At 45.2% G+C, this 72,089-nt stretch overlaps 2 long non-coding RNA genes across 2 annotated transcripts in view; one reads left to right on the top strand and one right to left on the bottom strand.

Moving 5' to 3' along the window:
• Positions 1-30,121: 30,121 nt before the first annotated feature.
• Positions 30,122-35,644, top strand: LOC114593378 (uncharacterized). The gene is made up of 3 exons (XR_003705665.2): positions 30,122-30,210; positions 32,894-33,014; positions 35,489-35,644. It is a non-coding gene; the product is annotated as an uncharacterized LOC114593378 (long non-coding RNA).
• A 33,889-nt stretch (positions 35,645-69,533) lies between these two features.
• LOC114593379 (uncharacterized) overlaps positions 69,534-72,089 on the bottom strand; it is a 3,092-nt gene continuing 536 nt past the window's right edge. Inside the window, exons 2-3 of the long non-coding RNA XR_003705666.2 lie at positions 71,864-72,009; positions 69,534-69,687 (exon numbers count right to left, since the gene is read on the bottom strand). This is a non-coding gene — a long non-coding RNA (uncharacterized LOC114593379). The remainder of the gene's footprint in view (positions 69,688-71,863; positions 72,010-72,089) is intronic.

The following is a 72,089-nucleotide window of genomic DNA, read 5'->3' as shown; positions in this document are numbered from 1 at the left end:
ATGGTTGGACAGTGTTCTCAAAGCTACCAGCATGAGTTTGACCAAACTGAGGGAGGCAGTGGAAGACAGGAGTGCCTGGCGTGCTCTGGTCCATGGGGTCACGAAGAGTCAGACACGACTAAATGACTAAACAACAACAACAGACCTAGGTAATGGGGGAAGGAGTCTCTGGCTCTTGCAAGATGGCTGTAACCAGTGGAACTTCCCTTCCAGACTGACAGAGCTACTCCGCATAGCCAATGATGCCAGAGCAGGTGTGTCAAAGAACAGCTCTTCCAAGCCTAGAGAGCAAGGCAGAGACAGACAGAGGGATGGATCTTGCAGCTGCCATGGCAGGGATGGATAAGGCGAGAGAGCAAGTTGAGGAAGCGCCCTCCCAGGATCTTCACTGGCAGATTCCTCCACTCACAGTGGGCGTTGCTACATCCCACTGGAGCCCTCTCTCAGGTCCTCCATCTGCATCATCCCAACTTGGCCAGCCCATGAGAGCTCTATAATGAAGGTCCTAGACACATATCCATGAGAAGAGAATTTCACAGCTTAGTGGCTACTACTGAGATTGCCCTTTCCTTTGAGATTCTGATGACAGTGGTAAAACTCCCTCTGCCAATCTTTCTTATCATTGAGGTCCAGCGCTGAGGGCCTTCTGGTGGTTCCCTCCCTGCGAGAAGCCAAGTTACAGGGAACCAGGCAGAGGGCCTTCTCAGTAGTGGCACCCGCCCTGTGGAACGCCCTCCCACCAGATGTCAAAGAGACAAACAACTACCAAACTTTTAGAAGGCATCTGAAGGCAGCCCTGTTTAGGGAAGCTTTTAATGTTTAATAGGTTATTGCATTTTAGTGTTTTGTTGGAAGCCGCCCAGAGCGGCTGAGGAAACCCAGCCAGATGGGCGAGGTATAAATAATAAATTTTTATATATCACCTGCGAGGGTCTGTAGGGCAGGCGGCAGTCTTTCATGTATATGGGTCCTGAGACATCTAGGGCTTTAAACAGTAATGTGAGCACCTTGAATTGGACCCAGAAATGAACCGTCAAACAGCAAAGCTGTTTTAAAACAGGATTTATATGAGATCTGGATGAACCCCAGCCAGTAATCTGATCAATGCATTTTTGACCAATTGAAGTTTCTGTGTCCTCTTCAAGGGCAGGACACATAGTCTGCATTCAGAAGGCACCAGATTCAGGATTGGGGGAGTCCATTGATTGGAACCTTGTAGTTTCTGTGCAAAACAGAACATTCATAAGCAGCCAGCATAATTATGAAGACATTAAACTGGGTGTTTTTATTTCCATTTCATTGTGTCTTGCTATTTGGTGGGTTCGCAGCAAGGTGACAGGTAATAGCAAACTTTTATTTCCACGGATCCCTTAGGACAGCGGGTGTCAGCGCAGCGACCTCCTTTAGCCTCACATGCTTGTATGCCTCTCAACTTTTCATTCTCAGTTTCTCCTGCACAAAGGAAGCACATTAACCAAAGGTATAGGACTCCATACAAACTCAGTAATACACATACACACAGACACAGTGGTACCTTGGGTTAAGAACTTAATTCGTTCTGGAGGTCCGTTCTTATCCTGAAACTGAGGCACTATTTCTGGGTTAGCAGAGTCTGTAACCTGAAGTGTCTGTAACCCGAGGTACCACTGTAAATATATATATGCTAGCTGCAGTGAGACGTGCTGGAGATGTGGACACTCAAGGACATATATGAAACAAATTTGGTGGACTTGTCCAATAATTGAAATCTTTAGTTCAGTAGTGGTAAGTGTATTATCGTTAATAGCACCTAACATTTTGTTCCCTCCCTCCCAGTAGAATTGAGAGGGGTGGGGTAGCCAACATTCATTCACAGCCATTGTAAAGATGATAACATTAAACTGGGCTTTCCATCACATTTTGTCTTGCTATTAGGAGGATATGCAGGAGACTGATGTCCAGGGGCACTATATCCTAGGGGCCCAGCCCTTTTGGCTTCCCAATAATTTTTTGGGGGGAAGCCTGGTCCCCCACTGTGTTCCCAAAAAATCATCAGGCAGAGTAGACCAAGCATGGAACCAAGCATGCCCTGGCTTTAGTGGCTGGCTCTCTCTCCCTCTGCTGCTGCCATGGAGGGGAAGGAAGGAGGAAGCAGCCTCTGGCTGATGACAGCAGCAGGAGGAGGAAGAGGAAGAGGAAGAGGAGGCTGACTGCCAGAGAGTAGGAACTGCCAGCCATTGAAGTTGTGCTGCTGCCGCATTTAGCTCTGCCCCCGGCTCCTCCTGATGTCGTAATTAAAGCTTCATTTGGAGATTCTCCTCCACAAAAGAAGCATTCTATTGATGATGGATTCCGTGAGTGGAGGACAAAACAAGTATAAATCAGTCATCCTACTTCAGCCATATCTTCTGCAAAAAAAGAAACATTCTTAGTAATGCATTTGACTCATATGGATGGATGGTGGCTAACAGATTGAGGCTGAATCCTGACAAGACAAACTGTTTTGAGGGGACAGTGGACAGGCAGGTGTGGAGGACTCCCTGGTCCTGAATGGGGCAACTGTGTCCTTGAAGGAGCAGGTGCGCATTCTGGGAGTCATTTTGGACTCACAGCTGTCCATGGAGGCACAGGTCAATTCTGTGTCCAGGGCAGTTGTCTACCAGCTCCATCTGGTACACAGGCTGAGACCCTACCTGCCTGCAGACTCTCTTGCCAGAGTGGTGCATGCTCTGGTTCTGCCTGGACACTGAGGTCCAGCTCCGAGGGCCTTCTGGCGGTTGCCTCACTGCGAGAAGTGAGATTACAGGGAACCAGGCAGAGGGCCTTCTCGGTAGTGGCAGCCACCCTGTGGAAATCCCTCCCACCAGATGTCAAGGAAATAAACAACTATCTGACTCTTAGAAGACACCTGAAGGCAGCCCTGTTTAAGGAAGTTTTTAATGTTTGATGTTTTATTGTGTTTTTAATATTCTGTTGGGAGCTGCCCAGAGTGGCTGGGGAGGCCTAGCTAGATGTGCAGTAAGAGGTGGGATTAATAACCATTCTCATTTGTTGAGATTGCCCAACAATGTATGAGAAACAGATGTGTTCCATGATTCTTACATGTCACCATCTTAAATTCAGCTGCTTCCTCAATAGTTTTTTACCTGTCTATGCCTATTACGTTCACCATCATGTGAACCCCACCTCTCGTTGGCCGACGCTTCCCACAAAACTCATGTTAGTCTTTCATGCAGATGTCCACAACCTGGCATCCTCCAGATGTTGTTGGATAATATCTCCTATTATCCCAGATTGGCCCTGTTGGATGAGGCTGATGGGGAAACCATAGGAGAATTTTACTCTCCCCACAGCACTGGATATTTGGCAAAATGTTCCCTCTCATTTTGCCATCCACAAATAGCTTGGGGAGCATTGTGGCATGGCAAAGTTTTGCTCATCCCAAAGATAGATGACGATAGATGATTGCTAGGTGACAGATGATAGATTATATGCATGGCAGATGGCAAACAACAAGTGTCAGGTGCTAAATGATAGTTAAATAGTTAGATATAGGACTCAGCTATACAGCTGCAAATAAAATGTTTTAAGTGTGTTGTAAAGTGCATTATGCAAATGTGATGGTAGATGGCAATGGTGAGCTATGGCAAATTAAATTATTTTTCACATTTTTTTTTTATAAAAAAGCATTTTCACAGTGTGTTTTTAAATATGTGTCTAGATTTTAAATATGTGTCTAGAGGAAAACTGTGGTGTATCAAGATATGATACTAGTTATTTCTGCTTAACATATCTGCTGAGTTGCTTTCGCTTAACTAGATAGCTTCCAAATTTGTAGTAATGGTTATTTGATGTTGCTGAAACACCCACTGTGGAATTCCCTCACCATGTGGGTACTTTCCCAATTCCAAGGAAATACACTCTTTTAGCCCATAGGTGACACCAGTTCCTCTATGTCCTTAATCTCTGTTCTGGTTTGTGTTACTAAAAATCTATATTTTCAGATCCTGAGTACCTGTGCATTTCTGTCTACAAATAAAAACGTATAAACCATATTCATAATCAGAGATCAAGTAACTATTGCAGAAGGATGCTTATTTTTCTTCCACCTTTACCCTCCTGTAGTACAGCTGGGCAGTACACATGGGTTTGGTTCCAACTCAATAACTTTTCAACAGGGGGTCAAAGCCATAGAAGGAGAAGAGTTTGGATTTGATATCCCGCTTTATCACTACCCTAAGGAGTCTCAAAGCGGCTAACAATCTCCTTTCCCCTCCTCCCCCACAACAAACACTCTGTGAGATGAGTGAGGTTAAGAGACTTCAGAGAAGTGTGACTGGCCCAAGGTCACCCAGCAGCTGCATGTGGAGGTGCGGGGAAGCGAACCTGGTTCACCAGATTACGAGTCCACTGCTGTTAACCACTATACTCTCATAGAACAAAAGCTGGCCATGCTGGTAACAGATGACTTCCAACCCCATTTTATTCTTCTGTTACTTAGGTCGGAATGTTTTTAATTTCAATGCATATCTTACCCGCAGAAAACAGAAGGATCTCAGAAAACAGAAGGGTAACCATGAAAAGCCAGTGCAAATGCATTGTTGAAGCTTGACTCACATGGATCTCAACTTGAACGGCAAGAGAAGTCAACTGAGGGAGAATGTCTTCTTGAAGGCTGAATGCTTGCCTATTTATAGGGTTCTTGATATACAGACACGTAATGATCTTTATGCAATGCATGTGATGACAGAAGTAGTAAAAAAAGAGAGATTATTATCTTATACGTTGCATGTTATTACTCAGGAAGACATAATCTTCAAGGAACATAAACTTCCTGACATTACCCCTGATATTTATTCTTAGTTCAGGAACAAAATAATTGTTTTTAGAACTCTCTGTCTATATTTTATTTCCTGCTTTAGGTGCTGAGATACACAACTGCTATCCCTCATGAAGACAAGGCGTACCAAAGCAGGGAAATACTGAACAGTCCATTGAGCTGCTGAATGACTGAAGGTTCAGCAGATTGGAAAGCTGATTAACAACTGAGTGGAAAAATATAGTCAAAGAATTGTAGAACTGTAGAGTTGGAAGGGATGCAAGGGTTATTACATCTATCCTCCTGCAATGCAGGAATCACAGTTAGAATTCCTGAGAAATGAGGAAGTCTGTTCCACGGTTGAACAGCTCTGTCAGAAAGTTCTTCCTAATGTTTAGCTGGAATCTCATTCCTTGTGAATTTGAATTCATTGGTTCTACCCTCTGGAACAGAGGGAAACAAGCCTACTCCATTTCCCATATGACAGCAGTTCAGATATTTGAAGATGGCTACGTATCACCTCTAGGGACGCAGGTGGCACTGTGGGTTAAATCACAGAGCCTAGGACATCCACATGTGGAGTTAACATCCACATGTACAATTCACCCATCCCGTCCTAATTTCAAAACTCTCAGTCATGGTGTAGGTATCAGTAATACAAGTAGCAAATTCATTCTCTGATCACTAAGTTGCCAAAACAGCAGCATCCACACACAGGAGATAGGTATACAGCAGGATCCCCACATTTTGCTGAGCAGAAATGTGTTCATAGTTTTCGCATTTGGAAAGCACGATTTAGGCAAGCTCACCTTTAAATGTGAACTGAATTAAATCCACCCCATCCTTAACTCCAGGCAAGAGTATGCAGTCGGCTGCAGGCTATTTTGAACGAAGCTTGTGCTGGCAATATCTTAGCTTCATACTGACAGATGGACAGATCTAAATATGACCTAGTCTACCTGCAACAGCTGTTGTGAAAGCTGAGTCTGTTAACAATCATCAAAGCACCCTGAGCACTGAAAAGCACAATACTCAGTAACATTTATAAGCTGTACAGGCAAAGGGACTCAGAGATCTGTTTCACGGACTGGTTTATCTTCCTTCACTTATTTGTTTGCAGATGCATCAGCCTTGGAAAATAACTTCTTGCATGGATCAATAAACCAGTCTTCGCCAACTGCTGGCTGGGTCTAATGGGAATTGTTAGTCCCAAATATTTGGAAGGCAACAGGTTGGGGAGGAAGGCTGACATAAACTAACCTTTCCAATCCTGAAACAAACATTACCTTCAAGCTCTCCCCGGTTCAGAATACAAAAATGCTCTATCCATTTAACAGACCCCTATGATGTCCCCTGTTGGTACAGCTGAGACATTAGCTTTGAATATAATGATCTTTAGAGCACTCTTGATTCCCCACCCACCAAATCTCTTGAGGATTACAGACAAGGCTTGTGTTAGGGATGCTGATTGTCAGGCAACTACAATGTAGCAATATGCACTCTCTGTGGGGCATGGCTGTAGATGTAGCACCCCCATTCCATCACTTGCTGTGGATGGGCCCCTCTGCCTGATCATTAGTGGCAAGCTCTTCCCATTTCCCACTCCTCAGAAAAAGCAGAAGAACAAAACAGAAGCACGTTCCCACCCCCTAAAGCCATTAAAGCAGGTTTGGGAAGAAATCAGGCTTACGGGAATTGATTTCATTTTTACTAGAACCCCACAATCCACAAACCAGACTCAGATGCCAAGGACACACTGTTAAGAGTTTAAAGACCCTAAGCCAGGGGTTGGCAAGGCTTACTGGGCATGGGCTGGATCACTCCCAAGGAGATCCTCCGTGGGCCGGACCGGCGCAGCGCGATGCCAGAAATCGCGTCTGCGCATGCCCACGGCACCGGAAATTGCTTCTGCACATGCCGAGACTCCGAAAACTGTGACTGCGCAGGCATGATTTTCGGAGTCTGGGCATGCGCAGAAGTGATTTCCAGAGCCGCAGAAGAGAGTCCCTGCGCTGCACTGCGCTAAATTGGCACAGTGTGGTGCGGGGACTTGCCTAGTGGGCAGCTCGGTTCGGGGGCGGCTCGGGGGCCAGTTAAATGGCCTCCGTGGGCTGCTTCTGGCCCATGGGTCTTAGGTTGCCAACCCCTGTCCTAAGCCCAGAAACCTCATTTCAGCAGAGAGCCGTTTTTGTTGCTGCCATTGTCAAATACTTTGAAGTCATAACTTCCTGCTGGTTGTCATGTTCTTGAGTGTGCTTGATTTAAGCATGAGTGGTTGGTTGGTTGGTTGGTTGGTTGGTTGGTTGGTTGGTCAAAATATTGCATGAGGTGCTTAATAGTTGTGATTGTGTGAATGGATGGTGAGGGTGATACTGTGGAAGTGATTGTGTTAACAGTGCATTTTATTTTCATTTGGGAGTTTGTATCATGCTGCCTAGTGTCTATCCCCATCCTCCAGTCTTCTCTCTCTCTCTCTCTCTCTCTCTCTCTCTCTCTCTCTCTCTCTCTCTCGTTATTATGGATATGGATATTATGGATTTATGTATTTGGAACTTTCTGCTTGTAAACAATTTGAAGCTGTGTCCAATGTATATTTATGTATTCCAGTTATGCATCTGGATTTGCCTTATAGAAAAGTGCTCTCAATCAGACTCCACCCTACGTTCAGTTTAAGATCCTTGCCATTCCCACTACATGTATACACAGATTCATTATACCTGGAATGATTTCAACTTCGCTGTCGTCTTTTCTAGAAGAAGAAGAAAAAGACGGGGAGAAATAGTGAGACCAGATGGAGACAACAAGAAAAGGGTTGCTTCAGAATTGGAGAGAAGGGTGGCGATGGACCTCATGGAAAATAGATGGTTTTGTCTCCTTTGGGTCTATCTTTTCACCTTCTCCCTAGAAACCCAAAGTGGGAGGCCAGCAGTGCTATGATATGCCGACTTTCCCAGGTATTTCCATTTGATGGGACTTACTTCTTGGTGCCATCAGAGATGTGCCAAACCCTAGAGATTAGACCTGATTAGTTACAGACCTAAAAAACATATGGATTAACTTTTAGACATCCAAGTCATTATCTCATTAACAAATTGGACCAGATTTACTGTACTCTTCTCTTGTGTCTAGCTGCTTCCATTCCGGATTCAGCAGCCCACAGACTAGTTTCTTTGAATTAACCTGATGTATATAATGAAGACTGGAATGATGGAAAACAGCATTCTGGATCTTCTCACTAGGCCACCCCAAACTATGCTTGGACTCCCACTTTCGGTTCCCTGGGTTGGATATATCTCCCCTTTCCCCTGGTATCAAGGACATTTTACTTCCTTCTAAAAAGTTTCCTCTCGTGCCCATTCTGCTTATTTTTACATTAAGCCAACTTCAGTAAAATCCCCACGGCACAAATTGTTCCCGGGGACATGTTTTGCAATGACAGCGTGGGGACCTGCTGAGATGGAAGAAGATAAGCATAACACACAGCAGGTGTTTCAGGAAAAGGAGGGGTACACTTATAAACAGGTGGATATTAAGAACACAGACTTGTTAACTCTTTAGAGAGGCCAGCACACAGTGCTGAGAACCTCAGCTGCACAAAAGTCATGGAAATAAATGTGAACTGTCACAGAGTACTACCATTACAATGAAGATTCTCATATGCAAAGAGCAAGAAGTGCTGGAAAGCAAAGCAGTTATATTACCAGACCTTCCAAGTGTCCCTATTTTCCAGAGACAGTCCTGGATTTACAGAAGCCATCCCAGTTTCTGATTTGATCCCGGAATGTCCTGCATTTCCTTATGATGTCCCTCTTTTCATTGGATAAATGTTGGAGTTACGCTTTCCTCAAGCAGGGGTGGAGGAAGGGGGGGGGTGCATTGTGGGTGGTCCATCCTGGGTGTCACAACTGGGGGGTGACAAAATGCCAGGCGGTACTCACCGCGGGGCCTGGAGCACGCCTGAGCATGTCTAGCTTGGGCGTGCGCAGGCTCCGTGCTGACAAAATGGTCCGCCCACTGCCTCCCCCTCAGCTGTAGGGTGGCTGAGTGGGCAGAGGCAGGCAAACTCCTCAGAGGCCCCATGGAGCATCCTGCCCCAGCTGGCCCTGACCCCGGGTGAAGGGCATGTGTACCACCCCAGGCGCCCGATCGGCTTGCTCCGCCGCTGCCCTCAAGCCAAGGAGATAAGTAACGACACAACCTTTAAAAGGCACCTGAAAGCTGACTGCACAGGGAAGTTTTTAAACATTTAAGGTTTTATTATGTTTTTATATATGTCGGAAGCTGCCCAGAGTGGCTGGGATAGTTCAGATGGGCGGTGTGGTAATAATAATAATAATAATAATAATAATAATAATAATAATAATAAGTACATCCATATTTCCATCAGAGAAAAGTTGGAGGCTATGTATTATATCACTACAGTGGTACCTCAGGTTACATACGCTTCAGGTTACAGACTCCGTTAACCCAGAAATATTACCTCGGGTTAAGAACTTTGCTTCAGGATGAGAACAGAAATTGTGCGGCGGCAGCACGGCGGCAGCAGCAGGCCCCATTAGCTAAAGTGGTGCTTCAGGTTAAGAACAGTTTCAGGTTAAGAACAGACCTCCAGAACGAATTAAGTTCTTAACCCTAGGTACCACTGTATTTTATTTCCCTCACTCAGAACATGCTGATTGGATAGCACTTGTAAAACCATGCCCTCCCATTGCAAGCTGCACTTGTCAGTTTTGAAAGAGCTGTCCTGTCCCCCTTCTCATCCTGGTGTTTCCTTATACCAGTGGTTTTCAACCAGTGTGCCATGGTACCCTAGGGGGCCTTGAATGATGGTCAGGGGTGCCGTGGGCAACACTGGCCTCTGTCCCTCTTTCCTCTCCTCTGATTCCCTCTAGCATCTCTGCCTCCCAAAGGCTTACACAGCTGGTTGTTGCAGCAGCCCTGGCTACAAGCTCCCCAGGTGAGTGGCGCCTCTGGAGCTGCTTGCCAGGAGCTGAGGTGGCCTCAGAGTAAGCAACCAAGAGGGCAAGGGAGCACAGCCAGCCAATCTACCAGTCCTTGCTGCTGGGAATGGACAGACAAGTCCCAGGCCCCTGTGGGGTAGTGTGAGGAGGCACCTCCCTTTGGTGTGGGGTGGGGAGAGCTCAGAGAGCAGGGGCAGCAGCAGCAGCTGCCCAGAGGACTCCCAAGGAGAGGTGAGAGGAGAGGAGGCTGAGGGAAGCCTCTACAAGGGAGGGTGTTCAAAAAAGGGTGAGAGGCTGCCAGCTCTGCAGGCAACAGGTGACACAACTGGGTTCCTCAGCCCCAAAGGGGTGCAGCAGATAGAATGTAGTTGGTCAAGTGAGCCATGGACTCAAAAATCACCAAGGCACTGCAAATAACTTCAGAAGTCCTTGCTCCAGCTCAGAAGTCCTTGCTCTGGTTTGTACTTTTCTCATCCATGTCTGAGTGCTTTCCTTTTGTTCCCACAGCTTCCCCCGGGAAAACCTGACATTTAATGCTGAATCAAAACCAACAGCAATTTAGGTTTCCCACCAATTGCTGAAAGAGTGGGTTTTCAGGGGGAAAGTGTCAAGGCAACATACTAGACTTTTTATTTCCATCCCATTTTGTCCCTCCGCCCCCAAATTCTCACCTTCGACAACAAGGCCTCCTTCTGTAGCATCGCTGAATAAATGTATCACTTGGATGACATAACTCATTAGCACAATAGCCGTCAGCATCCATACATCGCTTTAGTGCTGGAACCATATAGCCTACAGAAAGGAAACCCTCTATTAAAGATATATTTTTGGAGAGGTGCAGAAAATATCCCCAAAGCTACAGATACAAGTTTCATCTTGTGGTCTGTGCACACCCCTAAAAAGTAAGATATGGAATGTTGGGAGCCCATTTTCTCTCAACCTGAAGACGTGAATAGTATTATTGTTTTTTAAGTCCTCTTCAGAGTTCTCCCCCAAATAATCCTGAGAGTTGTAGAGCAGTTGCTAAGGGAGAGAGAAAACAATTGTTAGCTCGGTTTAAGTCCGTGGAGAATATTTATACCCCTGCCTCTTCCACCCACACACCTTGGAGCCACGGAGTGTTTGGTGAACCCTTAACCTTGACAAATGCTCTTCCCAAAGTCCACCTTGAATAGCTCCTCACCAGATGCATCCAGGAGAACCACCGAGACCAGAAATAAACTGATGCAAAAGATCTTCATGTTTGGAAGAAGACAGGTGGGAAGACTCTGTCGCTGGGGAGGATGAGCAAAACTGAGAGATGAGAACTCAGCAAGCCTTTAAAAGCAGGTTGGCACTGCGGTTCTCCATGGGATGTTTGCAACAGTTCACGAAGCTGGCAAAGGTTCTTAAAGGGGGCATTTTTGTACGAAGTGTTCTCTTGATGGTGCTTCTGCATATATTCAGTCGCTTCTCGGCAGATCAAAGGGAAATCTTGTTCCTTCTGGTGGACATGGACTGAAATGTTCCTTAAATGGAATAATCTGAACTGTTTTGCTTCTCTGCACCAACTCCTTATTTGGGTTTCTTCATTTGCAGGTGATAGGGAGGAACCCAATGTGCCGCAGTCCCTCAATCTCATATTTTTAGAGTCCACTTTAAAAGCTGAATGTTCTGATCTCAGTCTCGTGTCTCTACAGACCACAGGCGAGCCTTATCTTCAGAAATATTGGGTCTGAAAGGAACAGGGAATCATGATAGATGCACATGAAATGGTGTGCGGCATAGAAAAGCCAGATAGAGATATGTTGCCCCTTCTTCTCTCATAATATTCATCCAGTTAAGCAGATTGTTGGGAGATTCAGGGCATGGGCGGGGGGAACATTTCCTCAAACAGCACATTGTGAAAGAATAACACCTGCTACCATAATATATAATGATGTCTGCCAGTTTGGACGGCTTTAAAATAGAGGGACACAAACTCATGAGCTGGGTGGTGCTGAGAATAGCAGTGATCATGAGTTCAAGATTGGAGCCAGTAGGCTGGCAAGTATGCTGCTGCTGTGGAATCACGAGTGGGGAGGGCACAAGCTGGTACACTTGGGGTCCTGCTTGTGAGCTTCCAATCAAACATACGCATATGCACATACAAATATAGATCGGCCATTTATTTGTCAGGAGCTTGTCCTACACTTGAGTAGGACCCTGGCAGAGACACATGCCCGACTAGCATGTTCTCTCCCTCCTGGTTGATCATTCAGGAGCTTCAGGAGCTTTCTTCAGCCCGAACATCACAGCGACCAATGCCAACAGACATCGGCACACATAGGGATCTGCAGAGTGTTTGCAGTGTGTGTAACAGACCTCAGCAACTCAGCATTTTGGCTAATCTACTTTATTTACATATAAACACACATGGAGCACTGCAACATGGCTCCCTCTCTCTCTAGTATCAGACAGCAAAGAGAAAAAGAACAAAAAGAGCAATAGTCCCACTTCACAGAACACAGTAACACAAACACCCTGCCTCTGTCACTTCCCACTCTGTGGAGTCAAAATATATACCGTCATGTAATAGACAAAAAGGGACGCGGGTGGCGCTGTGGGTAAAACCTCAGTGCCTAGGACTTGCTGATCGTAAGGTCGGCGGTTTGAATCCCCGTGACGGGGTGAGCTCCCGTCATTTGGTCCCAGCTCCTGCCAACCTAGCAGTTCGAAAGCACCCCTAAGTGCAAGTAGATAAATAGGGACCGCTTTATACGGGAAGGTAAACGGCGTTTCCGTGTGCTGCGCTGGTGCTGGCTCGCCAGATGCAGCTTCGTCACACTGGCCACGTGACCTGGAAGTGTCTTCGGACAGCGCCAGCTCCCGGCCTCTTGAGCGAGATGAGCGTGCAACCCTAGAGTCGGTCACGACTGGCCCTGACGGGCAGGGGTACCTTTACCTTTAATAGACAAAAATCCCATGACTGCAATCATGGAGCAGGAATTCTAACAATATTAGCTCTCGGTGAAACCTGACATTCCAGAGCCTAGCAGAGACTAATTTTATAGTCCGCAACACAGCACCCCCCACCCTCTTAGAACTGTTTCAGTCTGCAAATGTGGCTATAACATGGAATCAGAAGTTAAAAGGAATGATGTCATTGAAGCTCATAATTGTCTTCTTCTGTACAAGGATTTGTTGGATTTTAATGCTCAGGTGTACTACAAAGAGTGTTATCCCTACTATCACACTGAAGTGAAGACAGTCAGTGGCATAGCGTAGTGGGGCTGGGAGGCCATGGCACTGGGCGTTTTGTGTGTGTGTGTTTTTAGGGGGTGCAACCAGCCTGGCTCTGGTGCAAGGGAGCTGCTGAGACAGCTTTTTCACACGATGGCCCAATGCCACCATCTGCAGCTCCACCCCAGGGTCAAGATTGATTTGTGGGTGGCGAGAGGAGAGTGGTGGCGCTGCTTGGCCCAGTCATGCCTCAGGTGGTGATAGCATACGTTCTTCCACTGAAGATACTGATTGCAGGAGATGAGTCAAAGGGCAGTCTATACAGCTGCAGCCAACATTCCACAAACCTGTTTACTCTGGCCTTAGATGACTGAGATGTATCTATTCAGACCAACCCTGTTTTTGTGATCTCGTTTGGAACTGCATTTCTAATCATTGGAAACCCACCCTGGATGAAGGGTGGGTAATAAATAAAAATGAAATATTGACCTAGATGAAATAATGATCAGACCCAATATAATGTAGTTTCTTCTTGGTATGAAATCTCCTCCATATTCAAAATTTAAATATGAAGTAGAAATCTGGTGCCACTGCAAATCCCTAAAAAATAAATAGTTAATCATGAGTCTCTTTTTCATGTCAAGACCCACCTGATGCTGCCGAGTTGCCTGGGTGCCCCCATGATGTGATGCCCCCATGCTACTCCTTGGTGTTGTGGGCTCCTGGTTGTCCCCAGAGCTGTCAGAAGAAGAGTTAGGGCTGTGTGACAGGTTCCACCACACTGGGTTCTGAGCTTAGGGGTGCCCCAGGCATTGCAACTATGGCGTAGTGAATTGAGTAGAACGGAAGATGAGACACGAGGAAGCACCAAATTTTGGCCTCGCAAAGTGTGCCGCTTGCAATTTGAAAGCCCACAGTCTACAGCTTCAGCCATTTCTGTTCCACCTTGATGTTTTGTTTGGCCTCCACCACAGCCACACCAAGGCTCTGAGTGCTGTCTCCCGTCATCCGATGCCATTCAGAAGCCCACAATGGCACTTTTCTCTCTCTCACTAGCTCAACATTCCTCCCCATCTCCTTCCTCGCTGGCCTAACTGCTCTACAAGGGTCACCTGCCCAAGATTCCAATTCCCTTGGCAACAGTTCCCGAGGCTGCCAAGAACACTTCCCCCTCACTCCATACAATTACATACATTCCCTGCTTCCCCCAGGCAGCCGGATTATGAAAGATATTATAACAACAGCAGGACTCCTAAAAAAACACAGGAAAACCACTTCTATAAAGAGGGTGAGAAAGTGGCCTTGGCAGTAGCAACACAGACCTCTTTCTTAGTAAAATAATAATGTTAATAATAATAATAATAATAATAATAATAATAATAATAATAATAATAATTTATACCCCACCCATCTGGCTGGGCCTCCCCAGCCACTCTGGGTGGCTTCCAACAAAGTATTAAAATACAGTGGTCTGTTTAATATTAAAAGCTTCCCTAAACAAGGCTGCCTTCAGATGTCTTCTAAAACTCTGGGAGTTGTTGTTCTCTTTGACATCTGGTGGGAGGGCATTCCACAGGGCAGGCACCACTACCGAGAAGGCCCTCTGCCTGGTTCCCTGTAACTTGGCTTCTCACAGTGAGGGAACCACCAGAAGGCCCTTAGAGCTGGACCTCAGTGTCTGGGCTGAATGATGGAGGTGGAGACGCAGAGTGACTGGAGCAGCTTAGTCAGTTGGAAGGGGTGCAAGTATCACCACCACCACCACCTTCATCATCATATTGAGGGGGCAGGGGCAGAGAAGGAAATTTGCACATTATCCCCAGGGAGAGCTCAATGATGAGAATGTTCTGAGTCCTCCTATACTAGGAGCCTGCAGGAAAGATGAGCTTTTGGTACTCTAGGAGCATTCAGAAGTTGGTTGCTCTCAAATGTATAATGAATATGGCTTAAACTGATTGGTAGTACACCCAAACCCCTGGAAGACAGACAGATTTTTCTCCCAGCCGGAGCATCCTAGGCATGGGGCCCTGTTTCACAACAGCCTTCCCTGTTTTAGTCAAAGCATTCCGCTCAGTTGTTAACTAAAGGGTCATAAAACCCAATTTACAAAGCGCCAAATCCTGAAGACTTCATTATGTTAGTGCACAATGTTCAGTATTTCCTTGCTTTGTTATTCCGTGGCTCCTTGTGGTGCCTTCTCAGCTTGGTGCCCAGTGTGGGCAAACCAGCTGCGCGCCTCTAAATTTGCATCTGCCAAAGGTTATTTATGTATGTAACAACTGCACCCCGTGTTTTGTTAACCCAAAAATAAACAAGGTCCCAACCAAAGAAGATTGGCAATAACGGAAGATGTAATAACGGAAAACCGATTGGTATAGTTTTTGTAAAATATGCAGTGATGTAAGATATGCAAAATGAACCATGGAAAGAGAAGAAGGGAAATCATTGATATTTTAAGTATGTGAAATGTTTATCTGAAATTGTAATACAGAAAATTTAATAAAAAGTATATTAATAAATAAATAAATTTGCATCTGCCATGAACCACAATACCAAAAGCTGCAAATTTTATATTGACTGCAACGTTTAAAGTAATCCATGCCACTGAAACCTTGAACTCTGAATAAATTTCATGGTTAATATCAACAACTTATTTTCCTCTTTCCTTTCCTTGGTGAATAGTTCCTGTCATCACGTGCATCGCAACCAGATCACTCATGCACAGAGCTTACCTGTCAGTATATCACAAAAAAATACAAATAGGTGGACATTCAACCTTCCAGGAGGCACAGAACTATCATCAGAGTATTTTGCTTCAGTAGTCTGCTCTTGCTGCTCAACTTGAGATCCAAGTCAAGTTTCAACAATGAGTTTGCGCTGGCTGTTCATGGTTGCCCTTCTGTTTTCTGAGATGCTTCTGTCTTCTCCAGGTAAGACATGCATTGAAGTTAAAAACATCCAGACAGAAATGACAGAAGAATGAAATGGGGTTGGAAGTCATCCAGTGCCATCATGCCCATGTTATGTTCTGTGACTTTGCCCCCCTGCAGCCTGACAAATTATTAATGGAAAGGGTATTGAGTGTGATGGAGATGAAGGAGATGCTGGCTTTGTTTACAAGCCACAGAGAAAGAGGAGGAAGGTGAATGGAGGGAAAAGGAAAGAGAGAAGCAGAAAGATATATCTAGGGAAGAGGGTAAGAATGGAGACTGTCCCAGATTCTGCCCTATGATGAACAGGGGTCCTTAGGTCTAAAAGTTGGGACAATGAGCAGCTCTAAGCCCTGTCCTCTGCTGCAAGGGGAATCTGAGAATGCTCTGAGAGTTGTAATCACTGTGCCCCATAGGTTGCTTTCTACTCACACAATCCCATGTCCTCCATCCAGGCCCATAAGTTTATGAGCAAGAACAGCCAAGGAGGCTTATAGGGAAGAATCCCAAGGACCTGACAGAGAGGCTCAGTGGACTATACTGTCAGTTTGCATTTCTTAGTGCAGGAAGTCTTGATCTGATGTGTACAGATCTTTCCTATTCTACTTAATTCAAGAGGGTTCTGGAAACTTCTGGAAGCTTCTCTGTGCGAAAGAAACAAGCAGAAGGTTCATGTTGTTTGGGTTATTCCTTCAGAGAAGCTGAGTACAGCTGGTTTGAACTGGTTCTCTTATCTCTTCTGCAGAGGTCATGCTGGCTATAAAAGTAAGGCCAGAAGGAGCCTGAGTTTCACTCTTCCTATCTCCAGTGTGGTGTAGTGGTTAAGAGCGGTAGTCTCATAATCTGGGGAACCGGGTTCGCGTCTCCGCTCCTCCACATGCAGCTGCTGGGTGACCTTGGGCCAGTCACACTTCTTTGAAGTCTCTCAGCTCACCTCACAGAGTGTTTGTTGTGGGGGAGGAAGGGAAAAGGAGATTGTTAGCCGCTTTGAGACTCCTGAAGGGGAGTGAAAGGCGGGATATCAAATCCAAACTCTTCTTCTTCTTCTTCTCTTTTCCTTCTGGTGTGGTGTTCTATACATAGTGTATTTCGCGTTAAGGTTTAGACTTATTATAAGTTATTGTAAGTTTAAGTATGCTGCAACTGGATTTCTTATGGACGGTGCCAATCCTGAATCTATTGGATTTGTGACCATTATGCTCATTTGCTTTCAGTAGCAGTAAAGCTCTGCTGGATGAAATAGAATTGCCTCTGGTCTATTTTTTTTGGGAATCCTGCAACGTGTTTAAGTTGTTACTCTGCTAGCTATACATTGGAATCTATTCTGGCTCAATACGGAGTAAATTTCAGTGACATGTACTTGAATCCTGGGCCTAAGTTTCGCCACCCCTGCATTAATAAAAAAAACCTCTCCTTTCATCGAACTAGATGAAGCCAATCAGAAACTTCTCCACTTCCTACCATTGTCCACCAGTCCCTTGTTAATATGTTTCCCCATCACCTCTTATGAAATCCATTGCTAAGAGCAGTGCTTGGGGGGTACGCATACCCCTAAAGATTTTGTGAATCTTTGTACTTTTGTCCATTTACTGTATTTATTTCCCCCGATTTGAACTATAAAAGGGTGATTTTCTTGAGTCAAAATGAGAGTGCCCCCAAACACACACACACACACACACACACACACACACACACACACACATATATATATATATATAAACACTGGCTAATAGTATTTCCATTTCGGAGGGAGTTATGGAGGGAGTCATACAGCGACTTATATTTATTTCCTTCGCCTCTCATGCAATTCTTCTTCTTTTGTATAGGAAAGGATTATATAATTAAAGGTAAAGAAGCATGTATCAAGGAAGGAGGTCATTGCGCTGGAGAATTCTGTCCTTCAGGACACACGGAATTAAAGTTATGCTACGACAATGTACCTTGCTGCATACCCTCTTAAGAGCAAGTCAGGATGGAATGGAAATAAAAAGTCCAGTTTAATGTCTTCCTAACTATGCTGGCTGTGAATGAATGTGTCATGGGAATATATACTGAGTCAGACCATTGGCCCCTCCAGCTCAGCCTCGTCTCCATTGTCATTCTTCTCTACCTCCTTTTGCTCTACTTCCTCACTCTCATTTTTAATAATTAGTATTTAACAATATTATTTTTTAAAAAAAAATTACCCAAGAATCACACCGAATAACAAACTATATACACTTTTTAAGTACCTATAACATTAACATTTACTGTATTCATATACAGTGGGCAAACCAGTTGTGCTCCTCTAAATTTGCATCTGCCAAAGGTTATTTATGTATGTAGCAACTGTGCCCCGTGTTTTGTTAACCCAAAAATGAACAAGGTCCCAACCAAAGAAGATTGGCAACTTAAGTTGACTGAATATGCACAGCTTGCAGACTTAACATATAGAATAAGAGAACAAGAAGAGCATACGCTTAAAGAAGATTGGAAAACGTTTATTGAGTATATGGAAAATAACTGTGTACAGCTGAAATTGCTGGCAGCATTAAGATAAATTCAACAGTGTAAATAATCTTTGATGGATGTAATAATGGAAAACCGATTGGTATAGTTTTTCTAAAACATGCAGTGATGTAAGATATGCAAAATGAACCACGGAAAGAGAAGAAGGGAAATATTGATATTTTAAGTATGTGAAATATTTATCTGAAATTGTAATACAGAAAATTTAATAAAAATTATATTAAAAATATAATATAATTATATTAAAAATATAATATACACTTTTTAAGTACCCATAACATTAACATTTACTGTATTAATATACAGTGGTACCTCTGGTTGCAAATGGGATCCGTTCCGGAGCCCCATTCACAACCTGAAAGGAATGCAACCCACGTCTGCGTGTCTGTGCACGGGCGGGTTGTGATTCACCGCTTCTGTGCATGCGCGTGACGTCATTTTGCGCATCTGTGCATGAGCGAGCGGCAAAACCCAGAAGTAACCCTTTCCAGTACTTACGGGTCACCGCGGGACGCAACCTGAAAAGATGTAACCTGAAGCTAACATAACAAGAGCTATGACTGTAATTAGGTGGGCATCCTATCTTGTTGAGCTGTGTAGTGAGTCAGCTGACAAGGTCAAAGACCTCTGTCAGGTCTATGAAGACAGTGTACACAGGGTGTCCTTGTTCTCAACATTTCTCCCACAGCTAACACAGTGAGAAAATTATGTCGGCTGTTGACCTCTTTGGTTCGAGGCTTCCATCTTGTTTCACCCTGTGGTAGGTAGGAGTCCTGTCACGACAGTCTTCAATAAAGACCAAGCCTACTGACTGCTGTTTTGCTCCGGTATTCCTAGCTGGTGTCCTTGGGTTTTGTCCAAGGGAGCCCTCAGATTCCTCTGTTAACAGTCCACAGACAGCTTTCCAGGTCATGTGGCCAGCAGGACTAAAACTGGTGCAACGGGACACTGTGATGGAAGCCAGAGCACACGGAAACACCATTTACCTTCCTGCCACAGCAGTACCTATTTATCTATTTGCACTGGCATGCTTTCGAACTGCTAGGTTGGCAGGAGCTGGGACAGAGCAACGGGAGCTCACTCCATTATGGGGATTCGAACCTCTGACCTTCTGATTGGCATCCCAAGGCTCAATGGTTCAAACCGCAGTGCCACCCGCGTCCAACTACCTTTTAGCAAGTGACTGTAATCTGTTGAGAACTACACGGATGAAGGTTTTCCCCAGAGTACTCAGCAGGGAGATCCCACAGTAGTTGTTACAGTCCAGCGGTCACCTTTGTTCTTGTAGAGGATCACAATCCTGGAGTCATGCATGTCTTGTGGCACAGATCCTTGTTCCCAACACTGCAAGAGGAGGCCATGGCGGTGTGTAACGAGGGAGGAACCGAAACTGATGAACTGCATTGTGTAGTAAATAAAATGCAATGTAGTTTCTTCTTGTTATGAAATCTCCCCCAGTTGCATTCAACCATATTGTGGATGCTCTCAGAGCACCAAAACAACATCTTTCCTACAGTCTCCTATGCAAACTGAGCACTTTTGCATTCAAGGCATTTGGTTCTGTGAAATCAGCCCTGAGTGCTCACTGGAAGGACAGATCCTGAAGCTGAGACTCCAGTACTTTGGCCTCCTCATGAGAAGAGAAGACTCCCTGGAAAAGACCCTGATGTTGGGAAAGATGGAGGGCACAAGGAGAAGGGGATGGTTGGACAGTGTTCTCAAAGCTACCAGCATGAGTTTGACCAAACTGTGGGAGGCAGCGGAAGACAGGAGTGCCTGGTGTGCTCTGGTCCATGGGGTCACGAAGAGTCGGACATGACTAAATGACTAAACAACAACAACAATCACAACAGTTTTCTCAGATAATAATAATAATAATAATAATAATAATAATAATAATAATTCTATCATGTATATCTTGTTCATCTGGCTCTAGTTCCCCAGCCACTCTTGGTGGCCGCCAGCAGAATAGCAATAGTGCTCTTAGTGTTCCACTCAGCTGTCAACCAAAGGGTTATAAAATCAAATTTACAATGCACCGACTCCAGAAAACTTCCTTAAGTTAATGCACACTGTTCAGTATTTCCTTGCTTCGGCACTCCGTGTTTCCTTGAGGAGCAACAACCATGGACCACAATACTGAAAGCAGGAAACAGCAACTGTTAAAACAATAGATGCCATTGAATCCTTGAACTCTGAAAATATTTCACGGTTAATGTCATGAATTTCACTTTATGTTCCTCTTTTGTATCCTTGATGGATAGTTCCTGTCATCACGTGCACCACATCCGGATTACCAATGCACAGAGCTTACGTGTCAGTATATCACAAAACCCTACAAATAGGTGGCTATTAAGCGGTCCAGGAGGCACAGAGCGATCACCAGAGTATTCTGCCTCAGTAGTCTGCTCTTGCTGCTCAACTTGAGATCTGAGTCAAGCTTCAGCAATGCGTTTCTGCTGGCTTTTCGTGGTTGCCCTTCTGTTTTCTGAGATGCTTCTGTTTTCTGCAGGTAAGACATGCATTGAAATTAAAAAACAGAAACAAAGACATTGGGACTTCCGGTCTGCTGCGCAGGACAATGGCGGTGTGCTGAGTGTCGTCTGCGGCACAGAGCCGGCAGAGAGGCTTGGAGGGCAGCGCTAGAGCTCAGCACCCCCCCCCCAAAAAAAAAACCCCACAGGAGAGTGGGGACCTGAGGGGTCCAGCAGAGTGAGAAATCTTGCCCCCCCCCCGATCGCCTCCCGGCTGCTGCTGTGTGCATGGGAGGGAAGGGGAAGAGGCTTGAGATCACTCTCGGCAACAATGCAGCAGATCTTCCTAATTAGAGGTAAAAGCCAATAAAACATTTTAAACTTAGAATTAGACTCTAAAATTACAATTTGGCAGAACGGAAGCAAAACAGGAAGTCAGCTTCCGATCTTTGCCGACAGGCTCTGCAAAGGGAACTTTTTTGTGAATTGGACTCAGACTCTGCTTATAGCAAAGGAGAATTGCAACAGTTAACTTTGACTGGATGGACGGTTACATTCTAATGGCTTGCAATCTTAACTGTATCCAGTTACCTAGTGAGTTACAAGTGAAAGTCCACTGAGATCTGGAGGTTTGAGCAACTTTATTAAAAAAAATTGGAGCTTGTGTCTGTGGCTTTGCCCCCCCCCCCTGCAGCCTGACAAATTATTAATGGACAGGATATTGAGTTTGATGGAGGGGATGCTGGCTATGTTTCCTTCCCATCCCAAACCATCTGTTTGGAAGAACAGAGGTGTAGCCTCGGGAATGGTTGTTTCTGCTTTTCAAGCCTCAGACAAAGGAGGAGAAAGGTGGATGGAGGACAGAGGAAACAGAGAAGCAGAAAGACATCTCTATGGAAGTGGTTGGGAATAGTTAATGTGTTTGTAGGAGGGAGGGAAAAGAAGGAGGCTATCCTAAATCCTATGTTGAACAAGGGTTCTGAGGTCTAAGAGCAGGGACCATAAGCGGTTTTAAGCCCTGTCCTCTGCTGCAAGGGGAGTCTGAGGATGTTTTGAGGGCTGTGGTCTGTGTGCACCAGACACCCCTCCGCCATGTCCTCCATCATACAAGTTTATGAACACATTCCAGCCACACAAAAGTGCCCAAGGCAGGTGTTATGTACTGAGTTGAATAGGATCCCTCCCAAATGCAGCAGTCTGATTGGTCCTAGAACCATAGGATTCAGAATGCAGCAGTCTGATTGGTCCACAGAAACCACCCAATCCAGCTCCAGGTGGAAGTGAATCCACAACCTGATTGGCCTACAGGAGAATCCCAGAATTAGCCAATCACGTGGGGCCCATTGTGTAAATAATGTATATAAAGCAGACATTCTGGGGGAACTTCCATTCCTCCTCACCACTATGAGCTGAATAAAGAGCATGAAATCGACTCTGAGTATATTTCAGCAGGGTTGGCAAGGATGTGTATAGAGTCCCAAAGACCAGACAGAGAGGCCAGGTGGGCTGTACATGGCTCTTGGGTCTGAACTTTCCCCACCCCTGTATTAAAGGAATACCTCCCTCATCACTGAACTCCAGGAAGGCAGTCAGAAATCTCTCTGCTTTCTACCATTTTTCACCAATAATAATAATAATTTTAACAATATTTTTATTATTTATACCCCATCCATTTGGCAGGGTTTCCCCAGACACTCTGGGCAGCTGGCATTATATAATGTTGGATAATTTCAACAAATAAGAATTGTTTTCCCCACCCCTTTTGAAATCCATTGCTAATAGTGTTTCCTTGGGGGGGGGGGAGATATAGCTGAGGTCATACAATCATGTACTGTATATTTCACTCTATAGGACGCACCCGACCATAAGACTCACCTAGTTTTAGAAGGGGGAGAACAAGAAAAAAATTCTCTCCCTCTCTGCGCAGTGCCCCTTCAGCGAAGTGACAGGAGAAACGGAGCCCCTTCCATTTCTCCTTCCGCTTTGCTGAAGGGGCACTGTGCAGAGAGGGAAAGCTGTGCAGTGCCTCTCCAGTGAAGCGATGCCAGGAGAGCAAGAGGGATCGGTGTGCACCAACCCCTCTTGCTCGCCTGGCTTCAGGGATAGCTGCCCGAAGCCTGAATTCACTCCATAAGACGCACACACATTTCCCCTTAATTTTTGGAGGGGGGGGGAAAGTGCATCTTAGAGAGCGAAAAATACGCTATATTTATTACCTTCACAATTGTTCTTCTTTTGTGCAGGACAATATAACAAAAAGGAAGGTGAAGCTAAATGTGAAAATATAGGAGGCTTCTGCGATGAAGAATACTGTCCTTCGGACCACAGGCAAAAGATGCTCTGCTATGAAAAGGCACCTTGCTGCGTACCATTAAAATAATGGAAATAAAAAGCCCAGTTTCATGCCTTCAAAATTATGCTGGCTATGAATAAATGTTTCATGGGAACAGATACAGAGTCAGATCATTGGTACATCCAACTTAGCCTTGTCTGCCTTGTCAGCAGTTGTCCATTTAGGTCAGACTCTCCAGGCTTTCTGGCTGTTTTCTCTCACAATCCCAAGTGAAGGTGCCAGAGTCCTTCTGCAAGCAAAGAAGATGTTCTGCCACTGAGTTATGGCCCTTCCCTATAAAGTGTGCTTAGTTGAGGGGTTCTGGGTTGTTTGTGTTACTTTGTCCTTTTGACAAAGCTCCATCCTGGAGATGATTCATTATTATTCTCCACCTCCTCTTCACCACCTCCTTTTTCTCATTATTGTTGTTTAATTGTTTAGTCATGTCTGACTCTTCGTGACCCCATTGACCAGAGCATGCCAGGCACTCCTGTCTTCCACTGCCTCCCACAGTTTGGTCAAACTCATGCTGGTAGCTTCGAGAACACTGTCCAACCATCCCCTTCTCCTTGTGCCCTCCATCTTTCCCAACATCAGAGTCTTTTCCAGGGAGTCTTCTCTTCTCATGAGGTGGTCAAAGTATTGGAGCCTCAGCTTCAGGATCTTTCCTTCCAGTGAGCACTCAGGGCTGATTTCCTTAAGAATGGAGAGGTTTGATCTTCTTGCTGTCCATGGGGCTCTCAAGAGACTCACATTATTACTAACGTATTGAACTTTATTAAATTTCAAAACACAATATACAGTTATCACACCAAATAGCCAAATATACACTTTTAAAGCACCCATAATATACAGAATATTAACAGTCACCATATTCCTATAATATCAAAATAAATATCTGTTTTTTTCTTCATTGTTTCCCATCTCTCACTTACTTAGTGAATCAATCAATCAATCTCCTTCGTTGGCATCGTAAGAGTACCATCATATACATAGATTGGAGCCCAGCACAGATAACTAAACATAGAAGGAGGCAGTTACAGATGGGTAGCCGTGTTGGTCTGCCATAGTCAAAACAAAAAAATTCCTTCCAGTAGCACCTTAAAGACCAACTAAGTTAGTTCTTGGTATGAGCTTTCGTGTGCATGTATCTGAAGAAGTGTGCATGCACACGAAAGCTCATACCAAGAACTAACTTAGTTGGTCTTTAAGGTGCTACTGGAAGGAATTTTTTTTGTTTTGATAGAAGGAGGCAGTTTAGGATAAAACTGTCCAGACATAGTGAGATACAAAAGTGGCTCTTAGGACATATGGTGACGCAATTTCATGGCGTCACTCAAAAATCTTTACACATTCTCCACAACATCATTCCTACAATTAGTCAACAGACGCGGGTGGCGCTGTGGTCTGAACCACAGCGCCTAGGGCTTTCTGATCGGAAGGTCGGCAGTTCAAATCCCCGCGACGGGGTGAGCTTCCGTTGCTCAGTCCCAGCTCCGTTGCTCAGTCCCAGCAGTTCGAAAGCATGCCAGTGCAAGTAGATAAATAGGTACCACTCCGCCGGGAAGGTAAACGGCATTTCCGTGTGCTGCTCTGGTTTGCCAGAAGCAACTTAGTCATGCTGACCACATGACCCAGAAGCTGTCTGCGGACAAACGCCGGCCTATGGAGCAAGATGAGCTCGCAACCCCAAAGTCGTCTGCAACTGGACCTAAAGCTCAGGCGTACCTTTACCTTTACCTTAGGTCACCCTGAGAGAGTTGGTGCCATAGACCCCCCTCCTTCAATAAGGGGGGCAAATACTTTTATTTCATTGCCCATTTTATGCAAAAATATATGTGTGTGATGGATTGGACCTGCTTTGTGCCACGAAGGCAGTACCATTTAGAATATGGGATTCTCAAGAACCTACCTTGCAAGACTGCAGACAGCAAAACATTAAATCTTGCTAGGGAAAGAGCTCTGCATAGATGGGGATAATAAAGGAGATGTAAATATGGAGCATCCTGGCCAAATGAGGATGGAATTCTCAACCCCAATGGGGAACAGGTTTTATTGGCTGTGCTGCTAAGGGTTTGGAATTATTCTATTATTCTGTGCTTGAATGTCTGGAATGCTCCTAATTGTGGGAGCATAAGCAGCGACTCAAAGGATAAGCCACAGGTTCTGATTTTCTGCTCTTAATGCCAGCCAACCATTTGGAGTGGTGGGATTCCGCCAGCATATGGAAAGTTAAAGAAGACGGATCAGACTTAAAATGTAAGTGGAGCCAGAATTTTATAGTGGTGAACCACGCTTTGGTTTCCAGAAGCCCTTGGCCTGTTTCCAGACACATGGCTGCATACAGCACACAATTTGGCAGTCCCAGGATTTTGCACAGAAATTTTGATTGACAGATGCGTTCCAATGATTGGTTAATTGCACCAGTCTATAATGGGATGCCATACAGAAGTTTTGGGCCTACTTTGCATCAAAGCATTAAAGACCTTTAGTGCAGCTGGGACGTTTTGATTCCCTCTGTTGAAGAAGAAACAAGTACCGTATTTTTCGCTCCATAGGACACACTTTTTCTTTTCTTTTTTTTCTTGTTTTCCTGCTCTAAAAACTTGTTGCGTCTTTTGGTTAGGAGCGTCCTATGGAGCGAAAAATACGGTAATGGCCGAGCAAAAGTATCCATTCCATTAAGTGCGAGTTTACAGGAGGAGTCATATTGGAAGTGAATGCCTATTTTTTTTAAAGTTTTAACCTGTTCCAACAAGTTACCACTGCTATCTCTCACTCTAAGCAAATGTGTTTCATATACACCCTTAATATTCAAATGTCTATAGTTTTCCATCGTACATACTATAAATCCTACTGTGTATGGAGTCATATACCATTGATAGAGCCGTTTATAGTGATTTTCTTTAATGCAAATATATTGCGCTGGCTCTTGAATAATATTTTTCTTTTTTTCTTTATTCTAACCTATTTTCCTTTGCACCTAGCTGAGGTTTCAAAGCTTTCTCCAATCCCCATAAAATTGAGATAAAACTCCTCCCTTTAAATTATAAGATCCAAGCTGAGGAATGGATTTAGCTGTTTGCTAACTTCCCTACATCTTTTGAAAAGAGTCTTGCTCAGTGGCGTAGCGTGGGGGGTGCAGGGGGGGCCGGCCGCACCGGGCGCAACATCGGGGGGGGGCGCTCGCACTCGCAGCTCTCTGCCCCTACCTGGCTCTCTCACTCTCTCTCACTGCCTTGCCCCGGGTGCTGACAACCCACGCTACGCCACTGGTCTTGCTACCTGAGATAAGAGGCAGAGGTACCTGCTCAGGCACCCAGAGTGGTGCAGGGGCAGAGCTAGCCAGCCTGCGAGGGTAGTGCTAGCCACCCACATGACAAGCATACCTAGCTGCTCGCCGCCCTTGTGGTGAGCGTTGGGGGGCACTGCTAGCCGCCTACGCAGCGAGCATCCCTAGCCACCCACTGCCTGTTTTGGTTTTCCCAGTAGTGATGTATGGAAGTGAGAGCTGGACCATAAAGAAGGCTGATCGCTGAAGAATTGATGCTTTTGAATTCTGGTGCTGGAGGAGACTCTTGAGAGTCCCATGGACTGCAAGAAGATCAAACCTCTCCATTCTGAAGGAAATCAGCCCTGAGTGCTCACTGGAAGGACAGATCGTAAAGCTGAGGCTCCAATACTTTGGCCACCTCATAAGAAGAGAAGACTCCCTGGAAAAGACCCTGATGTTGGGAAAGATGGAGGGCACAAGGAGAAGGGGACGGCAGAGGACGAGATGGCTGGACAGTGCTCTCGAAGCTACCAGCATGAGTTTGACCAAACTGCGGGAGGCAGTGGAAGACAGGCGTGCCTGGCGTGCTCTGGTCCATGGAGTCACAAAGAGTCAGACATAAACGACTAAACAACAACAATAAGGCCACTCAGAGTGGCTGGGGAAACCCAGACAGATGGGTGGGGTATAATTAATAAAATTATTATTGCTGTTGTTTAAGTGTAGTTTTTTATTGCTGTTTTATTGTTGCATAAATTGTTTTGATGGGGTGCAGATGGGGCCTAAATCTATTTTAAATACATGGATGAAAAGGAGGTCAAATTCTTAATGGATTGTGCCAGAATGGTGGGGATGAACTCTACAGCAATTCTAACTTGAATTGCTCACAGCTCTGTCCAAAGGCCTACTGGCTTTCTTGCTCTCTTCATCAGGGAACAAGACCTCCATTGTATGCTTATCTTCTTCCATCATAGCAGAGGCTCTCGGTGACATGCACATACCACATACACCATGCCCTGGAGCTATCTATGGCTAGTTATTTTTCTTCCTACCCCTTGGGGATTTACCAGGACTCAGTATGCTGTAAAAAAAAGAAGAAGAACAGGAATATCAAGTCACACAATACAATCTTTTTAAAATGGTGCCCTGCATGATGATGAGGTAATGAAACTTTTGAGAAGGAACTAAAACCTCCTAGATTACAGGTGAATGTGTGGGGGTGTGTGGGGTAATCCCCTAACTAGAGAACAGAAGGTCAAAGGTTTGAGGCCACATTTAATACAATGGGAATTCCTTCTGACTAAATGTGTTGTATGGAAAACATAGCTTTGGCAGGTCTATTGCAAACATGACAGAGGAGTGGACTTTGCTATTTTAAAAGTCCTACCTTATATTGTTCCTCTAATGAATTTAGAGATACTATTATATGGGTTTGATCACTGCAGATGGTGACAGCAGTCAAAATTAAAAGACGCCTGCTTCTTGGGAGAAAAGCAATGACAAACCTAGACAGCATCTTAAAAAGCAGAGACATCACCTTGCCAACAAAGGTCCGTATAGTAAACGTTATGGTTTTCCCAGTAGTGATGTATGGAAGTGAGAGCTGGAAGTGAGAAGGCTGATCGCCGAAGAATTGATGCTTTTGAATTATGGTGCTGGAGGAGACTCTTGAGAGTCCCATGGACTGCAAGAAGATCAGACCGATCCATTCTGAAGGAAATCAGCCCTGAGTGTTCACTGGAAGGACGGATCCTGAAGCTGAGGCTCTAATACTTTGGCCACTTCATGAGAAGAGAAGACTCCCTGGATAAGACCCTGATGTTGGGAAAGATGGAGGGCACAAGGAGAAGGGGACGACAGAGGACGAGATGGTTGGATAATGTTCTTGAAGCTACCAGCATGAGTTTGACCAAACTGCGGGAGGCAGTGGAATGGGGTCACGAAGAGTCGGACACGACTAAATGACTAAACAACAACAACATTATATGGGTTAGCTTAGCACAAGGACAGTGAGATTCGACTGCTCTGATTTGTTATTCCTAAAAAAGATGAACGAACAGGCTGTCTAGAAGGTAATTTGTTGGTTTTTTTGGAGTCCAATAAATAATCTGGGCTGAGACATGTTTGATGACAACAGTAGGTGCCTGCCAGACTCTTTTGCAAAGACTGTAGGAGTATAAGAAGAGCCATTAGCCCTTCTAGTCCAGCATCCTGTTCCAACAGGCTGCAGATGTTGTTGCACAACACAGTTTTGCTCTAGCCAGTTGGTGCATACCAGTTCTTTGGAAGTTGCATTGAAAATCCCCAGCAGTAGCTCTAGGCCATAGAAATAGAGGTTGAGGGCATTCCTGGAGGTCATTGCATAATAAAAAGGGCAAAAGAGTTTTGAGATAACCCCATTTTTCAGCTGGTTTCCTGTTAGGTCCCTTTGCTGTGACCTTTGCTGTTCTGTTTTTACTGATTCCATTAAGAACCCAAGCACCTTATGGCAAAGGGGGGTGGGGGTGGCAGTGATGGTGGTTAGGAATTTTATGAATAAAATAAGAAGACAAGAAGAGCCCTGCCAAAGCCCCATCTAGAGAAGGATCTTGTTCTCACAATGACCAGCTGAATGCCCATGGGAAGCCTGCAAGGAGGACCTGAGAGCAACGGCACTCTTGCCACTTGCAATTCCCAACAATAGGTATTCAGAGGCAAACTGTATCTGAAAATGGAGGGAGTACATGGTCCTTAGGGTCAGTAGACATTATCCTCCATCATTTGAAAGACCTACATTGGCTCCCAGTATGTTTCCAAGCACAATTCAAAGTGTTGGTGCTGACCTTTGAAGCTCTAAATGGTCTTGGTTCAGTATACCTGAAGGAGCGTATCCACCCCCATCATTCTGCCCGGACACTGAGGTCCAGCTCCGAGGGCCTTCTGGCAGTTCCCTCACTGCAAGAAGCCAGGTTACAGGGAATCAGGCAGAGGGCCTTCTCGGTAGTGGCTCCACCCTGTGGAACGCCCTCCCACCAGATGTCAAAGAAAACAACAACTACCAGACTTTTAGAAGACATCTGAAGGCAGCCCTGTTTAGGGAAGCTTTTAATGTTTGATGCATTACTGTATTTTAATATTTTGTTGGAAGAGTGGCTGGGGAGGCCCGGCCAGATGGGCGGGGTAGAAATAATAAGTTGTTGTTGTTGTTGTTGTTGTTGTTGTTGTTGTTGTTGTTACTACTACTACTACTATTATTATTACTATTTGTTTAAGCCTCTTCTGAAGCCATCCAAGTTGGTGGCCATCTCTACATCTTTGTAGTGTTGAGATTTTGTTGGAAGTCTTTGGGACTGGTTAAACTTCTACAGAATACTTAGTCTGATGACATGCCCTACATCTCTTTCAAAAATGATCAAGATGGGTTGTAAAATATCAAGATGGGAATGCTAAGGGAGATCTCCACCTTGTAGTCCTCTAATGTAGTTCATTGGAGATGCCCCTAACATGGTGAAATGCTGGGTCTGTGAAATGGCCTCAGGTTGTTGACATGAAGAGCTTGCAAAACCAAGTCTGGATTTCCCCTTTTTGCAACTACCTGGTATGTCACCATCTCTAGAAGCCTTTAAATATCCGCATCACATCCCCTCTCCATCTCAGGTTGCCAGTGGTGGTAGATTGCAGTTGAACCTTCAGCCATGAGGCTCCTTCACCTTGTTTTTGGGCTTCTCTGCATGATGATGCTGGTGGTTCCAGGTAATGCCATATTTTTTTTTAAAAAAACCCTTGTCTCTGTATAAACTCTGTGAAAATCAAGTGTGATTTGATGGGACTTACTCCCATGTGGACGAGAAGCAGGTAAGAACTTTTGGTAGAGGACAGGACGAAGATGAGACTGTATGAGGATATTCACAAATTCTGGAGGCATCAGCAGCAGCTCCCAGGTGTTCCTCCTGAGCCCCATAGCCATTCTCCTCTGTTGCCGCCTAGTTTATCCTGATGCCTGAGGTGCAGTTGGGGACACTATCTTGCTACCAATGTTGAAGTAAGATCAAGTTGTTAGCCCAGAAGCTTCTGATTGTGGAATGGGAAGGGGCTCCTGTCTTAGGAACATAGGAAGCTGCCTTCTACTGACTATTGGCCCATCTAGCTCCTGTTGTCTACACTGTGTGGTAGTGGCTCTCCAGGATTTCTGGAAGGAGTCTTCCCTAGCCCTACCTGGAGATGCTGGCGATTCAACCCAGGACCTTCTGTTTGCAAGGCAAATCCTTGACCATTAAGCCATGGTTCAGTCTTGGACTAGTCCTTGCAAACATATGCAGTGAGTCTAGCTTGCAGAAATTTAGTAGAGGAAGCTTTTCCTGGTGTGAAAATTAAATGGTGAGGGAAGCTTCACTTGTTACATTTTTCTGTCATTTAGCAGGGAGTCTGTGGTCCTCCAGATGTTGCTGCACTCCACCTCCCATATGCCGTGACCATTGGACAACTGTCTGCAGCTGATGGGAGTTGTAGTCCAGCAACACCATCTTGCTGTCTGTTGTAGCAAATTTCCATAATTACATAAATTAGGTATGTTATGTTGCCATTGTGTTATTCTACCCCATTTTTTTTCCAATGCAAAGAATCTCAGTGCAAATGGGATGGGTGGGATGTGATCAGTTACCTAATGTGGGCAGACTGAAAGCAACAACAGTAAATAACACGCATGAGAGTGCTTGGACTAAAATTGTCAACCAAAAGCTTTGCTTTTCTGGTTTATCACTACAGCAGCTACTAACACGGGTTTTCAGTAAAGCAAATAATTTAATGAGACAGCGCCTATGTGATATCGAGTGACAGAATAACCTGGCCACAATAAGGAAATTTCATCCATGGTATGCTTATTTCCCACCTAGTCATTTTGACACTTTGGCACCCTATTTGCAAAATACAGACGTGCTTTCACTTTCGCAAGATTGAATATACTGCCTTCGGCTGCACTTGAGGGGCGATTTCAAAAAATTCCACTGGAAAAATATTTAGGTCCCTGTGGAGATGGAAGTACACTGGTATCCCAGGTTACATACTCTTCAGGTTACAGACGCTGCAGGTTACAGACTCTGCTAACCCAGAAGTAGTACCTCAGGTTAAGAACTTTGCTTCAGGATGAGAACAGAAATCGTGCGGCAGCAGCAGGAGGTCCCCATTAGCTTAAAGTGGTGCTTCCGGTTAAGAACATTTTCAGGTTAAGAACGGACCTCCGGAACTAATTAAGTACTTAACCCGAGGTACCACTGTACTGAGTCAGTGGTTCATGTGCTTCTGGCTTGCACTCTTTATAAGGATTTGAGGAGTGAGGTTATTAGCCCTCTATTATTGTCCAAGCCAGGTCACTCAACCATTGCTACTGTGTCCTTTCTTTTAGCAGATCAAGATGATCAGGTGACAGCAAAAACTGCAAGCAGGGGCAATGAGAATAAGATCTATTATTTGAATATTGATGTAAACCCCCAAAATGTATCTTTTATGGTTAGGTTTTTACCTCTATCTTCAGTACATTTATTTTATTTTATTGCTATGGCTAGTGGCCAATGCAAATAAATATTCTATCTATCATATTGGTTGAAATAGGGCTGCTATATGTCTGGGATTTCCCAGATATATCTGGGATTCGTCTGTCGGAAATGGTGCCTGTGCGGACTTTCCAAAAATCAGTAAAAATATCTGGGGAAACCTGGCTGTCTGTCCACCCATGCCAGAAGTGTTTATTGTTTTGGCAAATTTCCTTAAAAATAGCTCAAAAACAACTTTTGTGTCCAGATTTCCACTTTCTGAAATATGGCAACCCTAAGTTGGAATGGTTTCCATTCTAGAATGGGGTGAATAAATGAACATTGGCAATTTCTGCTTCCGTTTCTGTTTCCCCCAGACTTCTCCAACATCCCTAGTTTTACCATAGGTAAAGGGACCCCTGACCATTAGGTCCAGGCGTGGCCGACTCTGGGGTTGTGGCGCTCATCTTGCTTTATTGGCCGAGGGAGCTGGCATACAGCTTCCGGGTCATGTGGCCAGCATGACTAAGCCGCTTCTGGCGAACCAGAGCAGCGCACAGAAACGCTGTTTACATTTCCGCTGGAGCGGTACCTATTGATCTACTTGCACTTTGACGTCCTTTCGAACTGCTAGGTTGGCAGGAGCTGGGACTGAGCAATGGGAACTCACTCCGTCATGGGGATTCGAACCGCTGACCTGCTGATCGGCAAGTCCTAGGCTCTGTGGTTTAACCTACAGCACCACCCGCGTCCCAGTTTTACCATACAAACTAAATAAATAAAATTGACTATGTCGTACTTGGCAATGCTAAAATAAAAGGAAATGCTGGTCTGTTTATGCCAAAGCCTCAAACTGCAAAGAGCTCAGTTCTGCTCCAACTTGATTTTGTGTCTCTGTGTGTCTGCAGGATTTTCTAGAATCGGTAATGCCAAGCAGTGTCGTGAAGCCCATGGAAAATGTGTGAGGCGCAGATGTCCTGGTGACTACAAGCGCATCGGGAATTGTGCTAGAAAGATTGCCTGCTGCAGGTGAGAGCAAAGATCTCTGGCTGAAAGAGAACAAGGCACATGTTTGCAAATGTAGGAGCCAGGGTCAAGATCCCTTCAGTGCCCATCAGTATTCAACTTGGCACCCCTGTTTGCCAGTGAAAAGCAGACTGCCTCCAAGTGAATTTATGGAAGACAGCATCCATGCATTTGAGTCAACTCTCTCATTGCCCATTGCCTAATATCCAACTTACAATACTTTGGAAAGCCTAGAGCAATAGTTTCTGAACTGTGATACTCTGAAGCTTTTCAGGGATTCCCCAGAGAGTTCAGTAATGGTGGAGTGGTTGCCATGGAAGACAATTTACCTGTTGCTAGAACCACTTGGGGCTCCCTTCTTGTGTATGTGAGAAAAGCAAAAAAAAAAAAATATAAATGTAATGTGAACAGCCACAAAATAGGTTTGGATGTGTTCTCTGTTGTGCTTCTCATGGGGCAGACATGAGTCCCACATCTGTGTCCCTCACAGAACCTGAATGAACACCATAAAGACAGCAGATTTTAAGTTTTGGCTCTACTTTGTTTTTTACTAGAACACCATAATCTACCACTGAGAGCTGGGTGGAAAAATCATACACTTAGAATTAAAGAATCTTGAGCTCAGAAGGTGTTTTGAGCACCAGAACTGAACTGAGCTCATAGTCCTCCTCCTCCTCCTCCTCCTCCTCCTATTATTATTATTATTATTATTATTATTATTATTATTAGCTCTCTCCCACCATTTTCCATGGCAGGGATTCATGGTGGCTTACAAATGAAATAGAAACAGCTAAAAACACCGAGAGGGGATTATTAAGAAGTAATTAAACAGTAATAGAATTACAATGCAGTGGTACCTCAGTTTTCAAACGTTTTGGTTTTCGAACGCCGTAAACCTGGAAGTAAATGCTTCAGTCATCAAATACTTTTTGGAAGTCGGAAGTGCCACGCGGCTTCCATACTGAGTTTTCCATAAGTAAATGCTTTGGTTTTTGAACGTTTCAGAACTTGAACAGTCTTTCAGAACGGATTGTGTTCGAAAACCGAGTTACCACTGAATATAGAATATATAAACATACAGATAATTACAGTAAAAACATCATAGTAGTAGTCCTTTCCTGAAAACAATGAATCCCCAAAGCCTGTTGGAATAAGAAAATTTTCACCTGCTGGTGGAAGGATAAAAAGAATGCACTTCTGGTTAGATTCATTTATTTCAGCAGCCTAATTTGGTGGAAGTAGTTTTCTCTTTACTATCGTTAAACAATAGCAAATCAACAATAGTCCCCCAAGAGGCTAATTATTATTATTAAAAAATCAAGACCCCTTGCTGATTAAATGCAGGTTATATACACATGTATCTATGATTATTGATTTGTATGGTAAGTTAAAAAAAATGAAGTGATGTACTTTTAAAATAATAATAATAATAATAATAATAATAATAATAATAATAATAATAATAATAATACAGTTTATAAAGAAAAATACAAAGATTATTCTCATTATTATTATTTTAAAAATCCAAATTAAAACATTAATCCAGAGGCAAAAGAGAGAGAGACACAAACAAACAAACAAACAAACAAACAAACAAACAAACAAACAAACAGGAAGAGATAAAGTAAAAAGAAGAAAGGGAATTAAAAGAGAGAAAGCGAAAAATAAAGAAAGAGAAGAGAGAGAGTAAATAGAGAAAAAGAAAGGAAGAAAAGTTTAAGAAGCGAAAGAACTTCCAGTGTGATAGTACTCTTGATAAAAATGCACCAAAGAAAGATCATTCTCCTTAGTAATCCATTTATTAGTCACTTGATAGAAAAGAAATAAATCGCAGATTATCAGTCCCACTCCCACCCCCGCAATACTCTGCTCTGATATGTTGATCTGGAAAGACTTCCCTGAAAGTCTAAAGACTGTCAACCAAACCAATGGCTAAAAGCATCCTTAGGAAATCTTCGGTACATGTCAGCCCTTGCCAGACATATGCCAAGGTATGATATAACACATGAGATTTTAGACATCTGAAGATGCAACTTGGACCAGGAACATATTACCTGTTGGCTATTTGGCACAGTGGGCTGAATCTAGTGCTCTTCCTCTCATCTTACTTGAACAATGGCTACCGTATCGTGGCTACTAGTCATGGTGGCTATGCTCTGCCTACATGGTCGGTGGCAGTAAGCTTCTGAATACCAAGAGGGGACGATGTTGTTCTGCTCAGGTCCTGCATGTGGTTTTCCCATAGGCATTTGGTTGGCCACTGTGAGAACAGGATGCTAGACTAGATGGGTCGCTTGTCAGATCCAAGCAGGCTTTCCTTATGCACTTAACAGCTGGGGATTTGCTGAATGAGCCTCTTCGTATTTCTGTAGCTGGTCAGGGAATGACTGTACGTTTCATATGAACCAAATTTACTTTCTTGAGTCGAATTTTTCCAGAATAAAATATGTCTCTCTTTGTCCTCCTTATTTGTGCAGGCGTTAACTGGCGACCGCCTGGCCACATCTCAATGGTCTACTTGGAATTCACTGCCTCCTGCCGCTGTGAAACTTCTATGGACCGCACACTTGGGATTTTACTACACAGAGAGATGTGATTGCCTCACACCTAAATAAAAACAACTTGTAATGCAACTTTGTGACTGAAATGAATCTGTTCATGTTTGGGAATGGGAAGATTATGGATTGGTTCTTTTGACTCCTTTTTTCATTCCTCCCCCTGTACAACCACATGCCAATGGACCTAAAGCACACAGATGAGATAGTGACACTTTTGTGACCATGCAAGTTGGCTCTGAATAAGAGCAGCCCAAATTCTAATGTTTTACCATTTATACTTTACTGAACTCAGCTGCCAAATCTCCCACCTTGTTTACACGAGCTAGATTGCACCAAATGGCCAAATCTGATGCAATAGTTCCTGTTGCAGCAGAATTATATTCACATTGTATGCACCTTGCATCTGCTGATCTGAAGGGAAGATGGTCCTTCTTGGTGTGTGTGTCCCCCCCCCCCATCATTTCAGCAGCTGTCTGGCTTCAGGGAATTGGCTTCCTTCCCATCTTGGCAGTAGATAAGTAGAACAAAGGAAAAGGAGTCTTCTTACCAGTTAGAAATTTTAATGATCACAGCGAGAGAACAAATAATCCATTTCCTAGGAATGGCGGTGCTTCCAATTAAGAGTTCCACCCCTTACCTCCCTAATAATAATAATAATAATAATAATAATAAGAATAAATTTTATTTATATCCCACCCTCCCCAGCTGAAGCTACGCTCAGGGCGGCTAACAACAATCAAATAATCCAACATTCTAAAAACATTTCATTATAAGAATTAATTAAAATCAAATTGATGGCAACCATTAAGCAAAAATTCTGCGCAGATTGCCAGAGGAGGGAGTCAGGCTGCGCCTTGACCAAAGGCCTGGTGGAACAGCTCTGTCTTGCAGGCCCTGTGGAAAGATGTCAGGTCCCGCAGGGCCCTAGTCTCTTGTGACAGAGCGAGCCACACACGTCACTACCGCGTCTTGCCAACTGGTCTTGCAACCACTGTGCTTTCTGTGCTGCCACCTTATCTGTTCTCCTTGACCTTGGGCTGTGTGGATGAACGCTTTCCAATGACATTGAGTCTGTTAACTCTCTCTCTCTCCCAGTTCTCCTCCTCCTAGCTGTTCCCCACCCATTTCTTCTCAGCTTCTGCCTTCTGAACTATGCCTCTCTGCAAACCACTGTTCAAAATCTATACTGTCTTCCTGCTCCTGGGAAGATTCAGGATCCTGATCAGAAGCAGGGCGAGGCTCCTACAATTCCTCCTCTGTGCAGCCCTCCTCAGCACGGTCCCTGACAGCAGCTGGTTCACACAACGTAAAGCCACTTCTGGATGTGGTTTTTCCATTGTGTGGATGATATGATGTCGATTGGCCAAATGGGGGAAATGTGTGATATGTGGATTGAAGGAGTTGGCAAAATGGCAGGGGTTCTTTAAAAGCCCATTCATGAACGGGATAATTGGCCCAGGAACCAGCCACTCATATTTGACTTTGTTTCAGCGGTGCCTGTTTTTGCATCGCTCCTCCCAGCTCTTTCCAGAAGAAAGGGCAGAAGCTTTGAACACAACCCAGACTGCCAGTGATGTGGTGAGTCCTTTCTATTCCAACCTCCTGGTCATGCCCTCCAGCTCCCATCAGATCCAGCCAGTATGACCAATAATCAGGAATGATGGGAGTTCCAGCCCAACAACATCTGGGGGCATGATGTTGGCTAACCCTGGGTTAGAGGAACTTGGAGTTCATGTGCCGGGGTGCAATCCAGACGCTGTGGACCACTTTCTGAGGTTCAGTTCCCATGAGGGTAAATCACAAGGTTCTATGTGCTACAGACAATGAAACAACATTGCCCCTCCTTCAAAAACAGAAGGAATCATGGTTAACCAGTTGCTCAGTGACAATGCTTTTATTGAAGAGAACAGCTTTAAAGCAAACAAAGTCAATATGTTTCTGTGGGGTTCGTGAAAAACTCACAAGGAAGAGTCTTCCAGGCTGCCATGGTAGCTGGAGGTGATGGTTTTCCAAGCAAAGCTGCATGGGACATCTTCCTTCAGTCATTGACTCTTAAAAGCAAGAGAATGTGGGACTGCTGATTAATCACCAGAAAGGAAATCGTTACAGATCCAGTCCTGATTTCAAACCTCTAATCTGCACTGGTGGTGCTGTGGGTTGAACCACAGAGCCTAGGACTTGCCAATTGGAAGGTTGGCGGTTCAAAACCCTGCGACGGGGTGAGCTCCCGTTGCTCGGTCCCTGCTCCTGCCAACCTAGCAGTTCGAAAGCACGTCAAAGTGCAAGTAGATAAGTAGGTACCACTCCGGCGGGAAGGTAAACAGCGTTTCCGTGCGCTGCTCTGGTTCGCCAGAAGCGGCTTAGTCCTGCTGGCCACATGACCCGGAAGCTGTACGCCGGCTCCCTCAGCCAGTAAAGTGAGATGAGTGCCGCAACCCCAGAGTCCTAACAGTCAGGAGTCCCCTTACCTTTTACCTTAACCTGCATAGCCCTGATTAAACATACATAGAATAATAGAATGGCAGAGTTGAAAGGGACCCCAGTCCAACCCCCTGCAATGCAACATCTCAACCCTTTCCGCTCTTTTCTAAAAATACTAATTGAGACATTAAATGACTTAAACATCCACATTTCTAATCACTGTTTTTATACACATTACCTCTCTTCTGATGCATAAAGTATAGCTCTCATCTCTACTGCTCTTTCATACTAAAACAACTTCTCCATTTGTCCAGTTGCTTCCCTGTCCTAACTGAATATGAGGATTTAGTCCTACACGTTGCCTGCATGTAGAGCATTCACATATTTAATTTGAATCAGGGCCACCCTTTATGTTTCATGCCCCCTATCCCAATTTACATCATGCCCCCTTTCTCCAATGGCTGCATGTCACTGGAGAAATGACAATGGAGAAATGCCTGCAGAGGGATCCTAACACTCAAGCAGTTTAAGCTCCCTGAGGTGAACTCCTTCAGCCAAGCCTTCTCAGAAACACCCAAAGGGCCTTCTCATACACAGAAGTCCTTTGACTGCTTTACCCCCTCTGATGGTCACAGCTCAGACTACAGCCACATGCACCTCTATGACGAAGCCATATGATACACTTCAAACAGTCACGACTTCCCCCAAAGTATTCTGGGCACTGTAGATTATTAAGGGTGCTCAGAGTTGTTAGGAGACCCCTATTCCCCTTCCAGAGCTGTAACCCTAGGTACCACTGTACTGTCTTAGCAATAATTGTAAAAAGGTAAAGGTAAAGGTACCCCTGCCCGTACGGGCCAGTCTTGCCAGACTCTAGGGTTGTGCACTCATCTCAATCTATAGGCCGGGAGCCAGCGCTGTCCGCAGACACTTCCGGGTCACGTGGCCAGCGTGACAAGCTGCATCTGGCGAGCCAGCGCAGCACACGGAACGCCGTTTACCTTCCCGCTGGTAAGCGGTCCCTATTTATCTACTTGCACCCAAAGGTGCTTTCGAACTGCTAGGTTGGCAGGTGCTGGGAACGAACGACGGGAGCACACCCCGCCACGGGGATTCGAACCGCTGACCTTTCGATCGGCAAGTCCTAGACGCTGAGGCTTTAACCCACAGCGCCACCCGCGTCCCTAGCAATAATTGTAAAAGACCACTGATATTGGCCAGTACTGAATTTATTTCTCCTGCATTGTTGGAGAGAGGGTGGTGGCGGAGAAAACCTGTCTCCATCATGTGCTGAATGAATTGTAGCTCCTTACAAACTCATTGGGAAATGTGATAAGAACACCCTTTGCTGCAAAAAGAAAGTTACTTATATGGCAAGTATACATTTCCTTCTAAATAATAATAATAATAATAGTAATAATAATAATAATAATAATTTATTATTATTTATACCCCGCCCATCTGGCTGGGCTTCCCCAGCCACTCTGGGTGCCTTCCAACAAAATATTAAAATACAGTAATCCATTAAACATTAAAAGCTTCCCTAAACAAGGCTGCCTTCAGATGTCTTCTAAAAGTCTCCCACTTCGGTGGGAGATGATGGCTGGCAGCTATCAACAGATAAAAGCTTGCCTCCATCATGGACTGTGTGTGAGATCCCTCTGCTAAACCCCAGTCCTGTGCCTCAGAGGACTGAAGTGGGCTCTGTTGACAAGGAGGAACATAAGGAGATCCTGCTGAGTCAGGCCAATGGCCCATCTAGACTAGCATCCTCTTCTTATAGTTGCCAGCCTGGTCCTGAAAGCAGGACCTTAGTGCAACAGCACTCTCTCTTCCCATGGTTTCCTGCAATGCCAAGCAGAGCATAGGGACCGTGGCTAGTAGCCACTGATAACTTTCTCTGAGAATTTGTGCAAACCTCTTCTAAAGTCATCTAGGTTGATTGCTATCACTGCCTCCATAGTTTGACTATGTGCTGTGTGAAGAAATGTTGAAGGCATGCTGTCCATTGGGACACCATGTTTTCTCTGTAATGTTATCAATCTTGATTGTGATTTTTCTTCAAGGAACCACTTTGAGGGTTTTTTTTACAAACTTATGTTAAGAGAAGATTTTTTCAAGTGTAATTGTTATCTGATAAGGGGTGGTGGTGGATCTTTGTGGACACTGCAGCTAGGGAAGATAGGGTTAATACCCCTCCACAGCTGCAAAAATCGTCTCCCAGTAAGATCTTTCTCTCTCTCACACACAAATGAAATCTGATGAAATCCCTGTGCATACCGACTGATATATCACAAAATGGAGCAAATCCAGTTGCTCCACAGATGCCTTTCCACTGCATGCCTCAGGTAAGTTCTCTGAAAAGTGGTTTGTTGAAAAACCTTGCTCCAATAAAATGAATTTTCTGGGACATTCCCACATCTCGTGGACAGCTGTTGGTTGTCATGCAACTTACCTGGTGTAATGAGGAGAACCAAAAGGGAAAACATGAAGAGAGTGGAAGAAGTCTTCATGGTTTTAAGTCGTTTCATGTCTTAAAATCATGTAGAGATAATAAAACAGCATAGCCTGAGAACAAGTCCTGTATTTATAGGTGGTTGTGAGATTGTGGAATGGTAGATTGTGCAATAGCATACATGGTGGGCGTATATGTGTTGGTCAGAGATTTGACAAAGCTGCACCAGATTAGCTGAGTGAAGCTATTTTTGCAGGGCGATTTCATGAAAATGTTAACCCACAGACCTGTTTTTCCTTTTCATAAATAGCTAACATATTCCATATCATTCTAGAGATAATTTCCATAGTTTCATTATCTGGCCGCAGTTTTTCAAAATGACATCTATGTGTGTGTAAATCAATCAGAACTGTGACATTCAAGATGACTCAGAATTCCTCTCTATTTCCCCCCTCTAAAGTTCAGTTAAAGAACTCTCCAAGAAAACAGACAACAGGTTCATAGCCCATGATTGTATTGATAGTTTTGCTTTCTCATTTGCTAAAATGACAAACAATTTAGCTTAAGGAGCAAAACCAGAGTATTTAGGACAATAAAACTTTGGCTGGTTGAACATGTTGCAATAGTTACCAAAAAAATAATAATCACCCCTCAACAAATGAAAATAAATATTTCAATATATATTAACGTTATTCTTGTCTTTGAAGTTCTGAGGTTCTTTGGATTGGTTGGCATCCATCTGTCTCTTGGGAGACAATGGAGGAGTGCGCCTTTGTGCGTGAAGTCAGCTCTGCCTCCGGTTCCTCTCAAATGTTAGCCCTCCAAAAAAAAATTCCCTCGCAAGCTGGTGCCTCTATTCATGGCCAACGCATACACAGTATGAAGGCTTTGACACTGCAGGTTCATTCTCCAAGCTGTACTGGCCTCACCATATATGTGTAGAGTGTCCCCTCGCAGCAGATACCATCTTACTTGACTTCTTTGTCTGTAGCGGCCCACAGATATGCCTTTATTAAAGCAAGATTTAACGCCTTTCCTTCCAATGTCTTGAATAATAGATTTTCCAATGGTCAGATCTCAGCGGTGTGTGTATGTGATAATAGATCTATAGAATCTTTACAACATATACTATTCTGTTGTCCACTACATTCAGTTTCTCGGATCAGATTCTTGTCCCCTTTATTATTGGAAATCCCAGGTGACTCCTTGGAAACACAGCTAATATATTTATTGCAAGATTCTGATCTGAGTAGGTCCCTTTCTGTTGCCAGATTTCTGATAACAGTATTAGCTTATAAGAGGAAAAATGGATTACTCTATGATTATTGATTTTGTTTAAATAATATTGATATATATTGATAATTTGATATTTTAAGCGCTATATTGTTCTTATTTTAATGGAATTTAGAAATTTACGGTTTGAGATGTACTTGATTTAAATGTATTTTAATTTATTAATTTTATTTTGTTATACCTGTTTTGTTGTATGATGTATTGAATATGGGCCTATGGCCGTAATAAACTATCTATCTATCTATCTATCTATCTATCTATCTATCTATGTAGAGCCCTAATGGTTCACAAGGTTAAAACCCACACAGCTGTGCCAGATGCTTGTTCTCAAATGCAGTGAAGCCAACCTGTGATTGTGACTCAGTTTCTGAAGTTGTTCATGAATGGTGAGAAAATGAGAAATATCACCTTTTTGGGGGTTGGGGGTTGGGGGGAGAGTTCACAGTGAGTTGGATTTCAGATGCCTATTTCTGCTTCCTCAAAGCATTGATGGTGGATTTCCCCACAGCCTATGAAAGTGCACAGCAATGTGTTAACATAGCTAGATTACATACTGATTCTATCTCTTATCTAAACTAAACAAAGGTTTATGGTGCCCTGTCGAACTTCCACTAACTTAGTGTATGCTTCCATGTGCAGCAAAGGAATTGACCAAATGATCTGAGCAACATAGTTGAAATGTATTGCCTCCTGCAGCTTTGTTTTTCAGATGGGCCATAGATTTGGTTATGTGGCCACATATTTGCCCAATAGATGCAAGTTCTTGGGCAACGTTGGGTTTCTTTGTTTTTAGGTTTAAAATATTTAAGTTATAGATGTGTGTGTGTGTGTGTGTGTGTGTGTGTTATATTAGAAGGTTGGTGGTTCGAATCTGCACAACGGGGTGAGCTCCTGTTGCTCTGCCCCAGCCCCTGCCTACCTAGCACTTCAAAAGCATGCCAGTGCAAGTATATAAATAGGTGCCGCTGTGGCGGGAAGGTAAACGGAATTTCTGTGCACTCTGGTTTCCATCACAGTGTTCTGTTGCACCAGAAGTGGTTTAGTCCTGCTGGCCACACGACCCGGAAAGCTGTCTGTGGACCAACGCCAGCTCCCTCGGCCTGAGAGTGAGATGAGTGCACAACCCCACAGTTGCCTTTGACTGGACTTAACTGTCCAGGAGTCCTTTACCTTTTACCTTATAGGTTTAAAAGTCTAAACCAATACTTTGAATTGACCCTTGAAACAGCTTGGTAACCACTGGAGTTCTGCAGTGACTGATGGGGTACAATCAGTTGTAAAAAGTGATCTACCTGGTAACAACATTGTATGCTAATCGAAGTTTCCAAACACCTTTCAGAGCCAGGCCCATCCATAGCATTTTGGAGCGGCCTAACCTGGGCCGAGATCAAGAATTCAGAAGCCATGATGGTTATTCTCTGCCTCCATGGCTGAAGGAAGTGATGCTTCTGCTACCACAGAAGGGGGGAGTGATCTTGTTCATGAATCCTATTTGTGGGTTTCCCTTTGAAGCATTTGCCACTGAGAGAATAGGATGCTGGAGTATATGGGCCTTTGGCCAGACCCAGCAGGCTCTTCGTACGTTCCTATAAAGGGGTGCAGCTGGCAAGCTATCATCAGGAGGTATTTTGATCTATGGTCATCTCATGTATGCAATTGAACTGCAGGGGTTGATCTTACAGTACAACCTGAGTCAAGATTGATTGAAGAACAACTCTCCAATGGACGTTATCACCTCCAAATGACACTTCTGCCCTGCCTGGATTGACCTTCAGATTATTACCCCCCACCCCCACCCCAATCCAATATATTACACAAGAATGAAAATTGGGTTAATGATTTAATGCACCTGTTCACAGTTCCCCATTCTCTCACCTCGATCAAATGAAAAGGAGAAGCAGAGTTTGTTGTCATGTGTTGATAGCCTCACTATAGTCAATTGGGTCATATGAAGCCTTCGATTTTCTACGAGGATGGTTCATTTTTTACCTTTTCTAAGCGATTTTTTTATCATTACATTAGGCACATTTACTTGTCTTCTGACAATGGTTCATTTCTGAGCCAAACTGTGTCGTGCCCAAGGCGATCTGAGCTGAAGTGACTCACTTTCCAAGGTGACATGGGTTCAGAATCGAATCTTATTTTAGGGCATATGTCTCAAGACCTAACGTTCCAGAGGAACATCCCACAAGCCATGCAGGGACCTCACCACTCATGTATTGTGGCTTCATAAGAACAGCCCTGCTGGATCAGGGAAAACACCTGCTTCCTGCAATGGCCAAACAAGGTGTTCTGGGAAGCAGAACATAAGCACAACAGCAATCTCCTACTCATGATCCCCACTTAGAGACCTACTGGAAGTAATATAGCCACATGATTAAAGGTAAAGGTAAAGGGACCCCTGACCATTAGGTCCAGTTGTGACCGACTCTGGGGTTGCAGCGCTCATCTCGCTTTATTGGCCAAGGGAGCCGGCGTACAGCTTCCACCCACATCCCCTAGCCACATGATTAGAAGCCATTATAAGCCTTACTCTTCAAGAATGGGTGTGTGTGTATGTGTGCATGTTGTCAGCATCGCCCTTGAGCCAGTGCCACTAACTGGACTCATCCATTTCAACCCTGACTGGGCTAGGTGAGCTGGGTAGCACTTCCAGAGACCACCTTCTGCACAGGAACAGGTCAAAGTGCTGTGGACTCACAGCTTAGAGCTGTGAGTACCAGATTCACTTCCACAATACAGTCTTGCACAGCAGAGTATAGCAGAGCATAGCAGAGCATAAACGACTCGGAGAGCAGCTCTGTAGAATATCTTCTTTATTCTATCTATAACTATAATACACAACTATGTACAGAGCTAAATGAGGTCTAAGCAGCAACCTTATCTATACACACGATCTCTAACACTCAGTCTCTCTCTCTCTCCAACACACTGACTGACTGACTGACTCTTTGATGTGGTGCTGGAGCAGAATAAGTAGAGAGCAGAACACCGCCCCTCCTCTCTGGAAAATCACCAGACTCATCAGGAGATTCTTGGATATGGGAGGGGTGAAATCTCCTCCCATATCTTCCGGCCTTGCGGCGCTCATCTCACTTTATTGGCCAAGGGAGCCGACATACAGCTTCCGGGTCATGTGGCCAGCATGACTAAGCAGCTTCTGGTGAACCAGAGCAGTGCACGGAAATGCCGTTTACCTTCCCGCCGGTGTGGTACCTATTTATCTACTTGCACTTTGACATGCTTCGAACTGCTAGGTTGGCAGGAGCGGGGACCGAGCAATGAGAGCTCACGCCGTCGCGGGGATTCGCACCGCCGACCTTCTGATTGGCAAGTCTTAGGCTCTGTGGTTTAAACCACAGTGCCACCCGCGTCCCCTAGCCACATGATTAGAAGCCATTATAAACCTTACTCTTCAAGAATGGGTGTGTGTGTATGTGTGCATGTGTGTTAGAAAAATCTCTTTTGGTACAAGAGTGAAGTGTGTCTTCAGTGGGAATCCCAGAAACAATCATAATCACCTCTAACCAGCTTTTTGAGGAGAATGAAGGGGAAACTGCTTTTAAACTTGTAGTTCCCTTCCATCGCCTCAAACAGTTGATGGTTTATTTATTGAGAGCTTAAATGTTCACAGCCAGGTTTCAGGATGCTCTTGTAGAATATGCTGAATTAGGTAGTCTCTCGAAAAGATTAAAGATAAGCCAAAACATGAGTTCATTGATAACTGGGAACCTCTAAAGAGCTATTTTAAAAATAAGTGTTGCAATTTAAATTTGGTTGCAGCGTTTGAGTAATCTCTGTAAATAATTAAGGATATAAGGATAAAAATAGACACACAGACACAGATGTATATTATTAGTTTACTATTAATACATTAATATCTTAAGGTAATAGGTTTACTAGAGTGAAAAGATGTTGAAAAGGATGGGAAGTCAAAACTACGGTGTAAATTTATGATCTGAAGACTTACATTTTTCTGTTTGAATTTTATTTTGAAAACTTTGATATATAGATAATTATATGTCTTGGATGTATGGATGCAATTATGGATAATAAAGTGTTGGAGGGGAAGAGATTTTTAACCTTTTACAGCTTAAAAAAATTAAATGAATGAAACTTTCCCCCCCTCTTTACGATGCCTATCTGTTTCCAGCAGTAAAAGAATTAGAACTGTTTATTGCATTCCTTATTTGTGCAAGCAAAGAAGTGGCCGATAACAGCAAGGGACCACCCAGGCATCATATTTGAAATTCATGGCCTCCTGCTTATCTGCTTTGCAGATGGACCAGAGATTTGGGCCATGAGTGACCTGCTCATCTTTTTGCCTAATTAAAGAAAGTTGTCTTGCAACTTTGTTTCTGAAAGTATGATGATATGGAGGTGCTTGTTCATAACACGTGGGCCACAATGCAAAAATCCCACATTCTATTATTCATTCATTTATTGCATTTATTTCCCATCTCTTTTTCCAAGTACCTCAAAGTGATGTAGATGATTCTTCCCCTCCTCAATTAATCCCCACAACAACCCTGTGAGGTAGGTTAGACTGAGAGGCAGTGACAGGCCCAAGGTCACCCAGTGAGCTCCATGGCTGCATGGTGATTGGAAGGTAATTGGGATGGAATCGTATCTTGCAACACAAATTTTAAAAATAACTTTCACACCTGCATTTTTTTTACATGTTTTTATTGAGTGGAATACACTGCTTTATCTGTGTTGAGCTGAAATAAGCTTTCTTGGCTTCCCCAACTGAAGATCCATCTCTTCTTTTCAGGTAGTCGAGGTTAAGAAACATGCACTGGCCTGGAGCTGCACATAATTTTTACCTGCAGCACACTTGACCACTGGGACATTCGGTTTTGGTGAAGCGTCTTCCTTTGCAATTCCTATTAGAAATGCAAGTGCCTCTATGATGTCTACAATAAGCTGGATGATTTTCTGTAAGAGGGGGAAATGGAAAGAAATTTAGACAGATAAATAAGGAGAATGAGATTCAGATTTGCAAGGCAGTCTGATCAAAGAAAGAGAGAAGGGGTGACTGGAAGAGAGAATATGAACAGAGTGAGATAGCATATAGGGATTTGTTGCTGTAATTGTTTTCCTTATTAGCAGGCTGCGCAGGCTGCATTCGCTTCATAAGACGCGCACACATTTCCCCTTACTTTTTAGGAGGGAAAAAGTGAGTCTTATAGAGCAAAAAATACAGTATATCGTCTTTGAGGAAACATCCTCAAGGGTGAAAACGTGGTTCTTCCTATCCACAGTTTTTAATGGAACACTCTACGAAATTAAAAAATGTTGCCTGTTTAATCATTCTTATATGATTAAAAATATTTAACTGATTCAATTAAGTTAGGGATGGGCAGTGCTATTTTTCCAGGAAAAGAGTTGCCGGAACTCATCACAAATGCCTCCCTAGTTGTCTTATAAGTTATAACGGGAATGGCGGCCACCTGAGAGGTGCTGGACCTGAGTTCTGGTTGGGTTCAAGCTGAAAAAAGCTTGGGAGATGGGAAAATATGGGACCTAGCTCCAGATGTTGTTGTCACCCACAGTCAGCAAAGCCCATGAAGGGAGTTATATTCCAGAAACATCTCAAGGTCCACAGGTTTCCCAACCCCTTGTCTATGGACATTACAGACCATATTTTATATTTTATATTTATGATTAAATATCCAGGGAGAGCAATTAAGAATTGATTGATAAGATAGAAATGTTAATTTTCAAGTACTTAGGAATCAACAAAATATTACTGAAATGTCAAAAAAATATACATACATTTAATAGATAAAAAAAAAGCTAATGGAAAAGAGCTGGAAAGAGAAATAAAATTCCTCAATGTAGTAAGTAATAATAATAATAATAATAATAATAATAATAATAATAATAATAATAATTTATTTGTACCCCGCCCATCTGGCTGGGTTTCCCCAGCCACTCTGGGCGGCTTCCATAAAAACCAAAGATACAGTAAAATATCACAGATTAAAAACTTCCCTGAACAGGGCTGCCTTAAGATGCCTTCTGAATGTCAGGTAGTTATTTATCGCTTTGACATCTGATGGGAGGGCGTTCCACAGGGCGGGCGCCACTACCGAGAAGGCCCTCTGCCTGGTTCCCTGTAACTTGGCTTCTCGCAATGAGGGAACCGCCAGAAGGCCCTCGGTGCTGGACCTCACAAGGTATACTGGGCCGAGGCCGTTTAGGGCTTTAAAGGTCAACACCAGCACTTTGAATTGTGCTCGGAAACGTACTGGGAGCCAATGTAGGTCTTTCAAGACCAGTGTTATGTGGTCTCGGCGGCCGCCCCCAGTCACCAGTCTAGCTGCCGCATTCTGGATTAGTTGTAGTTTCCGAGTCACCTTCAAAGGTAGCCCCACGTAGAGCGCATTGCAGTAGTCCAAGCGGGAGATAACTAGAGCATGCACCACTCTGGCGAGACAGTCCGTGGGCAGGTAGGGTCTCAGCCTGCATACCAGGTGGAGTTGGTAGACAGCTGCCCTGGATACAGAATTGACCTGCGCCTCCATGGACAGCTGTGAGTCCAAAATGACTCCCAGGCTGCGCACCTGGTCTTTCAGGGGCACAGTTACCCCATTCAGGACCAGGGAGTCCTCCACACGAGCCCGCCCCCTGTCTCCCAAAAACAGTACTTCTGTCTTGTCAGGATTCAACCTCAATCCATTAGCCACCATCCATCCTCCAACCGCCTCCAGGCACTCACACAGGACCTTCACTGCCTTCACTGGTTCTGATTTAAAAGAGAGGTAGAGCTGGGTATCATCTGCATATTGATGAACACCCAGTCCAAACCCCCTGATGATCTCTCCCAGCGGCTTCATATAGATGTTAAAAAGCATGGGGGAGAGGACAGAACCCTGAGGCACCCCACAAGTGAGGGCCCAGGGGTCTGAACACTCATCCCCCACCATCACTTTCTGAACACGGCCCAGGAGGAAGGAGCGGAACCACTGTATGACAGTGCCCCCAGCTCCCAGCCCCTCTAGGCGGTCCAGAAGGATGTTATGGTCGATTGTATCAAAGGCCGCTGAGAGATCTAGCAGAACTAGGAAACAACTCTCACCTTTGTCCCTAGCTCGCCGGAGATCATCAACCAGCGCGACCAAGGCAGTTTCAGTCCCATGGTGAGGCCTGAACCCCGATTGGAAGGGATCCAAATGGTCCGCATCCTCCAGGCGTGCCTGGAGTTGTTCAGCAACCACGCGCTTAATCACCTTGCCCAAGAATGGAAGATTTGAGACTGGGCGATAGTTAGCCATACTGGCCGGGTCTAAAGATGGTTTTTTAAGAAGCGGTTTAACGACCGCCTCTTTCAGCGGATCTGGGAATGTTCCCTCACAGAGGGAAGCATTCACCACCCCGCAGAGCCCATCGCCCAGTCCTTCCCGGCTTGCTTTTATTAGCCAGGATGGGCAAGGATCAAGAACTGAGATCAGGCAAAAGGGCAAAAAGAAGAACGACCTAGAGCCTGTAAGTATTTTTCCTTCTCCCATTGCTGTTGGATCTCGTGATCCACACTGTTTACATTCCATACTTCTGGAAGTGTGAGAACAGAAGCTTAGACACTGAACTTCCTGTTAGGATATTCCGTTCCACCTTAAGAACAGTTGTGTGGATTGTTGTATGTCACATTTCTGTTTATACTCCAGCACAGCTTGCTGGGAACTTCCGTTTTGTGTATAGCAATTGCTTATGCTGCTTGCTTGGACATGAAGGGGAGAAGCTGTACGCCGGCTCCCTCGGCCAATAAAGCGAGATGAGCGCCGCAACCCCAGAGTTGGTCACGACTGGACCTAATGGTCATGGGTCCCTTTACTGTATGCTGAATAAACTGCTTGTAAATATGCTCATCACAGCCTCTCCCTGCCACTTCTTTTGCATAGCATTTATTCTGCTGATTAGAGCGTGCTCCAGCTTCTAAAGCTGGGGTCACTGACACTGAACCAAGGACTGGAGATCACCTGGCACATTGTCCGGTGGGCTGGCGCCAGCTGGGGTCTTGCAAATTGCCCCCGTTTCCTTGGCTGCATCCCAACACTTCCATACTATGTGCTTTTGTTTTGGGGCTCTTTGTTCTGTCTCCTGGACAGACAGGATGTTTGTGTGAGCTTCTGCTCACAATGGTGTTATTTTCTTTACTATGGTTTGCTTTAATTTGGTTTGATTTGATGTACAGCAATAAAATTAATGATACTACATACTTCCGCAGCCAAGCTTTTGTTTACTCTGCTGTTTGCGTGTGCATATGAGCAGATATGAGTCGTTGAGAGAAGGACTGTTGCCGAACTCTTCTGTTACCGGAGGGAGAGGCTCCAATAGAGCCTCTCATTTTACCACACATAATAAGGGCCATAGCTCAGTGCAAGAGGATTGGGGTGTGGATTTCTAATGAACAAACTTCTCTCTTTGAGGTTCAACGTCCCAGGTTCAATATAACCATTGCATAATGGCAGCCCAAGATATTCGGAATAACTTTTAAACTGATGTTACAGGTATTTATAATACAGTGGTACCTCGGGTTAAGTACTTAATTTATTCTGGAGGTCTGTTCTTAACCTGAAGCACCACGTTAGCTAATGGGGTCTCCCACTGCCATTGCGCAATTTCTGTTCTCATCCCGAAGCAAAGTTCTTAACCCACAGTACTATTTCTGGGCTAGCGGAGTCTGTATCTTGAATCGTCTGTAACCTGAAGTGTATTTAACCTGAGGTACCACTGTCTATGTCTATGTACAGGGGTGGCCCATACTGTTTTACCCCCTGAGGCGAAAAGGGAAGATGGCTTTCCGTGCTATCCGTCCTCACCAAAGCCTAGGTAACCTGGGTTGTGCAGTTGTGGCTTCCATAAGCCAGTGAGATCTCAAGCAGTGGCGTAGCGTGGGTTGTCAGCGCCCGGGGCAAGGCAAGTAATTTGTGCCCCCTAACCCGTGGATTTGCGCCCCCTAACCTGTGGATTTGCCCTAACCCCAGATGTTGCACCCGGTGCGGCCGGCCCCCCCTGCACCCCCCACGCTACGCCACTGATCTCAAGGGGCTCCCATGGAAACCAGAAGCCTCCTCAGCCATTTGTCCTCGCTTCTCCATTGGCTCAGGAGGCAACTGTGGAGGTGGCCACAGAGGGGCCCCTTGAATTAGGCCACCTGAGGCACCTACCTCAGCCTGCCTCATGGAGGGCACCAGGAGTAGTACATGATTCCAGCCCCATTTTTTTTTCTTTTGTCATTTATGTCCAAATGCTTTTAATTTCAATATATGTTTTACCTGTGGAAAATGTGATCACCCCAGAAAACAGAAGGGCAACCATGAAGAGCCAGCACAATTGCATTGTTGAAGCTTGACTTGGATCTCAAGTTGAGCAGCAAGAGCAGAATCTTGAGGCAGAATGTTCTGGTGAGAGTTCTGTGTCTTCTGAATGCCCAACTATTTATAGGGATTCGTGATATACTGACACGTAAGCCCTTTGCATGGAAACATGTGATGACAATATCTATTCAGCAAGAAGAACCCAAAAAAGTTAATTACTGTATATTTTGCACATTATTCTTCAGAAAGCCATAATATTCAAAGATCAGAAAGTAAAATTCATGTCGTTAAGCATGATGTGCACTCATAGCTCAGTGGTTCTATAGCACTTATTGTTTTGAAAGTTTCTGTCTATATATTATTTCCTGCTTTGGGTATTGTGGTCCATGACTGCAACCACTCAAGAAGACACATTGTACCAAAGCAAGGAAATACCGAACAGTGCATTAACCTGATGAAATCTTCGGGATTCAGTGGGCTGTCTGGAGGAGGTCAACGGCTTTGGAGGAGCCAGCCACTGAAGTTGAGCCATGCAGTATGGTCATTAAGGTCTGAACTTGAGAAAAGACTTCATTCGGTGCAAAAGACGGTGTGGGGGGAGGGGAGCCTATGGCTTCTTTATATAAAGTTTTCTTCTCTACATTTATGATTTGCCAACCCTCCCTTTGAATATTACTTCAGAATTATATTGCTACAGGTGAGGAGGGAAGAATTTGGATTACTGATATGGAATATGACATTAAACAGAACTGTGTGTGTAAAAAACAGAAAAAGGGAGGGAAGCTCTATATTGCCAGAGGTTTATGGTGGAAACTGAGAGCTGACTCTTCACCATTTCATTTAATTGGAAGTATAATACAGTGGTACCTCGGGACGCGAACGGGATCCGTTCCGGAGCCCTGTTCACATCCTCAACATAACATAAGATGTGACAGAGCATCTGCCCGTGCTCGGGTTGCATTTCGCCGCTTCTGCACATGCACGTTTTGCCGCTTCTGCACATGCGCGTTTCGCCACTTCCGCACGTGCACGAGTGATGTCATTTTGACCATCTGCTCATGCATGAGCGCAAAACCCGGAAGTTTGGGACGCTTTGTTCACTTTTGTATGGTTTAAGGTATCCAAATATTTCTTGTACCTATGTAGAAAATATAATCCACTCAACAGAAGTTGCATCCACAACTAATAAAGCCCACCCCACCCCCCCGCGTTTAAGTCCAATGAGAGGCGACTATGGGGTTTTGGCGCTCAGCTTGTTTTGAGGCTAAGGGAGCCTTTGTTTGTCCACATAGAGCTTTCTGGGTCATGTGGCCAGCATGACTAAACTGCTTCTGGCACAACAGGACACCACAAAGAGTGCCAGAGTGCACAGAAATGCCAATTACCTGCCCGCCACAGTGGTACCTATTTATCTATTTGCACTGGCGTGCTTTTAAACTGCAGGAACTGGGACAGAGCAATGGGAGCTCACCCCGTTGCATGGATTCAAACTGCCAACCTTCCCACTGGCAAGTCCAAGTAACTCGGTGGTTTAGACCACAGCGCTACCCACTCCCTTGCTGAATGGGGTCCTAAATAGCTGGATTAGATGCAAAGTCCCCCTGCGATGAATCCAATCTTCATTCTCATGCATGGATGTGGATATGCATAGCTGTATTGTGCCTTTGAAATGGGGGCACCTGCGATTATAAAGTTTGGTTATAAATTGTGTCATGAAGAATAATGCATTCTCCTCCCACCTCCTTTTAACCCAAAGAGAAACGTGATCAGTTGTTTAGATGACTGCAATGCTTTTATTGAGCAAAGAGTACTAAAGCAGACAGAGTCCAATTATCTTCTCATTCTTTTGCTGGCAAGAAGTTGAGCAGGTCAGGAGATGATTCTTTTAGCAGAACTGAGGCATCGATTAGATCCGCTCCAATCAGTTATTTCCTGGTGAGAGAAGGAATATGATAATCTGGGTTAGTGTCCACAAACACAATTTGGCAATTCAATTGTCCTGCCATTGTTCCAAAGCTCTGTACACTTGGTGATAGACATATCATCCCAGTTCATCTCCACCCACCTATTAACAAAATCCTTTACTGCAAACCTCAGGTCTCTGCTATTCCATTGAGTTAAAACCACCTGCCCATCAGTATTCACCAATTGCTCAGTTGCCCACATTTAATTCCATCCATGAATTCATGGACATGTTGAACCTGCACAATCATGTCTGATGTGGTTACATCCAAGGCTACCTAATTTGGCCTTCACATGTCACCACCCAGGTCCAAACTTTAGAGAAGCAATGCAGAATCTAAAAAGGAAGCATTTTGTTCCAGTGATGTAAACATGGTATCATACAGCCTTGGGGTGGGGGCTTAATTGAGTTTCACAGTTTGGAACATAATGCTCCTTCTGTATGGGCACTTGGGACAGAAGCTTTGCAGAGATAATGGCAATACAGTAGACATTCATTTCCATGAGCATCACATACTTATGGGTGATCAAACAGGTTTTGTGTGGGGCTTCTGGAGCACCACAAAAGCCTGTTGCACCTAAGAGGAGCTCTACTGGATGAGGCCGATGGCCCATCAAGTCCAGCATCCTGTTCTCACAGTGGCCAACCAGATGCTTGGGGGAAGTTCACACGCAAGATTTGAGCACAAGAACAATCTTCCTTCCTGTGGTTTTCAGCAACTGCTGTTCAGAAGTATTCCTGCCTCCAAGTGTCATGGTGTCACGTTGTGACAGAGGCCTTGGACCCATTAAAGAAGAAGAAGAAGAAGAAGAAGAAGAAGAAGAAGAAGAAGAAGAAGAAGAAGAAGAAAGAAGAAGAAGAAGAAGAAGAGGAGGAGTTTGGGGGCACTGTTATACAGTGGTTTCACTCCTTCCTCCTGGGCCGTGTTCAGAAAGTGGTGGTGGGGGATGAGTGTTCAGACCCCTGGGCTCTCACTTGTGGGGTGCCTCAGGGTTCTGTCCTCTCCCCCATGCTTTTTAACATCTACATGCAGCCGCTGGGAGAGATCATCAGAGGGTTTGGCCTGGGTGTACATCAGTATGTGGATGATACCCAGCTCTACCTCTCTTTTAAATCAGAACCAGTGAAGGCAGTGAAGGTCCTGTGTGAGTGTCTGGAGGCAATTGGAGGATGGATGGCGGCTAACAGATTGAGGTTGAATCCTGACAAGACAGAAGTACTTTCTTTGGGGGACAGGAGGTGGGCAGGTGTGGAGGATTCCCTGGTCCTGAATGGGGTAACTGTGCCCTGAAGGACCAGGTGCGCAGCCTGGGAGTCATTTTGGACTCACAGCTGGCCATGGAGGCACAGGTCAAATCTGTGTCCAGGGCAGCTGTTTACCAGCTCCATCTGGTACATAGGCTGAGACCCTATCTGCCTGCGGACTGCCTTGCAAGAGTGGTGCATTCTCTGGTTATCTCCCGCTTGGACTATTGCAATGCACTCTATGTGGGGCTACCTTTGAAGGTGACTCGGAAACTACAACTAATCCAGAATGCGGCAGCTAGACTGGTGACTGGGGGCGGCCGCCGAGACCATATAACACCGGTCTTGAAAGACCTACATTGGCTCCCAGTACGTTTCCGAGCACAATTCAAAGTGTTGGTGCTGGCCTTTAAAGCGCTAAATGGCCTCGGTCCAGTATATCTGAAGGAGCGTCTCCACCCCCATCGTTCTACCCGGACACTGAGGTCCAGCACCGAGGGCCTTCTGGTGGTTCCCTCACTGCGACAAGCCAAGTTACAGGGAACCAGGCAGAGGGCCTTCTCGGTAGTGGCGCCCTCCCTGTGAAACGCCCTCCCACCAGATGTCAAAGAGAATAACAACTACAAGACTTTTAGAAGACATCTGAAGGCAGCCCTGTTTAGGGAAGCTTTTAATGTTTTGGGACTTCCGGGTTAGCGCCTCAGGCAATGGCGGATTTCTTCTGATCTGGAGGAATCCGCTTCGTGGAAATTAGGGTCTGGACCGCCATGGCGAGGCGGAGACCCACTAAAAACCACAGGTGGGAGAAGCCTGTGGACGTGGGATTCGGCTGGCGCCTTTTGCGCCTCCCATACTCGCGGGGAAACCCGGTTTCGGGGATCCGGAGCGATGTGGGGTGAGCGGCGCGGTGCTTCGAATCGACTGCTCTTTTCACGGAGTGAAGCCACATTGCTGTTGCCGGAGAGCGCTGACTTTTTCCTGTGGACAATTGGACTTTAAACAACTACCCGTGAGTAGAATGGAAAATTGGATTATTAAACATCTTAATTTGGTAACGAAGCGGGAAGGCTCTAAAAGGAAGTCCGCCTTCCGCTTTTGTAAATAGATTGAAGCAAAGACACTGCAAGCTAAGTCTGGAAAGTTTTTTGTAAAGGATTAAATCTCCATCGGCTAAAACTACTAACCCCCCCTTGGAAGCAGGAGAAGAGGGGGGAAATCTTAGATTGTTCAAGCCTGCAGGAGAGAGAGTAAAGAAAGATAAATTTCTACCGTCTTGAACTTGGGAACGGGCTGCCAAGAAGGCAGACGTTTTGGGAAAGTTCATTGACTGTGAATAAAACGTATATTGACAGATAGTTAAATAAGAGAAACATATCGATTCCAATGTTTCCTTTTGCACTTAAAAGGAACAAATATTTGAAAAACGAAAGTAATTTTGTTGCTGGATCTGCTTTTAAAAGGATGGACACAAATAGAAATTGTTTCCCCTAGAGGGAGCTTTTGAAACTGTTGCTGGAGTGGACCTGGGGAACTCTCCAGCTGTAGAGATTAAAGAGCGTGAGAACTAGACATTGACCTTGGACAAGAATGTGGACAGAAGATGCCTTAGTGATTGCCTTTTGCAAGACAAGTGCTTTATTGGAACAGCTTCATGAGAAGATGGATTTGATGACTACTGCAATTGATAATTTTGGACAAACAGTGAACACCTATATAGAAACTTCTCAGGAACTGACCCAGAAATCTGCTTTGACAGGGCAAGCTGCGGAGAAGACAAAGGAGGAGGTTGTTGCTGAACCTCAAGTAATACAAGTGGAGAGAGCAGCGGCCTTGCAGGAACATAAGCTGTTGTTTCTGATGACCAAATCTGGAGTGAGCCAGATTTGGAGAGATGGAGTCCTGTTTGGTTTGGAGATGGGAAGTTGGATAGATCCCCCTATGCAGGGATGTTCTGGCTTCTGGGATCTGGTTTTGGGCCAGGGGGAGACTGGAGTGGTGGGGGCCTTTAACTTTGGAGAGACATTGAAGCATGCTTTGAAATATCTTTTGGATTTCAGTGCTGACCAGGGATAAAGACATTGTTAGGTTGGAGTTTCCCCGAGATCTACTCCTCAGCGCCAAAGGAAGGAAATTAAGAACAAGATCAGCAGAAGACAAAGTAAAGTGCAGGTATAAATATGAAGAAGATCTGCAGAAGGGACATGGAAAAGAGTTAAGAGCCTCGGACAGAAGATCACCAGGTTGATGGACTAGATGGAATAGATAGAAAGGACTGACAGAACCCGAGACCAGGAAGAAGAGACGGTGGATGAAGATTGGAAGAAAGTTTAAAATTTCATTTAGAGAAATATTGTAAAATTAATGAGTGTTAGAAAAATGTTGGAATGAAACTATTTGGCTTTAGTAGAAACACTATAAGGAGTTATGTACAAATAAGTTTTAAGTTTTAGGGCTTTTTATGGTAAGATAAGGTTAAAATAAATTAAGACAACTAAAGGACAACATATAGTGAAAGATGGAAAGGATTTGCTGAGATAATTAATAATTAGAATACAAAAAAGGGAGGTGTGAGGAGGTCGATGAAACAAGTTAATGAAAGATAAAGATATGGGAATATTGGATTTGTTTTTAATTCTTTCTTTTTTTTGCTTTTGTTTTTGGTTTTGATGTATTGTGTGTTTTGTACTCTTTTTTCTTCTTATTGACTTGTATTGTTTAATTCCTTTTTTCTCTCTTTTCTTTTTCTTTTTTTCCTGTAATTTTAAATTCTCAATAAATATCATTTTTTTTAAAAAAAAAATAGGGAAGCTTTTAATGTTTGATGTGTCACAGTATTTTAATATTTTTTTGGAAGCCACCCACAGTGGCTAGGGAAGTCCAGCCAGATGGGCGGGGTATAAATAATATATTATTATTATTATTATTATTATTATTATTATTATTATTATTACTTTGATATATAGATAGTGATATGTCTTGGATGTATGGATGCAATTATGGATAATAAAGTGTTGGAGGGGAAGAGATTTTTAACCTTTTACAGCTTAAAAAAATTAAATGAATGAAACTCTTTCCCCCTCTTTACGATGCCTATCTGTTTCCAGCAGTAGAAGAATTAGAACTGTTTATTGCATTCCTTATTTGTGCAAGCAAAGAAGTGGCCGATAACAGCAAGGGACCACCCAGGCATCATATTTGAAATTCATGGCCTCCTGCTTATCTGCTTTGCAGATGGACCAGAGATTTGGGCCATGAGTGACCTGCTCATCTTTTTGCCTAATAAAAGAAAGTTGTCTTGCAACTTTGTTTCTGAAAGTATGATGATATGGAGGTGATTGTTCATAAAACGTTGGCCACAATGCAAAAATCCCACATTCTATTATTCATTCATTTATTGCATTTATTTCCCATCTCTTTTTCCAAGTACCTCAAAGTGATGTAGATGATTCTTCCCCTCCTCAATTAATCCCCACAACAACCCTGTGAGGTAGGTTAGACTGAGAGGCAGTGACAGGCCCAAGGTCACCCAGTGAGCTCCATGGCTGCATGGTGATTGGAAGGTTGGGTTGCTTGGATAAATTGACACTGTCAAAGAGAAAGTTAGCCATAATGATATGTCTAGGCTGTGTCAACAGACCTATAATGTCTAGATCAGGGGCCAGCAAGCTTTTTCAGCAGGGGCCGGTCCACTGTCCCTCATGCCTTGTGGGGGGCCGGACTATATTTTGGGGAAGGAAAAAAAGAGAGAAAGAATTCCTATGTCCCACAAATAAGTTCCATGCAATTCTGGTGCTCAGAAGTCTTCGCTCCTTTTCTACACCTGTCTCAGTACTCATCTGGCCAAGCTCATGGAGTTCATCTCTGGATATGGCTGAACCCTCTCAGACCAGACCAAGGGTTCTCTTTGATCCAGCTGTGTCACTGGGGATATAAATGACATCAGGTGGTTGGGGACAATCTTTCAGCCATGGTCTTGTCTGGATCACTGGTCATGATAATTCACATTCTCTTTGTCTCCAAATGGACTAGAGTTGTGTGTTTCTCAGAGTTGCCTTTGAAAACTATTTTGCTAAGACAGCTAATCCAAAATGCAGTTGGGAGTCACCTGGATTTTGAGGAAGTTCAAACCTGAACAGGAAACATCAGGAACATTCTATAATGTAATTGGGATGGAGTCGTATCTTGCAACACAAATTTAAAAAATAACTTTCACACCTGCATTTTTTTTACATGTTTTTATTGAGTGGAATACACTGCTTTATCTGTGTTGAGCTGAAATAAGCTCTCTTGGCTTCCCCGACCGAAGATCCATTTCTTCTTTTCAGGTAGTCAAGGTTAAGAAACATGCACTGGCCGGGAGCTGCACATAATTTTTATGTGCAGCACACTTGACCACTGGGACAGTCGCTTTTGATGATGTGTTTTTCTTTGGGGCAATTTCCATTCTTAGAAATGCAACTGCCTCCATAGCGTTCACAAAACCTTCCATTAATTCCTGTAAGAGGGGGAAATGGAACGAAATTTAGACAGATAAATAAGGAGAATGCGATTCAGACTTGCAAGGCAGTCTGATCAAAGAAAGAGAGAAGGGGTGACTGGAAGAGAGAATATGAACAGAGTGAGATAGCATAGAGGGATTTATTGCTGTAATTGTTTTCCTTATTTTCCACATTTATTTTAAATTGACTGTCACCAAATTGGACCCTGCTGCCTGGTGCATTGGTGTTGCCTATTCTTAGTTGACTAAAGTATTTTCCTTATTTTTCCATATTTACTTTAATTAGGATTGTCACCCAATTGAAGAAATATAATTCACTGAATTGAAGAATTGATTGAATTTCAATAAATTTGTTTTTAAGCAAATTCAGAGTCAGCATGCATCCACTAAATGTATATGATGTACTTATGTATATCGTCTTAGAGGAAACATCCTCAAGGGTGAAAACGTGGTTCTTCCCATCCACAGTTTTTAATGAAACATTATACCAAATTAAAAAATGCTGCCTGTTTAATTATTCTTATATGATTAAAAATATTTAACTGATTCAATTAGGTTAGGGATGGTCAGTGCTAGTTTTCCAGGAAAAGAGTTGCTAGAACTCACCACAAATGCCTCCCTTGTTCTCTTATAAGTTATAACAGCAATGGTGCCCACCTGAGAGGTTCTGGACCTGAGTTCTGGTGGGTTCAAGCTGAAAAAGGCTCTGGAGATGGGAAAATATGGGGCCTAGCTTCAGATATTGTCATCCACAGTCAGCAAAGCCCATGAAGGGAGTTAGAATCATAGAATCATAGAGTTGGAATAGACCACAAGGGCAATCGAGTCCAAACCCCCTGCCAAGCAGGAAACACCATCAGAGCACTCCTGACAGTTATATTCCAGAAACATCTCAAGGTCCACAGGTTTCCCATCCCCTGATCTATGCACATTACAGACCATATTTTATATTTTGTATTTATGATTAAATATCCAGGGAGAGCAATTAAGAATTGATTGACAAGATAGAAAGGTTAATTATCAAGTACTTAGGAATCAACAAAATATTACTGAACTGTCAAAAAAATATACATACATTTTATAGATTAAAAAAAAGCTAATGGAAAAGAGCTGGAAGGAAACATAAAATTCCTCAATGTAGTAAAGTATAATGTTAGCCCCAACATTTGTAAGGTTCAGAAAAACAATTTATCAACTTTCTTAAGAACTGAGACAAAAGGGCAAAAAGAAGAACAACCCAGAGCCTGTAAGTATTTTTCATTCTCCCATTGCTGTTGGATCTCGTGATCCACACTGTTTACATTCCATACTTCTGGAAGTGAGAGAACGGAAGCTTAGACACTGAACTTCCTGTTAGGATATTCCATTCCACCTTAAGAACAGTTGTGTGGATTGTTGTATGTCACATGTCTGTTTACACTCCAGCACAGATTGCTGGGAACTTTCGTTTTGTGTATAGCAATTGCTTATGCCGCTTGCTTGGACATGAAGGGGAGAAGACATGTTTTTTCTTTTGCCTTGATGTATGCTGGGACGCAGGTGGCGCTGTGGGTTAAACCACAGAGCCTAGGACTTGCCGATCAGAAGGTCGGCGGTTTGAATCCCCGCAACGGAGTGAGCTCCCATTGCTCGGTCCCAGCTCCTGCCAATCTAGCAGTTTGAAAGCACATCAAAGTGCAAGTAGATAAATAGGTGTCGCTCCGGCGTGAAGGTAAACGGCGTTTGTGTGCGCTCCTCTGGTTCGCCAGAAGCGGCTTAGTCATGCTGGCCACATGACCCGGAAGCTGTATGCCGGCTCCCTCGACCAATAAAGCGAGATGAGCGCTGCAACCCCAGAGTCGGTTACGACTGGACCTAATGGTCATGGGTCCCTTTACTGTATGCTGAATAAACTGCTTGTAAATATGCTCACCACAGCCTCTCCCTGCCACTTCTGTTGCGTAGAGTTTACTCTGAGCGTGCTCCAGCTTCTAAAGCTGGGGTCACTGACACTAAACCAAGGACTGGAGATCGCCTGGCACATTGGCCGGTGGGCTGGCGCCAGCTGGGGGCTTGCAAATTGCCCCCGTTTCCTTGGCTGCATCCCAACACTTCCATACTATGTGCTTTTGTTTTTGGGCTCTTTGTTCTGTCTCCTGGACAGACAGGATGTTTGTGTGAGCTTCTGCTCACAATGTTGTTATTTTCTTTACTATGGTTTGCTTTAATTTGGTTTGATTTGATGTACAGCAATAAAATTAATGATACTACATACTTCCGCAGCCAATCTTTCGTTTACTCTGCTGTTTGCGTGCGCATATGAGCAGATATGAGTCGTTGAGAGAAGGACTGTTGCCGAACTCTTCTGTTACCGGAGGGAGAGGCTCCAATAGAGCCCCTCATTTTACCACACATAATAAGGGCCATAGCTCAGTGCCAGAGCATTGGGGTGTGGATTTCTAATGAATAAACTTCTCTCTTTGAGGTTCAACGTCCCAGGTTCAATATAACCATTGCATAATGGCAGCCCAAGATATTCGGAATAACTTTTAAACTGATGTTGCAGGTATTTATAATACAGTGGTACCTCGGGTTAAGTACTTAATTTATTCTGGAGGTCCGTTCTTAACCTGAAGCACCACGTTAGCTAATGGGGTCTCCCACTGCCACTGCGCGATTTCTGTTCTCATCCTGAAGCAAAGTTCTTAACCCACAGTATTATTTCTGGGCTAGAAGAGTCTGTATCTTGAATCGTCTGTAACCTGAAGTGTATTTAACCTGAGGTACCACTGTCTATGTCTATGTACAGGGGCGGCCCATACTGTTTTACCACCTGTTATGTACTGAGTTGAATAGGATCCAAACTGCAGCAGTCTGATTGGTCCTAGAACAATAGGATCCAAATTGCAGCAGTCTGATTGGTCCTAGAACAATGCAGCAGTATGATTGGTTGGCAGGAACCACCCAATCATGCTCCAGATATAAGTGAATCCACAACCTGATTGGCTTACAGTAGAATTCCAGAATTAGCCAATCAGGTGCAGCCCATTGTGTAAATAATGTATATAAAGCAGATACTTTGAGGGGACATTCATTCATTCCTCCTCACCACTATGAGCTGAATAAAGAGCATGAAATCACTTTGCGACTCTGAGTATATTTCACTGGCGACGAGGATGGGATCCCGCTGAGCTGACTGCCACACACAGCACCGCAGCGCCGCCACCTGCCGCACCGCTGCCTCGCACCGTGTATCCAGGCTTCAGCTCCGGGACACAAGGAACTCAGAATGGCAACCGACAGCAGCTTCTCGCCGTTCAACCCAGCATCCGGAGACTGGGAAGCGTACGCCTCCCGTTTCACCTTCCTCCTAGAAGCCAAAAGGGTCACCGATGAAGAAGACGCCAAGCAGAGGGTGATATTCTTCAGCGTCTGCAGAGAGGAGACGTTTGAAATTGCCCGGGCTCTCCTTGCACCTGAAGACGTCGCTACTGTTCCATACAAAACAATAATGGAACAGCTGAAGGGGCACTTTTCGCCGCAGCCCTCAGTGGTGGCTCGTCGAAATGCCTTCTACGCAAAGCGGCAAGCCCCTGGGGAAACCATAACTGGGTTTGTGACCTCTCTCCGCCAAGCCGCCCGGTTCTGCAACTTCTCAGAGCTGGAGAACATGCTTCGTGACCGCCTCGTCGGTGGCCTGAAGGATGAGAAGCTGCAACGACGCCTCTACGCTAAGAAGGACCTAACGTTCCAGGTTGCTCTGGAGGAGGCCCTGGCAACGGAAGCTGCCAAGAGGTCGACGCAAGAGGCACGGCCGAGCCTGCCATCCCAACCGAGGGTCCACCATGAAGACCTCACCGACGACCCAGGATCTGACAGGGAGGAGGTGCACCGAGTACAGCAGCGCACTCAAGCAGCCCACATACCACAGCTGCCTCGACAAGAAGGAGGGAACTACGCAAGCTGCGGGGAAAGTCACGAGAGGAGGACCTGCCGTTTCCGCAACGCAGAGTACAGGCAGTGCAGAAAATCGGGACACATCGCCCGGGTGTGTCGAGCTCGGCCCACCCGACACCAGGCATCAGATGACCAATCCAAGAGCCCCAGGTCCCGGGGCCCAACGCACCAAGGCAACTCGACGGAGCTCACGGACTTCCAGGTATACCAGTTGCCCCACCCCAACGTAGAGAAAATTTATGTAGAGGTACAGATAGAGGGGGCCCCATGCCGCATGGAGCTTGACACGGGTTCAACTTTATCCATAATCTCAGCAAGGACCTTAAGGAAACTGTGTCCTACTGGGGGTCCCAAACCCAGGCCGGCCCCATTCACCCTCCGGGACTTCCAGAAACGTAAGGTCCCCACAATGGGGGTGGGGACCTTCAGGGTGCAATACCGAGGGCGGACACGGCAACTGGACTTGCTTGTGGTCAAGGGCCCCTACATTAGCTTACTGGGATTGGCATGGTTTGGACCACTGGGGCTAGCCATCACTGGGGTGAACCACACTAGCTTACAAGTGGACGTGGATGCCATATGCAAGGAATTTCCAGGGGTTTTCGATGGGAAATTGGGACAGTATACGGGGCCCCCCATTGCTCTACAGCTTGACCCCACAGTACGACCGGTCAGGCTCAAGGCCCGCTGGGTCCCGTTCGCCCTGAAACCCCGTATAGACGAGGAATTGGACCAGCTCGTGGAGCAAGGAGTGCTGGAGCCGGTGCCTAATGCCCCCTGGGAAACCCCAATCGTCACACCAGTCAAGCCTAATGGTTCGGTCCGCATCTGCGCAGACTACAAATGTACCATAAACACGGTGTCCCAGGACACCGTGGGACACGGCCCATGCATACCCAGTGCCAGTGGTCAGCCATGTCCTTGCCACCCTGGCTGGGTCGAAAATTTTTGGCAAGCTGGACTTGGCCCAAGCATATCAACAGCTGCCAGTAGATGAAGCCACAGCAGAGGCACAGACGATTGTGACGCACAGAGGAGCGTTCAGGGTAAAGTGGCTGCAATTCGGTGTCAGTGTGGCACCAGGCATATTCCAGAATCTAATGGACTCGCTCCTTAAAGGGATTCCTGGCGTCACCCCCTTCTTCGATGATGTGTTGATTGCCGGGCCCACACCAGAAGAGTTTGAGGACCGCCTCTGCACCGTTCTGCACCGTTTCCAGACGGCGGGTCTCAAGGTGAAGCGGGAAAAATGTCTACTAGGAGTGCCTCAGGTGGACTTTCTGGGATTTATGGTGGACGCAGAAGGGATCCACCCGACCGGGGACAAGGTACGGGCCATTTGTGATGCCCCAGCACCCAAGAGCAAGACTGAACTTCAGGCCTTCTTGGGACTATTGAACTTTTACCATTCCTTCCTTCCCCACAAGGTGGCGGTAGCAGAGCCCCTACACAGACTCCTGGACAAGCGGGCCCCTTGGGTGTGGGGCCAGCGCCAGGAGGCTGCATTCCAGGCAGTCAAGGACTTGCTTGTCTCAAACTCGGTCTTGGCACATTTCGACGAGAGGCTGCCGGTGGTGCTAGCATGCGACGCCTTGCCCTATGGCATTGGCGCTGTCCTGGGACACCAACTCCCGGATGGAAGAGAGGTACCGGTAGCATACTTTCCCCAGACACTTAACGCAACCGAGCGGAACTACTCGCAAATAGACAAGGAGGGGCTGGCAATCGTGAAGGGAGTAAAAAAATTCCATGATTTCTTGCACGGGCGGCCCTTCACCGTGGTGACTGACCACAAGCCGTTGCTTGGCTTGTTTGCCCCAGAAAAGCAGACCCCCCAAGTGCTGTCTCCTCGCGTCCTCAGGTGGTCAATTTTCCTTGCCAGCTACCAGTATTCACTGATTCACCGCCGGGGGAAAGCGATGGGTCATGCGGACGCCCTCAGCAGGCTACCACTACCGGAAACAGGCCCCGACCCAGCACCTGCACAAGAGGTTATGAGCCTGGAGCTGCTTCCCGACTGCCCCATTCAGGCACAAGAAGTGGCACACCATTCCAAGAAAGATAGGGTCATCTCCCGGGTCCTGGACTGGGTGTGGAGGGGATGGCCCAGCAGCAGCCCCAGGCCAGAATTTGCCAGCTACACAACCCGCAAACATGAACTGTCGGCCCACAAGGGGTGCCTGTTATGGGGAAGCAGGGTCGTTGTTCCCCAGCCCCTCCGCAAAAGGGTCCTCACAGCCCTACATGAGACACACCCAGGGGTAGTAAGAATGAAGGCCCTTGCCAGGAGTTATGTGTGGTGGCCGGGGATCGATGGAGAGATAGAGGCCTGGGTCAAACACTTCCAGGCCTGCCAAGAATCCCGCCCAGATTCCCCAAGGGCCCCAGTCCAGTCCTGGGAGTCCGCCCGAGCACCATGGTCATGCCTGCATGTGGACTTCGCTGGCCCCTTTCAGGGGAAAACATTCTTCATAGTGGTGGACTCCTACACCAAATGGCTGGAAGTCGCACTGGTACCGTCCACTTCTACGTCCGCAGCTATCCGGGTACTACGCAGGCTGTTTGCAACCCACGGGCTCCCTGACACTCTCGTCTCAGACAACGGGACTGCATTTACGTCAGGAGAATTCCAAACCTTCACAGCGCAGAGCGCCATCCGCCACATCCGTTCGGCGCCATTCCACCCTGCCACCAATGGCCAAGCAGAACGCATGGTGCAGACCACCAAGGACACCCTCTGCCGCATGATGCAAGGGGATTGGAAGTACCGCCTTGCCACATTCCTTCTAGCACAGCACAGCACCCCCACCTCAACGACTGGCCGGAGCCCCGCTGAACTACTAATGGGTCGGTGCCTTGCAATCAGATTGGACCGCCTTCACCCCGATAGAGCTCAGGATGAGGTAGTGGTGGGGGAAGGCAAGAACCCCCGGACCTTCGAGGCCCAGGACCCAGTGTACGCAAAGAATTTTGGGGCAGGCCCTGCATGGGTACCCGCCACAGTCACCAGGGTCACTGGCCCCGTGTCGTACGAGGTGCTAACAGATGGGGGGCAATGCTGGCGCCACCACTGTGACCCGATACGGCGACAATTCCCGGGAGAAAACCAGGAGGAGGAAAGGGAAGAGGAGTCCCAAGGGAACAGAGGGGCAGTGAGGCCCATAGAGCAGGAGGGGCCAGCAGGAGAGGCAGAATCAGTAAATACAGAGAGGAAGCGCAAGGCCGAAAGGACACCGGAACCAGAACCACGACTGAGCAAGCCGGTTGCGCCAGACCAAACAGCCCCATCACAGCCAGCATCCTTGGAACATGAGCCAGAACCTGAACACCGGACCAGGGAACACCCCAGGCTGCAACGCACACGTAGGCTGCCGGCGTACCTCGAGGACTATGAATGCGACCTCCCGGGAAGGACTGGAACTAAGAGGGGAGGGGTGTTATGTACTGAGTTGAATAGGATCCAAACTGCAGCAGTCTGATTGGTCCTAGAACAATAGGATCCAAATTGCAGCAGTCTGATTGGTCCTAGAACAATAGGATTCAGAATGCAGCAGTCTGATTGGTCCTAGAACAATGCAGCAGTATGATTGGTTGGCAGGAACCACCCAATCATGCTCCAGATGTAAGTGAATCCACAACCTGATTGGCTTACAGTAGAATTCCAGAATTAGCCAATCAGGTGCAGCCCAGTGTGTAAATAATGTATATAAAGCAGATACTTTGAGGGGACATTCATTCATTCCTCCTCACCACTATGAGCTGAATAAAGAGCATGAAATCACTTTGCGACTCTGAGTATATTTCACCACCTGAGGCGAAAAGGGAAGATGGCTTCCCGTGCTGTCCGTCCCCACCAAAGCCTAGGTAACCTGGGTTGTGCAGTTGTGGCTTCCATAAGCCAGTGAGATCTCAAGGGGCTCCCATGGAAACCAGAAGCCTCCTCAGCCATTTGTGCTCGCTTCTCCATTGACACAGGAGGCAACTGTGGAGGTGGCCACAGAGGGGCCCCTTGAATTAGGCCACCTGAGGCACCTACCTCAGCCTGCCTCATGGAGGGCACCAGGAGTAGTACATGCTTCCAGCCCCATTTTTTTTCTTTTGTCATTTATGTCCAAATGCTTTTAATTTCAATATATGTTTTACCTGCGGAAAATGTGATCATCCCAGAAAACAGAAGGGCAACCATGAAGAGCCAGCGCAATTGCATTGTTGAAGCTTGACTTGGATCTCAAGTTGAGCAGCAAGAGCAGAATCTTGAGGCAGAATGTTCTGGTGAGAGTTCTGTGTCTTCTGAATGCCCAACTATTTATAGGGATTCGTGATATACTGACACGGAAGCCCTCTGCATGGATGAACTGGCATGAAACATGTGATGACAATATCTATTCAGCAAGAAGAACCCAAAAAAGTTAATTACTGTATATTTTGCACATTATTCTTCAGAAAGCCATAATATTCAAAGATCAGAAAGTAAATTTCATGTCATTAAGCATGATGTGCACTCATAGCTCAGTGGTCCTCTATCGTCCCCTTCTCCTTGTGTCCTCAATCCCAACATCAGGGTTTTTTTCAAGGGAGTCTTCTCTTCTCATGAGGTGGCCAAAGTATTGGAGTCTCAGCTTCAGGATCTGTCCTTCCAGTGAGCACTCAGGGCTGATTTCACAGAACCAAATGCCTTGAATGCAAAAGTGCTCAGTTGGCATAGGAGACTGTAGGAAAGATGTTGTTTTGGTGCTTTGAGAGCATCCACAATATGGTTGAATACAACTGGGGGAGATTTCATAACAAGAAGAAACTACATTGCATTTAGTCAAATCATTATTTCCTTGCTTTGGTTCACTGTGTCTCCTTGAGGGATAGTAGGCATGGACTGCAGCGCTTGAAGCAGGAAACAACATATAGGCAGAAACTTTTAAAACAATAGATGCTATTGAACCCCAGAACCCTGAATAAATATAATGGAGAATGCCATGGACTTTACTGTCTGCTCCTTGAACATTATGGCTTCCCAATGAATAAAATACAGAATATATGGCGAATAACTCTTTTTTTTGTCTCCTTGATTAAGTTTATGTCATCACGAGCAGCAAGAGCAGATTAGTGAAACAGAATGCTCTGGTGGGAGTTCTGTGTCTTCTGAATGCCCAACTATTTATAGGGATTCGTGATATACTGACACGTAAGCCCTCTGCATGGATGAACTGGCATGAAAGACATGATGACAAAATCTATTCACCAAGAGGAACCCAAAAAAGTTAATTACCACATATGTTGCACATTATTCTTCAGAAAGCCATAATATTCAAAGATCAGAAAGTAAAATTCATGTCGTTAAGCATGATGTGCACTCATAGCTCAGTGGTTCTATAGCACTTATTGTTTTGAAAGTTTCTGTCTATATATTATTTCCTGCTTTGGGTATTGTGGTCCATGACTGCAACCGCTCAAGAAGACACATTGTACCAAAGCAAGGAAATACCGAACAGTGCATTAACCTGATGAAATCTTCGGGATTCAGTGGGCTGTCTGGAGGAGGTCAACGGCTTTGGAGGAGCCAGCCACTGAAGTTGAGCCATGCGGTATGGTCATTAAGGTCTGAACTTGAGAAAAGACTTCATTCGTTGCAAAAGACGGTGTGGGGGGAGGGGAGCCTATGGTTTCTTTATATAAAGTGTTCTTCTCTACATTTATGATTTGCCAACCCTCCCTTTGAATATTACTTCAGAATTATATTTCTACAGGTGAGGAGGGAAGAATTTGGATTACAGATATGGAATATGACATTAAACAGAACTGTGTGTGTTTAAAAAACAGGAAAAGGGAGGGAAGCTCAATATTGCCAAAGCTTTACGGTGGAAACTTAGAGCTGACTCTTCCTCATCCTTTATATTATTCATGGAGTGAACTGAATAATGCTGAAAGGACTTTGGATTTCATTTAATTGGAAGTATAATACAGTGGTACGTCGGGACACGAACGGGATCCGTTCCGGAGCCCTGTTCACATCCTGAACATAACGTAAGATGTGACAGAGCATCTGCCCGTGCTCAGGTTGCATTTCGCCGCTTCTGCGCATGCACGTTTTGCGGCTTCTGCACATGCTCATTTCGCCACTTCCGCACGTGCGCGGGTGATGTCATTTTGACCATCTGCTCATGCGCGAGCGCGAAACCCGGAAGTTTGGGACGCTTTATTCACTTTTGTATGGTTTAAGGTATCCAAATGTTTCTTGTACCTATGTAGAAAATATAATCCACTCAACAGAAGTTGCATCCACAACTAGTAAAGCCCCTCCCCCGGTGCGGTTAAGTCCAGTGAGAGGCGACTATGGGGTTTTGGTGCTGAGCTTGCTTTCAGGCTAAGGGAGCCTTTGTTTGTGACTAAACTGCTTCTGGCGCAACAGGACACCGTGGAGAGTGCCAGAGTGCACAGAAATTTCAATTACCTGCCCGCCACAGTGGTACCTATTTATCTATTTGCACTGGCGTGCTTTTAAACTGCAGAAGCTGGGACAGAGCAATGGAAGTTCACCCCGTTGCACGGATTCAAACTGCCGACCTTCCAACTGGCAAGTCCAAGAAACTCGGTGGTTTAGACCACAGCGCTACCCGCTCCCTTGCTGAATGGGGGCCTAAATAGCTGAATTAGATGCAAAGTCCCCCTGCGATGAATCCAATCTTCATTCTCATGCATGAATGTGGATATGCATAGCTGTATTGTGCCTTTGAAATGGGGGCACCTGCCATTATAAAGTTTGGTTATAAATTGTGTCTTGAAGAATAATGCATTCTCCTCCCACCTCCTTTTAACCCAAAGAGAAACACGATCAATTGTTTAGATGACTGCAATGCTTTTATTGAGCAAAGAGTACTAAAGCAGACAGAGTCCAATTATCTTCTCATTCTTTTGCTGGCAAGCAGGTCAGGAGACGATTCTTTTAGCAGAACTGAGGCATTGATTAGATCCGCTCCAATCAGTTATTTCCTGGTGAGAGAAGGAATATGATAATCTGGGTTAGTGTCCACAAACACAATTTGGCAATTCAACTGTCCTGCCATTGTTCCAAAGCTCTGTACACTTGGTGATAGACATATCATTCCAGTTCATCTCCACCCACCTATTAACAAAATCCTTTACTGCAAATTTCAGGTCTCTGCTATTCCATTGAGTTGAAACCACCTGGCCATCAGTATTCACCAAGTTGCTCATTTGCCCAGATTTAATTCCATCCATGAGTTCATGGACATGTTGAACCTGCACAATCATGTCTGATGTGGTTACATCCAAGGCTACCTAATTTGGCCTTCACGTGTCACCACCCAGGTCCAAACTTTAGAGAAGCAATGCAAAATCTAAAAAGGAAACATTTTGCTCCAGTGATGTAAACATGGTATCATACAGCCTTGGGGTGGGGGCTTATTTGAGTTACACAGTTCGGAACATAATGCTCCTTCTGTATGGGCACTTGGGACAGAAGCTTTGCAGAGATAATGGCAATACAGTAGACATTCATTTCCATGAGCATCACATACGGGTGATCAAACAGGTTTTGTGGGGGGCTTCTGGAGCACCACAAAAGCCTGTTGCACCTAAGAGGAGCTCCACTGGATGAGGCCAATGGCCCATCAAGTCCAGCATCCTGTTCTCACAGTGGCCAACCAGATGCCTGGGGGAAGTTCACGCGCAAGATTTGAGCACAAGAACAATCTCCCCCCCCCATGTGGATTTCAGCAACTGCTATTCAGAAGCATTGCTGCCTCCAAGTGTCATGGTGTCACGTTGTGGCATGTGCACACTGTTTACTCTCCCTCTACCATCACTACTCTTTGGCACCACAGAGGCCTTGGACCCGTCCAAGGCTGAACTTCAAGGCTTCCACCAACACCCAGCGCGGACACAGGCATACCCCGGAAGCATGTCTGTGGCCAGAGTGTGCTCCAACATAGGCCCCATGGCAGAGGCTCAGTCACCACTGTGGTGCTGGATAGCCAGAGGGAAGGCAGTGGATGACAGCAGCAGCTGGCAGCTGGGAACCCACAGGGAAAATTTGGTGGGTGCTCGGGCCCCCAAGGGCCCCTTGAAATGGCTCCAGTGTTCCAACTTATACATTGCTTTCTGGGTTCTGTGCTGTCCCCCATGCTTTTTAACATCTACATGCAGTCGCTGGGAGAGATTATCAGGGGGTTTGGGCTGGGTGTCCATCAATATGCGGATGATACCCAGCTCTACTTCTCTTTCAGATCAGAACCAGTGAAGGCGGTGAAGGTCCTGTGTGAGTGTCTGGAGGCGTTGGAGGATGGATGGTGGCTAACAGATTGAATCCTGACAAGACAGAAGTATTATTTTTGAGGGACAGGAGGCAGGTGGGTGGGTGTGGAGGACTCCCTGGTCCTGAATGGGGAAACTGTGCCCCTGAAGAACCAGGTGTGCAGCCTGGGACTCACAGATCAATTCTGCGTCCAGGGCAGCTGCTTACCAGCTCCATCTGGTATGCAGGCTGAGACCCTATCTGCCTGCGGACTGTCTTGCCAGACTGGTGCATGCTCTAGTTATCCCTCGCTTGGATTACTACAATGCGCTCTATGTGGGGCTACCTTTGAAGGTGACCTGGAAACTACAACTAATCCAGAATGCGGCAGCTAGACTGGTGACTGGGAGCAGCCACCGAGACCACATAACACAGGTTCTTGAAAGATCTACATCGGCTCCCAGTACGTTTCCGAGCACAAGTCAAAGTGTTGGTGCTGACCTTTAAAGCCCTAGACGGCCTTGGTCCAGTATATCTGAAGGAGCATCTCCACCCTCCTCGTTCTGCCTGGACACTGAAGTTCACTGCGAGAAGCCAAGTTACAGGGAACCAGGCAGAGGGCCTTCTTGGCAGTGGCACCTGCCCTGTGGAATGCCCTCCCACCAGATGTCAAAGAGAAGAACAACTACCAGAGTTTTAGAAGACATCTGAAGGCAGCCCTCTTTAGGGAAGCTTTTAATGTTTAACAGACCACTGTATTTTAAAACTTTGTTGGAGGCCACCCAGAGTGGCTGGGGAAACCCAGCCAGATGGGCGGGGTATAAATAATAAATTATTATTATTATTATTATTATTATTATTATTATTATTATTATTATTATTATTATTATTTAGAAGGAAATGTATACTTGCCATTTAAGCAGTTTACTTTTTGCAACAAAGGGTGTTCTTATCACATTTCCCAATGGGTTTGTAAGGTGATAGACATTGTTTAAAACGCATGCAGATCCCCTTTTTTTTTGAACACTGCCAACCGTTTTCTATTTTTTGAAAGGATGCTGCATACAGACAAAACAAAAGGAAGAAGAACTGGTCAGATAATAGTCTTGTCAACATTGCCATTAACCAACATATCTAA

The sequence above is a fragment of the Podarcis muralis genome, chromosome 3, assembly GCF_964188315.1.
Source record: "Podarcis muralis chromosome 3, rPodMur119.hap1.1, whole genome shotgun sequence".
Classification (NCBI taxonomy): Eukaryota; Metazoa; Chordata; class Lepidosauria; order Squamata; family Lacertidae; genus Podarcis; species Podarcis muralis.
This window is presented reverse-complemented; position numbering and strand designations above follow the sequence as displayed.